A 70,550-nucleotide genomic window follows, 5' to 3' on the forward strand; every position below is an offset into this window, starting at 1 on the left:
CATGCATGAAGGTCGAGGGCGAGAAGCCATATGTTTTGAACCAACAGGTTCCACAATATTTTCATGTTCTTCTAACATATCATCATAATCATCATCATGGTAGCATGCATATTGGTCCTCATTAACAGTGGTGGTGTCATTAGTCGATTCATGTTCCTCTAAATTAGGTTCATATTCAACATCATTTACATGAATGGGACTAGACACTTCATTAGGGACAACATACATTTCCTCATGAATTTCCTCCTTTTGTAGGTGAAGCAAAATCTGATCTAAATATGCATGAATTCGTGATGTAGATCTATCAAGTTTGCTTCACTGAGTCTTAAAGCTTCTGTGGTGGAGTCTAAATTCATGGGAGTAAAATTCTTCATGTTCAAATTGTGGTGAATGGTACATGTGTGCATGGTCATTAGGGTTTAAAATATTGATCGCAACCCTCAAAGGATTGATTATGGTCCCAATGACTACCATTCTCACAATTTATGGGCATTTCATACCTTGGATTTTCTCTAGATTGCCTAAAATTATGCAAAATATGACAATTCTCAACAGGGTGGTCTAAACTACCACATGCGGGACATGCATAGATTTCAGGTTGCCTAAGAAAATTAGATGTGACAGATTCCTCATGTGATTGCATTTCTAAAGCTGCGATTCGAGCTTCTAATTGATCCATAAGTGATGATTGTGTGAGTGAGGCTCTAGCAAATGTTCATTTTCACGTGTGCGAATGATGCATGTATGAATAGTCATTAGGGTTCATGTATTGCGGCTCGGGACTTTGAAAATGTCCATAATAATTCCTATGACTATTGACATCATGGTCCGTGGAAGGTTCATAACGTGTAGTTTGTCCATATGCAAGTTCTCTAAGGGATTTGTTGTACTCCCCAACTGTAGAAAAAGATCTATTCATGATTGGGCTCAAAAGCTAAGTAAAGAATGTACAAAGCTCAGAATTTGGTTTTTAAAGGGTTTGGATTTTTGGGAAAAATTTGGTTTTGGTGGGATAAGAGAAAAAAATTTGGTTGTTAATGTGGGAGCAAAATAAAATTTGGTTTTAAAATCTGGGAGCAAGTAAATTTTTTTTTTTTTTTTTTTTTAAAAGAAAAAAAATTTGGTTTTTGAATGGGAGCAAGCCCACTGTTGGTTTTGTGTTTGCTTTGGCTCAGCTGGTTTGAAAACGTTTGGTGAAACTGAGTCCAAAATCTCGGCCTAGAATTTGGGTACTCGGCTCACTAACGAGTTAACCTAGCGTGATCGGTTACAAGCTCAGCTGGGTTTAAAAACCCAGAATACAAAATACCAGTCCAAATTAAACAAGCTCACAAAAATTAAATACAAGCCCACAAATTAAACAAACAAGCCCACAAAAATTAATTACAAACCCAACAGAAAATAAAAAGCCCAAAAATTGGCTTTAATATTACAAGCCCACAATTAAAAATTGGAAGCCCACAATTCGGGTTCTCTTAAATGGGTTACCTTTTAAGCACAGCCCAGCTGCTCTGATATTGTTGCAAAAACCCAGTTGGGCTTTGGTTCTTTTCCTTGGTGGCGTCCCAGCAGAGGAAAAACAGGTTCAGAACAGCAGGTCCAACAGCAAATGAAGTGAAGCAGATGCAGATGCAAATGCTATGCAGTGAAATGCAAAAATAGCTAATAAAACTACAAGAAAAACACAACACCAATCCCCGGCAACGGCGCCAAAAACTTGGTGGGCCCGAAGGAGTGTGAAAATATGAGCGTAATGAAAACGGGCCTACAGTAATACCGCAAGTGCACGGTCGTCGGTTGTAGCTCGTGCAAGTACGGGTCGATCCACAGAGATTGGGAGTGTTTGGAGTTTCTAGCTATTTGGGCTATAAATTTCTATTGGGCTTCTAATTGTGCTTTGGGCTTAGTGGGTTTGTTTGTAACAATGAAATGGTTTTGGGCTCAGTGGGCTTTTGGATTGACTGTGAACTTATGGGCTTTTGGTCTTTAGAGTTGCACTGGGCTTTGGGCTAACAGTGAACTGGGCTTAGTTACAGTGAATTGGGCCTTAGACCTTAACCTGAACTGTGGCTGGGCCTTGAACCTGGGATTTTATTAAGTCCACAGTGGGCTTTTGTTATGAATCTGGGCTTCAGCAGTAGCAGAAGCAGTGCACAGCAGCCGCAGAAGGGTAATGCAGCAGATGCTCAGCAGGGAAAGGGAGAGCAGCAGCAGTGCAAAGGGAAAGTGCACAGCAGCAGGGGGAGACAAGGCAGCAGAGCACTAGGGGAGAACAAGGCAGTAGCAAGTAGTAAAAGCAGTGAATGCGAGTAACAAGAACAGGAGAAACAAAAGAGAAGCAAGAGCAAATAGTGGCAGTGAAGCAAAGGTAACAGTGGCAGTTAACAGGAAACAAAGCCAAATAAACCAAGGCTGTTAGCCAAGGGCAGGGAGGAGAAGAAGTAACAAAGCAAAGCCAAGGCATTCATCTAGAGTGGGAAGAGAACCAGCTTGCTCACAGTCACTAGTGAGCACTAGTTTCTCCCCACTGCTCAATCAACTCAATGCTCTAAGGCTCTAACCTAGCATTGACACACAACAGTAAACTAATCCTAACATTTGAGAAGCTAACAGTTGACAAAACAAGAGATTCAAAACAGTGACAAAACAGGAGAGCCTAGGCATACAACTAGAGTGGGAAGAGAACCAGTTTGCTCACAGTCACTAGTGAGCACTAGTTTCTCCCCACTGCTCAATCAATCCAATGCTTCAAAGGCTTTAGCCTAACATTCACACATCTAAGAATGACATGAACAACATGAGAACATTACAAGACAGAACAGAACATACACATTAAACAGGACAGGAACAGTAAGAACAGAACAGAATATGTTTTGAACAATAACAGAACTAAAACATAACACACATGATAACAATGCTAACAGAATGGATGGAGAAACAGTGAACATACATAAATTCAGAACAAAAATTAACAGAACACAGTTCTGGACGCTGGCTATTCCAGCATATTCTCTCACACACACCCTCCAGTTCTATTTATACCCAAAACATCAAATTAGGGTTATCACCCATTTTCCCAAAATCCCAAAATAAAACAGTACAATTAGGTTTACTGTTTTCTAATGTCATGGGTCTAATTGAGCCCATTTCCCTACTCTAATCCTCTCCTGGTACGGTCCCAACATGAATTAGGGTTTCTAGAGAAACCCCCAAATTACAGAGAAATTAGGGTTAGTGATACTCACCCAAATCGAGGAAATTTCTTCCATGTAGTCTCGACCCATGCTTCCTCTGACCTTCCTGCTCTTCTCGGCTGCTTCAATTTCTGTCTCTAACCTCACCTATTTCATCAACTTCTAAACTAGGGTTTTCGGGTTGAGAAGTTGATGTAATAGATGGATAGAGAAGAAGGGGACGTGATGGTGGTATCTGCTACGGTCGGGGAAGAAGTGATGGTGGTGGAGAAGGCGAGGTAGTGACAGTTTGCAGAGACAGGGCATGGAGGTGGTGGTGGTTCTGCAACTGATTTTGGGAGAAGGGGAAGGAGCTCGACTGTTTTGGGAGAAAGGAAGTGTTTGTTTGGGTATAGGGTATCGGGTTCTACGGTGTGAAGCGGGGACATCAAGTGGTGATGTTTTGTGAGATGGGCCGTGGGATGTGAAAATGATGGATTGATCGGATGGCTCCAAGTGAAGAGACTGGTAGCGACCGTCGGATGCCTTGATATAACGAAGTTAACGGCGAAGATCGAGGTTAGGTGCTGTAGTGTTTAGCGGAAGTATCGATATTTGATGAACATGCATAGGAGCGACCGTAGGATTCAAATGCAATCTAATCTGAAGGCTTGGAATTTAAGCACTATGGTGTTTGACAAGAACCTCGGATTTTGATCCACTCTACTGAAGAGACCATTGGATTTCGATGTAATCCCATCTAACGGCTGAGAATGGAGGCGGGTATGGATATAGAAAATGGGTTTGGGTAAGGGTTTTAGGCCTTGGGTATGCCAAGCCCATATCTTCTTTAAGGACAATTCTTCTTCTTCAAGCCCACTTCTAGCCTTTTGGTCTTGTGCGCACCATTCTTCGCGGCTTCCTTGCGTAATTTCTTCCGGCTTTTCACCACTCTTCAGCTCTTTTCTGCTCCGCAAGTCATCCATACTTTATTTATTACCTAAAAATGCAAAATTAAGTAAGAAAAATATTTATTCTTGAAAACAATGAAAATACAGAATATGGGATAAAATATAGAATTACTGCACAAAAGATGAGTTAAATGCCAACAAAAAGGGATAAATATATACAATATTAGGCACTCATCAGCTAGGCCTTGGCCAAGTCCGTGGAGTACCTCCCATGACCCTTTGGGACCTTGGCCAACTACGGCCAAGTCCGTATCATAGCCGATACTGTCCCACATGCCACAAACGCGTGGTGTCCAAGTTTACAAAACCCTAATACGCTATTAGGTGTTACATCTTAGAAGACTTAATCTCAACTTAGCTCCAACTATCCTAGTTGAAATAAAGTCATGGTCAATACCCCGTGACCTAATAATTGTCCATGACCAGCCAAGTCTATTAAATCCTAAAACTTAGGACCAATCCTAACCTAGGTAGTTATGAAAATTAGATTATAATTCCTAAATCAACCACCTAGGTTGAGATAAAACTTCACTTCCACTCCAATTTCCATAACTGAATCGATGCCAAACCCTAATTCTCGTTTATTGGCTATAGCCAAGTCGCGCTACTCTTATGCCCTACCCGGATAACATCAAACCACGACCAAATACACGTGGGCCTAATCACCATGATTATCCACTAACATGCCACAATAACGTACACACGCTCTACACGTTTATGGAAAAGGTGAGATCCAATTATTTCGATCTCAATCACCGTGAGTGGCCCTGAGCATTTTATGCCACTTTTAGGCCACAACTTGCTATGCTAATTTTAGCGCCACCTTAGGTATATAGTATTCCACACGCCATCTTAGGCCTAGAATTTGCCACAACTTCTCAAATAGCTAACACATGACATATCTCTATTTCTAGCATAACTGCCATGTAAAAGGGTGAACATGTTATACTACTTTTACACCATTAGCACGTCAAGCTAATATTTGGAACTATAATCAACTATTAACGTGCCAAGCTATTTCCTAGCAAACTTAATAGGTTATAAACATGCCACAGCATGCGCTTGGTGTCCTAGTTGGCCGTGGACAAGTTGTTTTCACAACAACTCCATAAAACTCAAACAAACATGTTTATAAGACATGTGGCATGCAAACGACTATGATTTATCCAAAACCAGAGGTAGTCCATGACTCCACTAATCCTACTAAACATAAAATACGTCACATGTGGGATTCTTTATTGGGTATTGGTCTAATGGTTTACAACAACATGTGGTGTGGCAATACCATATGAAGAGAAGTTACAAGTAGTGGTGACGGTTATAGCAGTTGGAGATATAATGGATGCGGTAAAAGGGGTTTTTCCAGAAACTTCCCTAAGTATCTCACCTTACCTCTATATTCTCCATCTATCCATAATCTCACAACCTCCACTGCTTACGAGAAAAGTAATATGTATCCTAAATACTATAAATAGGCCACTCAGCCTATTTAGAAAACAGAACAAGCCTACCATACCCAAAAAGTTCTGTTATTCTTCATAGTTTAATACCCAAATACATAACTTAATACCACTGCAATTTCTTTAACTTTTCTGCTTCCCTCCCCTAAGATCAACCCATCTTCTCCCCTCGTGAGTGCAGCAGGACGGAACATCTTCGTGGTTTAGGCTTGTCCCGTTCGATTTTGGTTTTCGAACCTAAAGAGAAAGTACCACAACGGCGCATTAGTCTTGCCTAAAAGTAAGTTTTAGGTACTAACAGGTATGTCTGCAACTCTCAACATTTCTGCATAGTCTTCTGAATTCTCATTATCTCTGTAGTATTCATTTGTGTTTTGTATGGTTTGACTGCTATCTGGAGTCTTACTTTGTTATTTCTCGTATTTGTGTTGCTTGCATTTCCATATATTGAGTTAATCTGTCTGACTGTTTTAGCACGACGTCTATCAGCCTGGTGCTTCCTGCAAGAGTATTTGTTTTAGTATGCGGTAATTCGGTCATGCATATCTTTTTTGTGGTTACCCTTTTTTTTTGGGCGCTGGTGGCTTGTTTTTTTTTTTTTTTTTTTTTTTTTTTTTTGCGTACGTTGTCGTATCCTTTATTTTCCTCCCTGCGCGAGCGACAATGTGTTTTTTGTCAGTCTATCCAATATATATGTTACTTGTTGTATGGCTAGACTTCTGGTTTGCATGTTTAAAGTGTTTATCCAACTTGCACTCGTTTTCCAGGTGATTCTTGCCGACTGATCTAATATGGAGGTTCTGATGGGTGTATGTCGCTAGTTGTCGATGTCTGCATCATCTTATATACAATGGGTTTTTTAGAGCATCTCCAATGTAAGGGGCCAAGGTCATCCTAGGTAGCGGTCTTATTAACTCTCTTTCTTGTATGGATTATAAATGACAAAAAATAATAAACTAAGATAAACATTTTCCCCTAAACTTCATCTCCAATCCCCAAGGTCTTATTTAACAAATTTTATTTAAATTTAGAGACAAAACGATGATATGTATTTAAGACCCAAGGTCATGAAGAAAGTCTAAACCATACTTTCTCCTTTAACCCACTTAACCATGCCATCTTTCTTTATGACCTTGACCATTGAATTGGAGATGAAAATTCAGTGAACAAGCTTAAATCCTAGGTATCATGTTATTTTAAGACCCTTTACCCCTTGCATTGGAGATGCTCATACGGAATTTCTCAAAATTTGAAGATTTTTGCATTCCTTCTTTTTGGTGGTGTTACGACACCCATACTGGTGGTGTTTTTTCTTGATGGTTGTTGTCCTTCTTGGCGTGTCTGCTATTTAGTTCTTCCCAAAAAGATAATAAAGCATATTAGTGTTGTGTACGTGAGGTACATGAAACTTTGTGATTAGATTACACCTTCCTCGTTTTCACAATACTGAAAGTTTGATATAACAATTCTCCCGTGGTTATTTCTTCGGATTAGATCTTCCAAATTGGTTGCTTTCTCTCAGACAAAGATTGTCCAAAGTATCTATCATTGAACAGAGAACTGGATTTAACTCAAACAAAAATTAACAACTCAAATTCCATCTCAGACGATGATTATCACAAATAGAGATTTGTGTCACAAATGAAAATCTCATGAATAAACTCCTACCTAATGACTTGGATCTCTGAAATGATCTCCATATGATCTTTGTTTTAGTGAAATTTGTCATCCCCTTGTGTAAGAGACAAAATATAATTGCTAGCAATACGGGACATCACATCCAAGTATGACACTACTAAGTGCTAAGATAAACACAAGTAAAGGAAGACGTAATAGCAATGAAACTTGGATTTGATTAAGAGAAAATCAACATGAGACCCTTTGCTTGAAGGCTAAGGACCTCTATTCATGTGGATCAATAGACACCTCCTTTTAACCCATGTTCCTCATTGAGTATTGTATGTACATATGTTTTAGAATATTAATATTCGTGAATTTGGACTTACTGCGCCTTACATATTATTTTCGAGCTTTAAAAAATATATGGAATATAGTATCCACATATCCGAAATATAGAAATCTACAGATAATAATATGAATGGAAATAAATGTTACGTGTTGTAGATACAAAATCTCACTATTGCATGCATGTTAGAAATATAAAAAGCATACATAAGATAATGATATATGCCCATTCATTCTAATGTGACAATTTATTTTAATTACAATGTCTCTTATCGTCAATACATTTATTAACCCAAATTATACACCAAAATATATTTAAACATCTAATATATGAAGTTCGATCAGTACCGATATGTACAAGGGTGCCGATACGAATGGCTGCAAGTTTTATAACCAACATTTCAAAATGAAAAATCTACAAAACAACCCTACTATTTAGACCCAATTTACAAAACAATTATACTGTTACAAACTATTAACAAAACAGTCACATTTCCGTTAAGTATAGAGTTAACTGATGACTCACGGTTAAATATGTTAATGTAATTATCTATGTATCCTTCCTATTTATCTCTCCATACATAATTTTAAAATTTTCCTTCATTATAGTTGTTTTGACGGTGGTGCTATTTGTAGGTGGTGGTGTCGCCGCTTACATATTGTAACATCACATTCAGGATCGTTAAATCGCATTCAGGATCGTTACACCACATTTATCCAAGGGTTCACCGCTTCTCCTATGGGGTTTAGCAAAAACTCTTAAGCTTCCACCACCACCACCATCACGGCAACATCTTAACCACCTCAACCAATTAGTTAACGGGCCATGAGTTATAACCCAAAAGTGTCACTATCCATCTACAAAAAACCCATCAAAACAAAAGTAACACAAAAATCTCAAATAACACAAAAACCCCAAAGGTGTCACTATCCACTACCAATCACCACCAACCAGTAACACCATTACTAATCAACGGTAACATGACAAAACAACATCACTGCCACCATCCTACCACCACCAACCAACAACACCATCATCGCCGCCACAACTACCATTACCAACCGCCACCACCATATCCACCATCAATATATACCAGCACCACCATCTCCACCAATTAGCACCATCAATCACCATCAGCTTCATAACCATCATTGCCACCACTAACTACCACTACTAGTAACCAACACCACATCCACCAACAAATACTAGCACTACCATCACCATATATAGCACCACCACCAACCAACACCAACACTAACCAGAAACAGTACCAACAAAAATTTGGTTTCATCATAAACTTATTGTTCCATCATTAAAATCTTTGGTTTCATGATAAAAAATAGGCAAAAATAAGTTGAAACCAAATAGAATTTGTTGAAAACAATTTTGTTTGGGATTTTTGTTTTAATTTTTAAAATATTGGAGTTTTTGTATCAATCTTATTTAATACGGGGTTTTAGTGGATATCAACATTTAAACGGAATTTTTGTACTCCAAATTTGGTCACATTGGTGTTTTTCTACTAGTTCTGATTAGTTAAACGAGGAGTGTATTTTGGAAAAAGTTAACACCGTTTTACTCAAAAATGTTAAATCGGAGGGTTAAGTGGCAAAGTGCCTCAAAATGGACCCCAAGGTTGTGAAAATGCCCCAGACGTTAGGGAAAAGATTAAAAGGCCCCATTCCGTTAGATTTTCCATTAGAGAGACTTAAGTAGTTTAAATTGCCCTTCAGGGTACATTGTTCATATTCAGGGTTCAGTGTTTAAAATTCAGGGTTCATGGCTTATGGTTCAGGGTTTGGGGTTCAGGATTTAGGATTCAGGTGGTGGTGGTGGCGCGGTGATATTGGTGGTGGCAGGGATGGTGATAGTGGCGGTGGTGGTGGCAGTGATGGTGGTGGTGGCGGTGGTAATGGTGGTGGCATTGGTGGTGATAGTGGCAGTGGTGGTGGCGGTGGTAGTGGTGGTGGAGGAGGCGATGGCGGTAGCGGTGGCGGTGGTGGTTGTTCTAGTGGTAGTGGTGGTGGCGGTGGTGGGGATGGTGGTGGTAGTGGTGGCAGTGGTGGTGGTTGGTGGTTGTTCGTTTGGTGGTGGCGGATTGGGGGGTTTTGATTAAGAAGGATAAAAATGGAATTTCAAAACTCCGTTGACCGGTCAAGATGCCCAATTTTGATCAAAATGCCACAAAACTAATAGAATGAGGCATTTTAATCTTTTCCTTAACGTTCGGGACATTTTCACAAACTTAGGGTCCATTTTAGGCATTTTGTCACTTAACCCTAAATCGGATGGGAGTACGGTATGGCCATTTTGTGAACGAATTACAAAACTGTGGTGTATTTGGCCCTTTCAAAATTTACAAGTTTAAACAACCCGACCAACCACTTGACACTTTTACAGGGATCATAATTTAAATTTTTAGGAGAGCTTAGGGACTTGTGCACAGAACTGAAACACATAAGAGGACTTGATTTGTATAGTAGTGAATCTATCTTTTCTGGTTCAATCAACGCTGATTAAACGTTGCTTAACCCAAAAAGATTGGACCCACTTACAGAAACACACAAAACCCAGCTGTTCTTGTTCATCTCTCATCGCTCATATTACACTTAGCTGCCCCAAGATCTGGTCTTATATAGAAAGAGAGAAAACAAACAAACAAACAGAGACAGAGACAGAGAAGAGGTTTCCTCTTTCTCTGCAAAGGTTATCAATCTTTTTCACAGAACAAGTAGAAGAAGAAGATAGATTTCTTAGGGATCCGTTTTGTTTATCATTCACAGGTATTATTTCTGTTTTGTCATAATCTTTTCATTCCAATGTTGTTGCTAGATCTATGCAAATTTCAACGTATTTCTGAAAAATGATTATGTTGTTTTCGAGATCTTGCAATTTTACATCCAGGGGTTGCTTCATTTGTTGTTTAGAGAGGGAATTTTTGTTAAAGATAGAATTTTTCAATGTGGGTTCATTATTGTTTGCATTGTTTTATCTTGGATCTGTTCATGTAAAAAGAATGTAGCTTTGAGCTGAATTTACTCATACATGCTTAATATAATTCCTAGTTTGTTCTTGGGTTTGCATTAAAAAATAAATGTGGTTGATTTTCTGATTTGAATTGTTGTAATGAATGTTAAAGGAATCAAATTGAGGAATGTAAAAGAGATGGGGAGGAAAAATTGGTTAGTTGCAGTAAAGAAAGCATTCAGTCCTGATTCTAACGAGAAGAGAGATCTGGTTAGAATTATTTTTCTCATTTCAATTTTTAATAAAGGACAGTGTGTTTTGAACTTCTAACCGAGTTGTTAATTTGCTGTTGTTAATCAGAAAAGGAGTAAATCAAAGAAGAAATGGGGATTTGGAAAAGAGAAACACCGGGAAACAACCTCTACTTCAGAGGTAGAAACTGTCCAAGAGCCACCACCTTTGCCAGTAGAGGTGGTGAAACTGGAGGAAGTCGAGAATGAGCAAAACAATTATGGTCCTTCTGGTGCTGCAGCTGAGGTGGCTGTTACTGCTCCTGTTCAGACAGCTGTAGAGGTTGTTCGGCCTACAATGATATCGCGTTATGCGGGTAAATCAGTGGAAGAGGTGGCTGCAATCAAGATTCAAACCGCCTTCCGAGGATATCTGGTATCACACTTGTCTCCTTTTAGGATTGCTTTGTCATTCTGATCTTGTAAAGAATCTGCATCGTCCCAAGTGGAAGTCTTTCTGTTAATTATTATTATTTTTTATTTTTTGGCGATGAATTTCTGAATAGTAAGTGGATTTTTTCATATGGCTCTTGTTTTATTTTTGGCAGGCTAGGAGAGCATTGCGTGCTTTAAGAGGATTGGTTAGGTTGAAAACGTTGATAGATGGGCAATCCGTAAAACGCCAAGCCACAAACACTTTACGAAGCATGCAGACTCTTGCTCGAGTACAGTCTCAAATCCGTTCAAGAAGGATCAGAATGGCTGAGGAGAACCAGGCTCTTCAGCGGCAGCTACAGTTAAAGCGCGACAAAGAGCTGGAGAACCTGAAAGCCAGTGTATGTGCCGCCCTCCATCCCTTTTCCGCCTTCCTCTTAAATGAATTAGTACATAGGGGTTTGATAGTTTGAGTTATGCCCACATCTACTACCTGGTTTATGCTTCCACCGTGTTTCTTATATGGGAACTTGAAATTTTATATCACTATGATAATCTCCATACAAATTTTCTTCCAGCAGTATTTTCGGTGAATTGAGATCGTTCTGAATCTTTTTTGTATTTCTTAGAAAGTATGTGGTTTTTTTTTTTTGGATCAATAAGTTCTTGTGTTCGTTCTACATGCTTTTCATCTCTTTTAAACAAGCGTCTCTGTAACAGATGGGAGAGAATTGGGATGACAGTATTCAATCCAAGGAGCAAGTCGAAGCCAGCTTACAACACAAACAAGAAGCTGCCATGAGAAGAGAAAGAGCACTGGCTTATGCGTTCTCTCACCAGGTATCTTAGATTGCTTTTATTGACTGCTAATTCTTCTCTAGCTTAATGACCAAATACTTTTAACTTCCATTCCATTTTTTATGACTCTATCATCTCTTTTGTATGATTCTTAGCTGCAGTGGCAATAAGTTTAGTCATGACTTAAAAGTTTGTAGTTTTTCATTAACTTGGTAATTTTCTTTTTCTACTAATCTTATCTGATGACTGCTCTGCAGCAAATGACAAAGAATTCTTCACGATCTATGAACCCAATGTTTATGGACCCAACCAATCCTCACTGGGGATGGAGTTGGTTAGAACGTTGGATGGCAGCCCGACCATGGGAGTCCAGAAGCACCACCACCGATAAAGAACTGAATGATCAATCATCTATGAAAAGTGTAAGTCGCAGTTCAATGGGTGTAGCAGATATAAGCAAATCGTATGCCCGTCGCGAACTCAAGGTGGACAAATTTTCACCAACAGCACAGAAGCCACTTCGCCTTTCACCTTCTACTCCCCAGTCCAGATTAACAACGTCAGGTGGGAAGTTAAATTCAGCAAGTTCAGGAGGAAACTTGAATGCCCAAGATGAAGATTGTAGAAGTACATTCAGCATGCAGTCAGAAAGGCCAAGGCGTCACAGCATTGCTGGGTCATCAGTAAGGGACGACGAGAGCTTAGCAAGTTCTCCTGCACTCCCTAGCTATATGATACCTACTCAATCAGCTCGCGCCAAATCCCGACTTCAAATCCCACTCTCATCTGAGAAAAATGAAATAACTCCAGAGAAGGGATCTTCTGTAACTGTGAAAAAACGGCTATCTTTTCCAGCATCTCCAGGGCCACGGCGACATTCAGGTCCTCCCAAGGTGGACAGCACATCCATTAAGAATATTAGTGTAAACACAGAACCTATTGCTGTGAGCAATGGAGGGAGCAATTAGGCTAGCCAAACTGAAAGAGGATGGAAAGACACGGAAAAACAGAGGGACAGAAGAAATGGGTTACAAAAAAAAAATTGTATCATTAGGGATTTGTATGGAGTAACTAGTCTCTGAGGGGAAGAAGACCAAATTATGATTTATTATTGGGGTGTTTGTAGTTATGAAATTTCTTTCTTATTTTCTTCTCTTTCATTTATAAAATGTTATAACCTAAGAATCTTTTGTCAAAAAAATTTGTATGAATGGTTAGAAATGAAATCATTCCCTTCATTTGTGATAGCAGACTTTTGTATCTCCTCTTGCCTTGTCCAAAACAGATGGTTGAAAACAATCCCTAGACCTAATACAAGCACGCTAACAGGACCTGATTTAGCACCAAATTCCTCTGCTAGAAGAGGAAATGGCAGCAAGATAAAGGGTTGTTAAAAACTGATTGTTTTGTTTCTGCATATATTTATGGTACCTTATCTCTGTAACATCATTTTGAATCAGCATTGACCCTCAGAATTCATCAATATCTCCTGGCAGCCAGAGAGACATTTTCCCCAAAATAAATAAATATTCAAAGTAAAAAGAATAGAAAATAGTTACTCGAAACCTTCACTCGAGGCGTATCAGAGAAGGGCCACAAGTTATACCGGTATATATCGTCAACGGCTAGTTTTGCAGAAATTGAAAACCCTAAAAAAAAAATGACAGAACCAATTCCACCAAATTCTTCTCCTCCTCCATTGATCCCAATTGAGATCATAAGTGAAGAAGAAATGACTCTCATTGAGGCTGCCTTTGCAGCTACCACAAAGTATCTCTCCTCTCGATCTTCTTCTTCTTCGACTTGTCAAATTCAAAGAAATGGAAAATCAGTTGAAACAATCACTCTTCATACCAAGAGGAGATTATCCGGTTGTTCTGAATCTGATAAAAATATCACAAGTACAGATATTGAAGATTTGGTGGATAACTCAAAAAATGCCCAGAAGAAACCGAAAGTATTTGAAACGTTTTTACATAGATTTCGAAGGAAAAGAGGTCTTGCAATTACAGATATCACTGCTACGGTTGGGGCTCTCTCTTAATTTTCGTATCTTCTATTTCAGATTAAATTGATTTTAATTCCTGAATTTTGAATTTTAGGAATGGTGTGAAAAACAAATGGAATTTGTTCTTCTTCGTGGCAAGCCAAAAGCCACCAGAGCTATGAAAGCAGGTACGGCTCGTCATACAAAACTTGAAGAAGAGGTATATAAGACAATCTTTATGTGATTTGATTTGTTTCGATTTATGTATGGATCTTTGTAATTTGACATGATGGCTAAACGGGATCTGTTTCTTTCATGATTCAAACAATAAATTTCTTTTTATGTTCGATCACTAGTTGTCATCGCGTTTATTTTTAATGTGATATGTGGGAAACAGGTAATAAAGAGGGTGGAAGTTCGTGTAGAAGCAGCAGAAGATGCTTGGGCAGTTAGGTTAATGAATTTCATTGCCGGCACGAATCAACTAATGTTTCAAGGGTTAACGCGCGAACTGCCAGTGTAAGTAAGTTCAGTGGTTTCTCACCCATATGTTTGTTTGTAGTCGGAGTTTGTTGGATGGGATCCAGTGGATGGTAATATTTATAATTATCAGTCGTCCTTCAATTTCAGAATAGGTTGTGTACAAGGTGTTTGGATGGTGGGAGTGATTGATGAAATCCGAATGCCAGTAACAGATACTTCTCGAAATCCTATTTTTGTTGACACAAAAACTCGTGTTCGACCTACACTTCCTTCGGGACCGCAAACAAGAAATGGAAGGTAAGAGTTTTCTCCCACCATGTTATTTACACTGTTTTTTAAGAATATGAACCCATCAATATCTATATTACTTCCTTCGAAAGTCCAATAGGCTTTATCATACACAGTATAATGATATCAACTAGAACTTTTGCAATTTTCTTTTGCAGGCTTCAGTTAATGTGTTACAAGTATATATGGGACAGCTTGGTGAAAGATAACTTCAATGCAAGAAGTTTCTTAAGCTTTTTTGGTTTGAACCCTCGCTACACTTTATCTGAAGAAATTCAACAGCACACTTCTAGCTCTGGTTTTCCTGCAAAGGTGAATTTAATTTTCTTCACTCTTAATTGTGTTGTACCACTGATCGACACTTTGCCTTGTTTCCATGAGCAGACCCTCGAGGACTTGCTTGCATATTTCAGAAATACATGTTCTGTGCTGCCTCTGGCAAACGAGCTGCTTCTTTTAAGGTGATAGAGTATTACAGTATATTATACAGGAAACAATATACTGCATCTCACACATTTGTCAGTGCACTAACAATAGGACTAATATTCTTTTTATGCAGATATGAATTCCAAGGAGATCAATCGTTGTTGGGTGAAGACAATTTCACATATGATCATGCTTGGCTCACGGGTCAGATCAAATACTGTCTCGAGTTCTGGTTGGGAGAACGAGCAGCTGGTTTTGTTCCTCAGGAGGAACGTTGGAAATGCAGATCTTGTGAGTTTGCTTCCGTGTGCTCTAGTTATGCTGCTGCTGATAGCAGAAGTATCTATAGAGGAGATCAAGTTGGCACCATTTCCCCATCCATTTAATTTCAACTGATTGCATAACATTCCTTTAGTTATGCTGCCTCCAATGTGAGCGGTATAAAGAGATTTCTGCTGTAGTGTATTTGTCCATGTGACTGCAAATCGCCATGGGCGCATTTGCCAGGGTCATGATTAAATGCAAGTATTTACAAGTTTTCTCCTTCCATTGTATTAAATATTTGGAAGTTTTCTTGACAATAGTTTTCAGGGCTTGTAGCTTTCCTATGTTCAGAATAACTAGTAAAATTGTTAAAATATACAGTTTTGTTCCATGAAAACTTTATTTAAAGGGGTAGGATCCAATGACATGGTTATATTGACATAATCATGACATGGTATGATCATTTTTTCTACAAAATCCAAAATAAAACGAGTTTGAAGCTAATATTCATTCCTGCCAAAAATGAGAGTATTTCGATATACGAAAATTTCACCATCCAGAAAATTTAATTTCAACCGTTAATTTTTAACAGTTGATATTCAAAATGGTAGATAGTAGTCTTATACATCTCTGAATGTTCTCATTTTTGGTAGGACTGTAAAGCTATATAAGTGGAACATGTCATCAAAAAATTAGATTCAAATACATTATCACTTGGGTGTTTTAGAAAAAATGGTCAAACCATGTCATGATTATGTCAATATAACCATGTCATTGGATCCTACCTCTTATTTAAAATTGTCAAAAAAGATACATCTCCCCTGATCTGACGTAACTCTATACCATCCACAATTTCTCTTTCCCTTTGAGTTGATACAGTTCACCCCAGTAAGCAAAACTTCTAAACTAAGTTACCATGACAAATCAGTAGAAGTCTAATGTGCCAGAAATGTTGAAAGGTGGATTTATACTAATGCGAATTGCCTTGCCCTCTGAAACCAGTTGAGGTAGTGTATTTGCTTCTTTGGGAGATACTCCTGGTGCAGTCCATATGGTAACGTGGGGCCATTCATTTTTCGAACTTATCTTCTCACCATCAACTGACCCTAAACAGGCCTCTAATGCAGCAGATTTCTCCGAAAAGAGTAGGGATGTAAGATCTACCGGTAAATCTCGTTTGAGGTACATACTATAATTAGTGACAGCTGCAATGCCGTGGCTTCCCCTGTGCGCAAGAGTTACATGAGCTTTCGTGACGCAGCTCAGCAAATCCTTGTCCTGGAGGAAACCTTTAATTCTCGGATCCTTCTCACACAACTATTTCAATCAGAGGCAAAAAAGGATCAGTAGAGCTGTAACCATTATGAGTCATAACTGGCTCTATCAAAAAACAAATCTTAGCTCTGTCAAGACAGAGACATTTCCCACTGACTCCAAAAACAGGTAAAAAAGGAAATGAGTTAAAAGAAATTACCCCATTTAGGAAGGTCCTGATTTCTGCGACTGGAAGAGTGACCGCAGCAAAGATAATTGTTGTTCTCAACCGCGGCTTCCCTATAGTAGGTGTTCTAGATTCGCCTTTAGCAACAGCTTTTAGTTGCTCCAACACTTGTTTGACCACACAATCAAACGGAACCTGGAGTATAGGCACATCCAAAGATACGGAATGAGTGAAAAGAATTCACCAACCAAAGAGCAATACTGGCAGAGGATTTTCTTTCTTTTAGTTGGAAGATATGTAACTAACAGCCATTTCTCTAATCTCTACTGCCGAGCTTTACAGTATGAAGGACATTGGGATTCCAAACTGCCAATTTCTGGCAGAACTAAAGCGTATTTATAGTGAAAAGAACTGAAGTTCACAAGATGGAGTACTTACCTGAATAGCATTGAGAGAGTCCGCATTAGCAAGTACAACCTGACGTAGCCGTATTTCCCAATTCGCCCAGTCCTTCTTATATGACCCTTTGCCGGACTCCAATCTAACATACAAAGTTTGACGATAAAGCAGTAAGAAACTAAGAAATTTCATGAAGAAACAACTGAACACTTAGGATAGGATTTCTGAGACGGATCTTTCAAGACAATCATTACATCAAGTAGTTCAATTAACAGTTCGTTCAAACCCTGTCCTTCTCACTCTCAGCTGAGAAATAAATATCTGGAAAACCATAATCTACATATTACACAATTGTAAACTATTATTTGATTTTAACGCGCACTTTATTATGATTAACTAGATTCTTCACTTCTAAGGGACAAATTTTGAAAATATCCAAAGAAGATGTCAAGTAATCATGTTAGTTTTCTGGTATCCAGATGTTGGGGATGTGAAAATAGATCATATGTTTGTTTACAATACCTAGATTGCACTGTATATATATATAACATAAGCCTAAGCGAGTCCTGGCCTTGAGAGGAAATTCCAAATGCAAGAAGTTGGTCCACTATATAAACATAGAGTAGTTCCGATTCTAATATGTATGCATGTACATAGACTACCTTCCATGTTTGTTTCTGTGAAGCTCGAAAAGACATATTCCCTCCTCTAATATAGACTTCACAGGATCAGGTAGAGGACTCCTGCACATGTAAACCGAAAGCCACCGATCAGGACAGAAATAACAAGATATGCAAGTCAATAACCTAAAGGATTGAACATGAAATACCTGTCAGGCTTGAGTAATGGTATTTTGACAAGAGTGCCGAAACGCTCAATCAGCTCACTCTCAAACTCACCGCGGTTCTGGAAATGGTTGAAAATGAATGACAAAGTTAACAATGTTGTTAAGAGTTTGTCACAACAATAACCAATGTTTTAACAAAGGTTACCTTTCCGTCATAAAGATGGTAAAACATCAGCAGGACATAACCAACACATGGAGACGTCTTGTCCAGAAGTCCCTTCATAATGCAGAGCAGATAAAAACTATGCATTAGAAATCAACTCACATTTATCGCATCGTAAAAGTGGGCAAAAGACAAGGAGAAAGATGAATACAGGGTGATTTTCCCGTTGAAGCACACGAAAGATGAAAACAGCTAATGCATCAAGAGTGAATGGATTTGAATCAGTTCCTGAAAATCGAAAATATACATTTCATACATCATTTAACTCATCTGGGAAGGGGACTACTATGATCTGCCAATTAGTTAAGATGGAAGTAGAACTGTAAAGGAGAGTTAAAAACCTTCAGAATCAGGAACAACTGGAACTGCAGAAGCTCTTGTGCTTCTGCACATATCCTCAATCTGCGACATTAGAACATGTTAATTATTAGTTACTCAAATGAAAATAGAAGATATGTTCTAGCTACAGCCTTTTAGTGCCCATTAACAAAGAATAACAGGAAACCAAAGCTTTACCTGTCTCCAAACTTCTTCATTTGGTGCGTTTTTATCAGCCAGAGTTATAGTGTACGGTTTCTTCCTGCGTTCATTAGCAACCATCTGCCAGTATTTTCCTGCATTTATATCATAATAGGTTATCACCTTAGCAAGCATAGCATACTTCAACTTGACCTGATCAAGATGCTTGCATCCTTCAGCATTCCTTCACCACTTCTGGAGAACTATTGCATTGTAGAAGAGAAATCAATACCACGCACCTTTGATAAGATCACCCATGAGGCTATGTACTGGACGGTCATCACCAAGTCCACCAGAAGTATTTAATATTTCCTTGCACAGTGCAGACTTGGCACAGCCTGGTATTCCTGAAATGAGAATGAAGATTGATTTCAGAACCTATCAGTTCAACATCTACATACAGGCCAATGAATAAGAAATCAGTAGTATGTAGTCCACCAATCTAGAATTTGATGGTTACCAGGAAAAAATACAATCAGACCCTCGTCTTTTCGAACTGAATCCATTACAGTACGAGTAGGACTAGAAGTTGTTGCATTCCGTTCTGTTTCAAGGTCACCCTCTTCATCCCTGCCTGATTCAACAACTGCCAGGAAATCGTCGGACCTTACTAAATTCCCAGCAGATCCTATAAGAATCTGATTCTGTGGACTGCGTCTTGCATATTGCTCAAGGAAAGGCTCAGCCTCAGTGAGATATATGGAGGATGACAACTGCTTGTTTCCACACTTCCTTCGTATATACGAAGCCCTGAATATTTTTAGAGAATTCAGTTCACATGTTATCAGCCAAATGTAACAAGAAACAGAAAGGAACAAAAAAGAAAAGGCAGGTTTAAAATAGAAGCGACGTGCAAATGAAACACTATGTACCATTCATCTAGCATCTTGCTGAGTTCCTTTTGCTTCTGAGAAGATGTACCCCATATTTTCATTTGCCTGATGATGCAAAACCAGTATTAGGTACTTAAACGCATAATAGGTGGACAAGACTTTACAATATATTTAGTAAGAGTTGATTATCTGATATGGCAACTTGGTAGTATAATCATGGTTTAGCTAAACTGAAGACTATCAAATTTAATCTCAAGGAGTCAACATGTGATGGTGCAACACAATGGAACTCCTACACTTGATTCAAGAGATATGAAGTCGGCAGTTACTTTACAATGTCAGCAACTGATTCAAATACAAATGGGCTTTTGGAAACTAATATTACAAACTAACCTCATATAATAAGTTCTGTAAGCTGCCGGGCCATCTTTGAAAAGAATTGACAACCCATTTCGAATCAAAAAAGTCCGTATCTGTCCAAAATCCCAACAAACACCGACATCCGAAACTGTTAGCGGCATTTCGAAGTATATACCAATATATGGAGATTCCAGAAAAGCACATGCAAGCAGTCACAGCCAATATCTAATTGCATTAGATTTACATTCCCGTTCACTTCAAACAGGGATGCGAGTTTCTAATGCTTATGAACCAAGACAACGTTAGAGCTAAGATGCCATGAAAACACTCAGTCAGAAAAACACAAGCAATTGTAATTTCACGTGTGCAACATTAGGACTGAGTAACCCTTCATATACCTTATTTGATCTGAACATTGTTACAAACTTATGCTTCAAGCATATGACAATTTCAATATACTAAAGGAACAAGTCAAAAGACCAAAATCCAAGTGATATTTTTTCTTCAGAGATGAACTTTCTAAAAATGCATTGCAAAATTGCATACCTTATATGTGAGGAATTTCAATTTGACCATCAGATTAGCATCTTCATCAGCTAAACCATCTGCTCCGGATGTACTTGTCTCGGAGCTACCATTTGCGTTCTTTGATTGCACATTGTTGCCTTCTACAGCTTTGTCCTTGCTCACTTTGAACAAGTTTATGTCAACAAAAAATCCTAGATAGAGAAAGGAACATCAGTGATAAACAAATCATAACTAGAGGAACTAGAAATGTACTGACTGACATACCCTGACACAGAAATATAATCTTCACCAGACTTGTGAAACAACAAGCAACAACCACGTATTTACAAAACTAAACTAACTAATAAAAACATTGAAGTTCAAATCATACATCTCTCATATGATGGCCAACATGAATCCAATTATGATTATCAACAAATTCCTTTCCTTCAATCTAGAAAACACGTCCTTTAAAACAATATCTAGCAATAAAATAGCAAACCCGGGATGACCGATATTTACCTCTATACAATGGCCACAGGCCTGGATTACGCCTGAAATGAAATACACCTTTGTCATCCAAGAGAACAAACATATAGATAGGTTATATACACAACTATGGAAAGAAGTCCATAGATCAGCAACATAAATGTGAGCTTAGGGAAGACCTCATCTCCTTCTGGTACTGCCTGAAAGCTGAATCTCTATATACATGGATAACCATCTTAAAATGTACGTTATTTGCTGCAAGAGAGGTTATCTTATGGAAGTTACAGTAACATTTAAGAGCAGCTGGGAACCGTTTTTCACTTATCAAACGAACAACTTCCTGTAGCAATTACCAAAAAAAAAAAAAATATATTACTACAGGATACACCAAGAAGCTAGCTACTAAAAATGGTACAATTCTTGGTATTTGCATGGCAGTAAGAAACAACAACCGGAGGTATTGATTGTTTTTGTGCTGGTCACTCGAAAAATAGTGCAGTTGAAACTTGGAACAAGCATATGACCTCGGAGGTCAGATTATACCAAGGTGACAACTTGCAGATGTATACCTCTTTGAGGAAGACATACAGAGGTTCTCCTAGAAAGAAAAAGCAGACTCAATTTTATCGACTTAGAAATGATAGTCGGTGTTAGCCTCACCTGCAACTTAGTTGTGGCATAATCAGTTGGAGCTGCTTGTAGGAATTTCGAAACAACAGAGCGGTCAGCATTTCTCAAGTGAGCATCACTGCTTCCATCTCCAAACCAGTCCACCAAGTCGGGGCAGAAAGAGCTTCCAACACTGTGAAGGAGCGCTTTTATTTGCTGCAGGAAAAACAAGCAGATCCAGTTGATTAACCAAACATAAATAGGATGATACTCGAGAAGGTACTCCAATTGTACCTGTTTTTCGTCTGATCTATTGTCGGCACATATCTTCCGTAGGCTAGGTCCTAAATCATGGGTGACTGCAAATCAAGGTATAATTAGGCGGAAATGCAGGGAAGCCAAGGAACAGACTCTGGAACAGGAACATAATGCAAACAGTTTCGTACTTTCAGCTTGCTCAAATTTTCCCAAATATAACATGTAAATCAGACCTTGAGGTTTACCACAAACTTCTACCTCTGGATTAAAACCTAACAATTACAGATTGAAGAGGCCAAGCTAAAAACAGGTTAGGCATATACATTTAACAAAGACAGATCTCATGAAATGGATAGAAAAATCAAAGAGACGAGTGAAATCAATATGACTTGTAAATGAGTTAGTATTACTATGGAAATACATCAAACTTAAGCTACGTACAGACCTCCTTCAGAGGGCAGGGGAAATTCCTTCAGAACTTTCTCCATGTGTTTCGAGCTCTCATGGCTCACCATTCGGGCAACCAGACCTTCTAAGATTTCACCTTGTACTTGTACATGGTCTTTTGACGCTGCATAAAGATTTAAAGCTTATAGCTATTAGGAAACAACTGGAAAAGACAAATTCCCAACTCAAAATGATAACATCACATACAAAGTAATATGTCAAGGAATAAAGGTAGTAATTATAGAACAGCTCCCATTGCTCAAGAAAAGCTGAGAGCTAATAGTAGATGATGTTATAGAAGCAGAACAATGCTACAGAAACTTAACCTGGTACAGATATATCGGCGACTTCATCAAGGGCCTTGCATACAGGCGTAGCAGTTCCTTCTTCACATAAGGCATCATAGGCAGCAAAAAATGAAGAAACTGACTTCCTTCAATAACAACAACATACACAAAATCTATCATGTTATTCTTCTGATAACACTACTATTGGAAAATGAAGAGACTGACTTCAATGACATGAACATACACAAAATCTATCATGTTATATCTGCATATAACACTACTACTAGAAAATAAAGTATGAGCCACTTAATGGCAAAATACTCATTGACCTTACTGTCCATCATTGTTTAGTTACTTCATTTTTCTAGCGAGACTACGCAAATAAAGGACCTTCACCTTGTTGAGAACAACCAAACATGATTTGTAGTCAAGCGCCATTTCCTACAAAATGCAATTATTTCTGGAGTGGAGTAGAACTTCGGCTTTCCGTTGCCAAACTCTGTGACTGCGGTCACTACAACTGCATAGAAGCAAAGGTTTTCCATGAGCATCAAGATGGTAACAAGAAATACAATATCATGTAACCAACAACCAGTAAGACCATTACATGGAGATCTAGCAAACATAGGGAAGAAATGGGGATTAAAAAACTGAAGTTTAAACTGAGGTCTATGCATCAGTCGCCCAAAAGTAGGAAGACTACATGTAATTCAGATTTTATTTCAGAAAAGATAGATGAAACTGATTGATACCATAATCTTCTAAAGGACGCTGGCCATGATCTCCTAGAACAGCAGTAACCAGTTCCATTGATATACACATATGATTTCTCTGGAAACATCAGCCAGCAAGTCACACGTCAAAATGGTCGTTTTGACAAAGTTAAACATAGACCGAAATCTTTAAAGGTCATTATTCATGCCATTTTTTAAATAATTCTATGCATCTTACCTCAAGAAAGATGTTAAACTCTGCTTGCTTCTTGAAGGCTTCGGTACCCCAAGCCTCACGAAACATCCTCCCAAGAACAAAAACACCAACAGCAGTATATCTGCATTAAGAACATTATATGTAAGTTCTACCTTCATATTGGTATATCTAGCGAAAATTTAGTGGAGAAAGAGAGATAATAATAGAAATACACATGAGGAATGATGAGCAAAATTCAAACATAAAGAACGAAGTAATGAGGTAGAAAAATATATCTAGAATTCTAATCGTACATGTTGCCGAAACTGTTCTTTGCACATGCTCCGCCCTCATGCCCAGCATACATGAAAAGAGATCCGGAGTGTTTAAGGGAGACCTGCAGAGAGTGGTTAAATGATGTCATTTCATGAAAATAATTCGATTGGCAAAGCAATGAACCCATCGGACAGAATAATAAAAGTATACCTCCAAAGATGCCAAGCCTTTAGAGACCATTTCTATCATTCTTGTTCTGACCTGCGGACAAAGAAAATGTAGCAATGAATAATGTCCCGCAGAAGAATACCACACCTAGAAAACAATGCCATGGTTAAATGTAAAATTTACTTATTTCAACGAAGAACTATATCATGGAAGTAGGCAGTACACTACATTCCAATACATGTGTGGCCACTAAAAATTATAAACCAAAGACAAATAATTTACCTCTTGATCTGATTTCTCATTCTCAAATTTAGGATAAAAAGTCGCCCTGATCTTAGCATTAGAATAAGAGTATTTATCCGTAACAAAATCTTCTGCTAGTGAACCTCTAACTACTTTACTCGAACCAGCACTTTTCTTTTCAGCTGAAGCAGCTCCATCATTCTGGTCGTTGATGTTGTTAATTGAAGTCACGGTTATATCAGGATTCCCAGCTCCAACTATAAAATTTGTCGGTCCACTAACAGTTCCATACTGTTTAGGCTTCCATACGGTTTTCTCGCCTTGGACGGGACTCGGTTCTTTCGAAGGGACACTACCAAATTGTAGCGGTGAAGCTATATTCTGCACATGTGCTTGCTGTATCGAAGGGACACTACCAAACTGTACCGTTGAAGCTACATTTTGCACTCGTTTTTTCAGTTCACCAATACTTAATCCAGTTAACTTATTGTTTTTACCTTGATCCGCAGCTGAATTAGCTGAACCCACTGAATCTGCAACTAAAGAAGAATCTCCATATTTTGAACTTTCTTTCCATACTTGATGACCTCGTTTATCTCCAGTTTTTCCCTAATACAAAAACAATATTCATTATCACAATCACCATTAAAGAACTAAGCAAAATTATATACATAGCAGGCATGGGAACGAAACAATTACTTGCAAAGACATCTGAGAGAATCTTCAGAACTCACTTGACTCCATTTTACAGTCTACTAGAGAGACAGTTTATAAGTCAAGTGCTACGTTCTTAAGTGAGCCATGACTTGTTAGGAGTAAAATGACAAGCTAAAGATAATTATAAAAAGAAATATGCATCTCAATTCACAAGTTCACTGAGTTTTAAACCGCCAAAATAAGTCAACTAAATGTGCTGAAGTAAGCTTGAGTCGGACTCATGGAGTCACTGCAATTAGCTGAAGTTATGAAACCTGCAGTCAACTCTTGTTTTGTACTTTTAAGGTAAAACTATAATCCGTAATTGATTAAAACAATCTACAGATTGATTAAGCTATACACAATTTGAATACTGATGATTCAAAACAAAATTTAAAGACTGATGATACTAGGTTTACCTTGCGATTAGGCATTGTTAACTCAGATATTGAATCAGTTAACCCAAATGTACGAGGACGAAGACTAATATAAGATGATGATTGAAATTTGTGACTAGGATGAAGTAGGAAGAAATTCTTTGGTTTTGGAGAAGAAAATGAAGATGAGAAATTGAGTATGTTATATATAGACAAGAAGTTTCTATGTGATGTTAACGACATACATCACCAGGAAAGTTTCTCCATGGCGGTGAGAATCAGAGATACATACAAAAAAAAAATGGCAGTCAGAAATAAGAATCAGCTCTTTATCGGTGCCACGACTGACCCGTTAAAACTTTGAAATTATACCCCTCAGATTCTCTCTCCTACTCTTTGTTTGATCGCTCTCTAAGACTCATAGGGTCCGTTCGGCACGGCGAAGTTTTGTTTAGATTGGGCGCCCAAAATGGGATGCTGTGAGCTATCAAAGTGTGCGTGTGCGTGTCATAATAGAAGAAGAAAGAAGAAGAAAGGGGTGCAGGAGTAGGAAAAAATAATTACGAAGAAGCAGTAAAATCAACTCACGTTAGAAGAGCTATTTACAAATTTCTTGGTCTTTGTGCTTTCCTTCTTATCAAATTGTTCTTCAATTGTATCTCTTTCTTTCCTCTTACGACGGGAATAATTCTGCTCATCTCTATTATGTCGACGTTTCTGATCTCGATCACTGTGCCAATGATCTTTCTTACTTGATGATTCTTTCTTTCTTTTTTCTGTCATAACTATTTTCTCAGGCCGTTCTTGATCACTTGTATCACCTCTTTTTCACGAGGTCTTGAGATATCAGGGTTAGGTTTTCTGTTTTTTTTTTTCCTGTTCTTATATGCTAGAGACTAGAGTTAATTAAACCTTGAAACCCTCCCCTCTGCAAATTCTCTCCTGCGATCCAAGTACTGTTTTTTTTAAGTGGGTCACGGCACAAAACGGATCGTGTCGTTGTGCGTGATGTGTGGGTGCCTAATACAATAAACCGGGTGTCCTAATAAAATAAATCGTCGTTTGTAGATCAACGGATGTAAATACGATCTCGTTTTAGGGTTTTATGTCACGAAGAAAAGGGTTTTTCGAAGGCACAAAATCACAGATGAATTACTCCGTTTTCCCACAGTGTTTTTACGTTTGAGGGATAATTAGTGATCTTTATTAGTATTTCTTGTGTATGTGGTAAATAGTTTCAATTTCTGTCATGGACCAGAAGAAACGTACATTAGATGCACTAGAGAGAAGATTTGCTCTTGCTAAAGCTGAGGTTCTTCAACAACAACAGCCATCACCACCGCCTAAGAATAGAAAGCTTTCTCATGTACAACAAGGAAATGAAGAGGGTATTCAAAACAAGAATTCGTCTTCAAAATCTCTTGGTACAAAGAGTAATAAGCCTGATGCATCATCTTCTACACCAGTCTCTAATAAAGGTACATTGTTTAAGCTTTTATTTATACACACTGAGTTAGCTTTGATTTCTATTCATTTACCTTAAATTCATCTTGTGCACCAGTATTTCAACATGATATATTGCTGCAAAATAATGTTAGAGAGAATCATACTTTTTGGAAATTATCTCCCAAAACTATGAGTTTTCAATCTTGTTATTGAACCCTGAAGAAACTTTAAGGAAGTACAAAGTTTATTCCGGAAACAGTTTTCAATCTTGTTACTGACATCCTTTTTTTTTGCATTTTGTAATTGATAAATTTCAGGACATTTTGCATTCACTGGGTATACCCCAGTGCGAGGAACTCCTGGAACCACAGGTGATATATTGTAAATTGTTTATTTTTCTAATAGAGTTCGAGAAGCTTGTCAGTTGTGACAAAAATTTTACTTTGGTTGTTGCTGCTATTAACTGTCTAATTATGAGTTGCTGTCGTTTCTCATTGTTCGTAGTATTTAAAGATCATATGTTACGTATTATCACGAGCTACTCTTTCAGAATGAGGTGTCATTTTTAGCTAATTTACATCATACTAATTGATTACAGATTATGAAGGAGATGGTCCTACATACTCACTAATCTGTCAGCCTGTGCACGACAATTTGCTAAAAACTGATGTGGAGGTATTTATGTGATACTATGAATTAGTTGCTTATTGTAGTTAGTGTGCATTGGAGAAGCATGTATTTCAGTCTCTTAGCTCGAAATTGAACAATGCAGCCTACAAGTCGAGGGAGCACAGTTGACAAGATTCTTCACACACTTCTCCAAAGTGGTGACTCAGCACAGAAATACATGCAGGGGTCCAGAAGCATGAAAATTGACAACTGGATGCTTCTTGATAATTTGGTACAAGGCCAGGGTGCAACAGTTGGTGCTCGTATTAAGAATTATCAAAGTCACTCAAAGCGCTCAAAAAAACACTTGTCAATGAGACAACATAAGAAGTGTGGTTCGTTTGATTTGCCTACAGAGTTTCACAAGTAAGGTTCTTATGAAGCACCGTTGACTTCTAGATTTCATTCCCAATTTGCATGCTGATCTTACTTGGTTATGTCGTAGTTTTGATTATTTCAAGCCAATGCACGAAATGTGGAAAGAGTATATTGCTCAACTCCTTAAGAATGTTGGGTAAGATACATGTCTCTCATCTTCCTTCTCTGCTCCAAATGCTGATTATATACACAGATCAAGGTACTCAGTTCTTTCTTCTTTTCTAATATTGCAGGGCAAACCAATTATCTCAGTATCTTATGGCTGCGGACTTACATGGTGCTATTCTTCTAGGTAACATGAGAAACAAATACTTCTCCAGTTTCATTCTTTCACTTCCGGTATGCACTTTTTGGTGGTTTCTTCAAGGAAATAAAACGTCTTCATGCTGCACACTATGACCATACTCCATTTCCTCTCAATTTTAAACCCATTTGTGTTTGATCCTTTTCTTGCAATATCTCATTCGCTCATGGGGAGTAAAAGGTACAAGTATGAAGTAGCACTTTTCTTTCCTAATACTCTTACGATATGGAAATAGTTTTGCTGATTTTATATTTTGAGCAAAAGGCGATTAGTAGAATCATTTTCTTTTGGATTCCCGCAGTTGCCGATTGCAAAGTAAATTCTTACACCGGAGTAAGTGGTATAATGATTCGAGAAACTGCAGAAACATTTGGGATAATTACTCGGGATAATAAATTTCGAGGTACCTTACCCAGCCCATTAGCTTTTGTTTTTGTATTATGGTGAGGTGATGTTTTCTTTCTTATGCGCTCCTGCCGTCCTGCATGACATCGAGTTCTTCATTGTGTCTTTTACAGTTGTACCAAAGAAGCCGTCTGTATTTATCTTGCAAACTGATTGCTGGAGGGTCACATTGCAGGGGGACAAATTCACTTCGAGAAATTCTGTCACATAGCCTTGTATATCTATGGTTTAGCAATCATCTAATTTTGGAACGGTGAAAATTTCGACTCCAATTGAGCAAACAGCGTGGCTGCCATGGGAACATAACACTGTATGTCAAGCCTGTAGAGGCATCTGTGAGTATAGCAGTTGGGAGAATAGTAACTTCAATTTTTATCTGTGGAGTTTGTTGACCCTGCTCTGTCTGAATTAGAACTTCTCTTTTTCGGGGAAGGAAATGTTGAATGAACCATAAATTGGCTGTTTCCAGTAATACCAACTGTTGAAATCCCGCCATATTTTGTGTTGTATTTCATTGAGGGATTATTCTGCGAGGGTGTTTTTCTATTCTTCATTTCATCTTAAAAAAAGAATGATGAAACAAGCTTTTAACTTAGATAACAAACAAATTGCAAGTTGAAGACAATGCATCAGAACCACATGAAGAAGCAACAGAACACCCTATCCACCAACTTCAGTCATTTCGCCGGTAATATGTTAACCATGAGACAAACCCCAAGTTGTTTACTGAGGAAAATTGACGCCTTGAGGTGTTTCAGTTACTTTAGCCTTCAAACTCTTATAATTGTTTTCTCATATCACCTTCCATGACTTCCACAGTTATTGACCTGTTTTGTTCGTCTTCTCTTTTTACTGTAACATCAGAAGACCCTCCAAAATGTACCATCAATTTGTTCTTGTTAAACATGTCGAACATAATTTGTGGACTATGATCACTTAGATATTTATACAGACTTCACTTCCTTTTTTGCCAGGATTTGTACTGATATTACTTGTCAGACACAAATGACTTTGGAAGGTAGGAATGTAGGATTCATACACACCGCTCAAGCATCCATGTCAAGAAGGCAGATCACGTCACAGTTGATGGGCAGCATCTTTGGGAAAAAAAAGGCAGATGATGTACATTGTACACAGGTGATGGACAACAACAGACTTGTGGCATCGCTTCAGACAATAGGAAAGCTCGCAAGTCGCAAGAATTAACGAGAAAATTAACCTGATTATTGTGGACAGTTTTACTAAATCGCAAGATATAAAATTCTAGGCGAAACATTAAATAGACATGTTAAGAAGAAAAAAATGAAAATCTTATAAATTCGGTTTTCAATCCGACTCTTCCATAAAAAACCCTTTCCTTGAATAAAAGGGGTCTCACTCTAGCCAACACTTCTTTGAGAGACCATACCGCAAACAACAGAAAAACATCATGACATGCTTGCGCTTCAAATTCTTCGCAGCATACATTTCAAAAACAAAAGGAAAAAATAGAAAAGTTATTGTATTCCTTTTATAATATTTGATGCCAATACAAAAAGGTTCACTCAGGAATCATGCAGCTTGAATTAATATCCCCAATAGTCATTCCTGATTTCGTCATCAAACTTCTTTTTCACCTCAGGATGCTTCTCGAAGTACTCATTTGCAGTCATGGTGCTGATCTTTTTCTGCCAACAGCAATGAACAAAGAGCATGTAAGCAATCAAATGAAGACAAAAAAAAAAGAACTTCCAGTACTGGAAGAACGATGTGGATTCATTGCAGTTACCTTTAGTTCCTGAACTTCAGCAATTTCTTTTTCCAGTCTCTCAGTCTCCTGCAACGATTTCTGCTCCGCTTCTTTCAATTCTATCAACTGTATTTTGCCAGCAATTCACATCAGTGTTTATAAAAGAAAGTTAGCTATAGTCAATACAGAAATCTCTAGCCTTTTCATGATGACAGTATTTCTAATCCTTTAATGCATGGATGACTAACATGAACTTTGAATGAGGTTACAAAAGCAAAAGGGAAATAAATCCTGTTACTTCTCACCAATGACTCAAATTTGGGTTTGAATTGAGGAGTCACATTGTCAACATAAGCATGACAAATGGAGTCAATATAAAGAAATTCACCTTGTAATTTCAAACACAGTAAGCGAAATTGAGACAATTATTTAATCATTTTATTTTTAATGAAATTTCGACTAGATAGTACACTAACAGACTTAGTCTGGAAAATCAAAGTCCTAATCATCTCTACTCTGCTGTCAGGTTCTCATCGATCGATATTTACAAGGAAGAACTCACCACTTGGTCTTGAGATGTTAGTATGACATTAAATGAATGTAGAAACCAATACGAAACCAAGTATGTGGATACAGAAACCAATAAGATACACATTAACAAAGCTTGATACTTGGTGAAAAAACTAGACCGTGCAAAACACTAGGGGTAATCCCAATCATTATATACTCAATTATAAGGGTGTAGAGCATCTTGATTTTGTGGTCCAAATCGTGTCATCCTTACAAGTTATTTTTCTTATGAGCAGAAACTCGATTAGCCTAGAAAATCGTGTCATCCTTACAAGCTTTTAGAAACTCATAAAACTTGAAAACAAACGCGTAAAACTAGCAAATTTTATGAATGGCACTAAGTTTATGTAGCCTCATCACAAACAGAAGTAAACAAAATGTTCCACTTTCAAACAGTAGATGCAAGAAAGAGTAGAAAAAGCAAATTATAAGTTTCTATAAACAATGAACAATATGTACAACTTGTACAAGAAAACAAGATAGAAAGCATACTGTCATAAGCCTCTTTGTACATATCCACTACACGAGGTCCAATTCCTTTCCTATAGTACTCCCAGTTTACGGGTTCAGGTTCCTGCAAAAAAATAGTTAAATGCATTTGGTTAATAGAAAAAGGGTAAAGAAGAAACACACAGCAACTTACGCAGCAGTGCTTCCGAGGAAGCAATAAGCTTACTGGAGGAGGTATTAGAAAATATCAAGTTATAATGCCTAAAACTACTGGACTGCTTCAAACTAGCTAGGCGTCTTGAACAACATATTGCACCTTGCTCCAAGAATGTGGGAAAACCAATATCAAACCAACATATGTACTGTTCTAACTTTTGCCTAATCAAAAGATGGTTACAATTGCAAATACTACTAACATTTTCTTGAATCAAAATTTTGGAATCTATTTCCATATCCAAATCACCCAAATCATATCGAAAGAAGGAAAACAATAAATCAAATAAACCCGACAATTGAAGAATCAAGATATCAAGCTTTTAAATCCAAAAGAGGGTAAAAAAGACAAGAAATCAAGGGTAAAGGTCAAAACCTGGCTGAATCTGGTTTGAAGGGTTGAGTTAACCTCATCAAAAGCTCTACGAAGAGAAGAAAATTCTTTACGGGCTTCCTCTGAAACAAGAAGTTTTGCCATTCCACCCCAATCTATACCCTTAGATGCAGCTGCTTTAGCTGCTAAATCAGCAACTTTCTTCCCTGCTCCACTCATCCTTTCTCTAGGGTAAATCTGCTTCAATAATCACTCAGACAGAGAAATGACCTTCTCTTCCTCTCCACAAAACAAAACCCTTATTTGGTTGTTGCTAATGCTCATGATTTATATCAGGACATTTCATTTCATTTGATGATCGCGAAGAAACGGATCGTACTTTTTTGAATCGGACGGTCTGGATTGGAATAAAATTTACCTTTTTACACGAGTTAAAGTGTAACCAAATGAGGCATCAAGTCGCATAAGCATAACAGCACCAGGAAGAAATCTAGTTTTCTTCACCCTACATTTCTTTCGGGTCCCTGCAACTGTGTTTCCTATCATTAGTCTCAGGGAAGGTTAGATTATGGACGATGACCCAATGAGAATTGTCAAGAATCCATATTTACCAAGTTACACGAAAACCAAAATAAAAACTTTAAAAGAGCAAACAGTAGACAAAGTTTACACGGTCGGATCAAAGTGGAGCGAACCTAGCTAAGAACTTAATATCTTGATTTTAGTTCCAATGTTCAGCTTCGACACACCCAAAAAAAGTTCTTATACCATGTTAGGTCCAGCAACATGTACCGCAGTTACTTTTCAACGAAAAAAAAATGTACCATAGCTACGCTATATCCTAATTTCTGCTCCGCCATCAACATGAATGAAGCTGCAGGTGGTGTTAGTTATGTTGGTTTTGCTGCAAGTTCTGTTGGTTTTGTCCTGATGGTGCAAGAGCTCGAGGTTCCTTTTACCTTTTTATTTATCCACACAGCTCCACAGGTATAGCAAAAACTCATGACCTCACCTACAGAAAAAGAGACAATCCAGCAAAGCCGGAAAGACATGACAAAGGGAAACAAGATGAGCCATGCAAGGGTATATACGTAACATAAGTTCGAACTTGCTTCAATAAAATAAAGAACTTTGCTTCGATAAAACAAAATAAAAAGTTCGAACTTTACCCAATAGAAAATATGAAGAACGTGTAGACACGTGAATTTGACCAAGAGCCGAGGATAGGAATGGGGGCTTCGGGTATTAACTGAAGTCACCGCTAGCGGAGCCGAGATCACCATAGACGAGAAAACAACACAAGAAGGGTGCCCGAAGAAAGACCGCCCCGAAAGAAGATAACTGATGGGGTGCCTAAATAACCCCAGCTGTAATAGTACATGTGTACAGCTAATAATAGAAGTCTTATTAGAAAAGATATTAGGGTACACGTGTACGGCACTGGCATGTCAGGTTTTGCCTATAAATAGCAGGGAACTCTTCCAGAGAAGGGCAGAGTTCTCCAGATAATTGTATCGTGTATTGGGATTAGTCTCCTCATTACCCTGTGATAATTTAAGGGTGTTTACATTTGGCGACTTCACTGGGCACTAGTCCTCAGCACCACTACAATTCTGATGGAGTCCTCGGCCACAGATAATTTAAATGCCACAAGATCGGAACCTCTCGCTAAAGAGGCAGGAGGACCAATAGCAATATTGGGCGTCAATGAAGCATCGAATCAACAAACAAATCCTGAATTTTGAACGCCTCTGACAGAAGAATCAGGAGGACAAAACCGAAGCCTATTAATAAGGGTAAACCAATCAGATGTGCCCAGGGCCACACCTAGACATGTTGAGGAAACCCAACAAGTACAAGTCGAGGCAGATAGGGAAAACATACAAACACGCGAACAACCCTTACTTGACCCGCAACAGCTCGAGATACAACAAATGCGCCAAGAATTGGCTAGCTCGGATAAAAGAAGATTGGTCCTCATGGAAAGGTTATCTGAGCTACAACCCGAGGGTGGTGATGAAGATTCTGACCCTTTTGGAATTCCCCAACACCCCCTCCTACTACAAAGCAGAGACCAACGACATCCTTTCGGAAGACGACTCTCATCTATCAGACCAAACCCCCAACGTAGCGAGACACCGGGCTCCATCCAGATGCCGAAGGAGGGTTCTCGGAACTCAAAAGGACAACCTAATAAGGAAATGGATCATGTCACCATAAGGGAGGAGAACATTTCTAAATATCTTGAGGAGCACTATGGCCTGACCCCGCCCATGACAAATTTCACCATGCAATCACCTTTTACTCAAGGCTTACTGGATAAATCAATGTCGGTGACGTATAAACAACCTAAGTTCCAACTGTTCGATAGCTCTGGCAATGCGACAGAACATGTATTTCGTTTTCTCATGAGCTTGAACGAATACGCCACGAATGATTCCATCTGCCTTAGGGAATTCAGGAAGTCACTTACTGGAGCGGCCTTCACATGGTTTGTAGGACTCGAAGAAAATAACATCTTGTCTTGGAATGAGATGCGAACCCAATTCATGAAAAAGTTCTACTCTCGGCAGAAACAACTTACTATTTGGGATATTTGTAACCATAAATTCAAGCCAGGAGGAAAGTATCTAGATTTCGCGAAGAGTTTCCAGGGAGAGTGTCTACGCAGCAGCGTAAAAATTCCTAAAAGAGAACTTCTCAAGATAGGCATCAGCCGATTACCAGCGGAGCTCAGCTTCATTCTAGCGGCTTTCAGGTTGGAAACTTTTGCAGACTTCGAAGACGCATGTTCTCGGGCAGACGATGCGGCGGAATTCAAAACATCCGAATCCAAGCAATGGGGACATTGGTGGCGTACGCTAAAGATGAAGGAGTTTGCGGACAAGGGAAAAGATCAGACAGTTTTATGGATGGGAAATGATACAAGTGGAGCAGCGACTCAAGTGAAATAGTGGAACCCCCAGACTTCCCATGTCCATTGGAAGTTGCTATTGAACTTTTTTAAGAGTGGCGTAAGGACGGGGACAAGACTCTCCCATATCCTGCAAAAGAACCGACTGAACAAGATAAGCGTCACCCAAGGTAATGCCATTTCCACCAAAAGGTAGAACATGCGACCAAAACTGCAGGACATTCAAATGGAAGATCCACAACAGACAGAGAGGCGGAGAAATTGACTTCGGCCTACAGACACACATCCAGAAGGATCCGTTTCCACGGCAGGCTTTTCTGATTACACATGAAGAACCCGAGGTAATACCATAAGAAGTATGCGTTGTATCTGAAGCGGATAATTACAAATACATTGCAGCAACAGTCGCAAAGAAACCACTATTTTCAGCATTCTTCGATACATTGAACTTCACAGCTGAACAACGCCAGATTGCCTCAATAATATTAACCAAAATAGTCGCGAATGAAGAAGTAAGTCAATACTTAGACCGCAAATACCCGCTCCCTACCGAAATCATCACCTTCTCAAAAAAGGACCGAGCAGCGGATTGTGACCATACAAGACCCTTATACGTCACGGTGGGAATCCGAAAGCATAAATTAAGAGAGCCTTTGTTGACACAGGAGCGTCGCTTAACTTGATTCCCCTACATATCGCCGAAAGCATCAGAGTAAAAGAAGAAGATATCAACAAATTTGCCACTGGGATTCAAGGTTTCGGAGGAATCACACAGCAGACAATAGGGACTATGAAGTTGAAAATCCAAGTAGGACCTTTCCAAGCCAGTGAACCTTTCTATGTTATGGATGTGCACCCGGCTTACCACTTGCTTCTAGGAAGGTCGTAGTTGCACAAACACGGGATTGTACCCTCCAATTACCACCAATGCATCAAGTTTATTTTGAAAGGGAAGCAGAAGCGAGTCCCTGCCTTGGTTGATCCTTTCACAACCGAAGAAGCACACTTAGCAGAAGCAGCCTTCTATAACGGACTGAATGAACCAAACAAGGTAATTACACATATATACTCAACTCCAATCCCGGACTGGGTAACTACTTATGCTAATCCAACCGAAGGAAACTCCACTAAGCGAATACAAGTTCATAAACACGAACGAAGGAAGTTTAGAAAAACTACCCGCCCAGGTGGAGGACATGTCTATAGACGTTAAGAAAAGCGGACACACACCAACGAAACCTTCAATAAGACCCCCGATGGAAGATGTGATGGGAAAAGGGGGAACGCATGGATCTTATTAAAGAATAAAAAAAAATACCAACTCATTATGTAAGCAACAATGCCACTTAATAAATGGCTTCGTCCACTTACTCGAAATCTTTCTCTATCCTTTACCTCTTTCAGAAGGGTGACTAGAATCACCGAAAGAGTATAACGCAACCACTACATGGATAATTTTGTCCTGCATAATCTAATCCGAGAAAGGATTCAAAATCTAACTATCCTTACCTAGACTAAGCTCATACAAAAGATATATACATATATATCGGTTGTGACTTAGAGGGTACCTGGCCCAGAGGCTACCTATAGATATAAGGGGAGCTCATACCCGATGCCGAAAATGATGACCAAAATACGCAAAAGGAGGTTAACCTCAAAATCCACATTATTCTAAGTCCAGAACATTCATCGAAAACTTAAAACAAACCCGAAGTCTTACAGACTCGATGCCAACCCACCACGACTACACATAAAAAAAAGAGAGCAACAACAATATACAAAAATAGGAAAACTTCGATAGGCGATAATGACAAAACATAATTATATGCGAAACCCGGGTTAGACATGGTCAACCAACTCATTATGAACTTGGGATAAAGCAACCCTTGCATGACGCAAAGCAACCTCGGTATCTTGAATAAGAAAGGAGAACTTGACACGCCTTGTCTTGCGAACGAGACGAAGATTGTCAATTTCCGAGTCTTCCAAGGACTTCTCCTACAACACTTTTGTCACGATACTTTCCGCATTCATAATCAACTCCTGATCTTCAGCTGAAACAAGCTTAAAGTGCTTAACGGCCGACTCTAATACCTTAATCAATCGAGTCAACACCAATATCTCTGAAACTAAATTCACACGAGCTGACATCCTTAATCACCGTCAACAATACAACTGACATATACCCATGTGCTATATGACAAATATCTACTTATATTATGAACTACACGTAATAATCGAGACAATAGTGGCATAAAAGTCAGCAAAAGCATCTCATAGAACTCCAACAAACCAACATGTTTTTCTTAAACAAAACAAAAAAAATGATAATATCCGAAACACAACGGCGACAAGCCCAAACCCTAACAAGATACAACAAAATCATTCAAAGCTAGCTAACTCGGCTTCCTTGTCAGCCAACTCTTTCTGCTTCAACTTCAACTTTGTCGAGGTCGCTGCAACCTTAGCAGCAATTTTAGACGCCTCGATAGTTATCCGAACCTGCTTCTGCTCCTTCAACTTTTGCGTCTCCGCTTTTACCTCCTCCTTCAGCACTGTAATCTTAACAGGCAGCACCAGTTGTCGGCCTGCTCTTCTCTCTTCCAACCCCTTAAAAAATTCTTCAATCCAACCCATGTTAAACTTTAGCAGCCTCGGAAGAACAAAACTGTCTCTCCATGTCTCCAAGAAAGAAGCAGAAGGACAATCATCGCCAAATTTAGCCATCTCCTTCGCCAATGCAACCAAAGTGGATACACTGGAAATCAAATTGTTCCGATCCGACAGAACTTCAGTACTCGCCACATGCCCGAGTTCTTCCAAAATCTCCTTGTAGTAGTCCCTTAGTTCCGGAGATACGGGGAAGTTGTAAACTGGCACGAAATTAACATAGGTACTCTCTACAGCGGTGGCATTTCCTTTAAAATCGAACCAAGTTGCCTGACCAACCAAAGAATTAGGACTATCGATGACAGATAATGGTACCGGGTTAGGGTACCTTGACCAAGACATGACTTGACCACTCTGATGCCTCCGCTTCTTCGAGTTACCCTGCTCCATTGGTTGTTCCGAACGACCCATGATTATTCCCTAACAGACACACCCGAGACAACAATGAATTATGTCCCGAAGGGGGTAGAAGAGAAAAGGAAGCCTTCTCAAATAGTATAAAACACCTTACTTGAGAACCTGGACTTGAGAAGGAATTCTGAGGACTCAACGCTTCACCGTCCAGTAAACCTATTACAAAAAAGAGAAAGGGTTCAATGACAGACAAATGATTTCTCCTGAACATACAAGACAACATATTTATAAGGCGCAAGATACAGATGACGTGGATAACATCCCAACCAAATATCTGAATACTTTATGACAATCACGTGCGACCCAATAACGCATGCTTACATAATCCTCTACCTACCTCTCTGACCTTCAGACGACGCTGTTGACTCTCCCTTATTTCGTATCACCAGCCGAGGTCGCCTAGTCGGCTTCACACATACAAAAAAAAAACAAAAAACCCTCACACATCAACATAACCAAATGAACCAATACTTGAATGCATCATTCTTGTAATACTAGGAACCTACCTTCACAAGGACAGGAGAAGCTACATCCTTTCCCTTTTGGGCAGCACCCACAATATTCTCCCCTTTAGATCTAGCCTTTATGCCATGAGCAGCAGCAACTTGGGGTGCAAGTTTAAACGACCATGGGCATTTAACTTACGAGGATTCAGGACCCCTGTGGAATCAGCAACATCACATACAAACTCAATCATCCGTGTCAGCTCATCATACCAATTTGTACACCAAACCTGTGTAAATTTTGGGAGGACTTTCGGTAAGGGCACTGACAAGCTGAAAGGACGCTCCCGACACAACATGGGACCATCGGGTTTAAAGAAAAACCGACGATAACATTCCTTCATTAACTCCTCATCATCGGTTGGGAACATCGGAGTCTGAATAGATGCCAAACCTTGATCATAACCTAACTGCCTAGCAACCCTATCCACATTATACCCGACAGAACAAAATTTCCCCTCAAAGTACCCAGGAATGAAACCCGGGGTATCCATCACTATGAAATCCCAATCACCATCATCAAGGGATGAACTTGTCCAGTCCAGCACATCATCAAGAAAATCAAAGTTAGAACCCATAAATAATCCCCCTCGAGGAACATCGTCATATGGGCGTGCCCAAAATGACTTCAAATCGTCCACCAACCACATAAACTCATTAGTTGCTTTCTTCACATGCTTATGCTCATACAGAGCAGTACGAGGATAACGAATCGGGGGAGGAGGAAGCCTCCTTCATGCCTCACAGCTAAGTTATTGACTTCAGACCTACTCGCGGGAAAGCGTTCCCAAAACCACATCTGTAAGAAGCTTGTGGGCACGAAACTCTCAATCACATGTTGGGAACTGTTGGTAACCTCCATATCCGAGATCAAGGTATATAAATGACGATATACACCACCCAAGAACATAGGGGCCAGCGGATAAGTAACCCCTTGTGTCATCTTAACAGCTATCCGAAAAATATCCTCTCGAATAATACCCTTAGGAGAACATTCAAAGAAATCATGAATTAACCAGTACACTAGAAATGCAGCTAATTCGGCATCATCACTGCGACCATGTGTAGTAGGCTCATAAGACTTTACGACCGAATGAAGGTCCTTCTTGCTAGATGCCTCGGTCACATGAGGAGCCCAATAACCCATCAAACCCGAAAGAGAGGAAATCTTATCTTCCTTGGTAGTTTCACTCACCTTGCGTGATATAATCTTTCGGACTTCTACCAATTCCTTGTACAATTCCGAGTCCGCATTAGTCATGGCTTCGGGATCAGCCTCTTTGAAATCATGAGAACTGTGAATGGGTAACCCCGTGAGGGCAACAACGTCCTCTAGAGTGGGAGAGGCTTCCCCCCATGCAAAAACTAAAGTATGCACACCAGCAACCCATTGAAGACAGGCATAAGGAATAGCTTTATTGGACCGAAAGATACTACGATGAGCAGATACCTCTAAGGCCTGCTCGATGTTGAGTGCCCGAATACGCCGATCATGTTGCGGTTTCGACATGATGTAATGTTTCCATGAAGCCCACTTGTAACTAACGAGAGTAGTAGAGGAAAATTCTATAGAAGGGTCCCGATAATCCCCACGCTCAACACATAGTCAAGGGATGTTCTCAAGAGGAAGCACCTCAGGGGGAGTAACTTTGGGAAACATCAGATTCACACTATTATCGATGGAACGAAATCCTATATCGTTCAATCTGGGAATGAACTCATCTTGAAAAATAAACACGGAGTTACGGATGCTTGACGAGTCTGGACCAAACAGATGAAGCTTCCTTATTTCCGCAGAATCCTCTGCTGATATCGACTTACCTGCACCATAGGTCGGTGGTTCCATCCCAAAACCGAGACTAATAAGATAACCGAAGACGATAAGGAGCAGAGAGGGGAGAAAGAGAGAGAGAGAGAGAATGAAAATGCTAAAAGCAGAAATAGAAAAGAAGAAGAAGGAACGGATTTTATACGAAGAAATGACAGAGAGACGAAGAGTCAGCATGATAGGGAAGCACACGTGTCAATTTTCCAATGGAAGGTGAAACGGCAAAAGGAAGCTGATACATCACGTCTAAATTAAAGTCTCTCCTGTTGGGTCTCACCCAGTCGATGCCCTAATAATGTAACACGGGTTCGGAATTGCGACAAAGTAATTCCAATCAGCCGACATAAGTCCAAACCCGAAGTTGTGATTGACCGGGGGCTTCACGGGAAGGGGGATCACATGAAGATGCGTCTTGGATACAGACTATGACTGATTTCCAAGTATGAAAGCCTCGACAACACAGTCAGGGAGCTAATATAAACACATGAATTTGACCAAGAGCCGAGGATAGGAATGGGGGCTTCAGGTATTACCCGAAGTCACCGCTAGCAGAGCCCAGATCACCATAGACGAGGAAACAACGCAAGAAGGGTGCCCCGGAGAAGGACCGCCCCGAAAGAAGATAACTTATGGGTGCCTAAATAACCTCAGCTGCAATAGTACATGCGTACGGCTAATAATAGAAGTCTTACTAGAAAAGATATTAGGGTACACGTGTACAGCACTGGCATGTCAGGTTTTGCCTATAAATAGCAGGGAACTCTTCCAGAGAAGGGCAGACTTCTCCAGAGAATTGTATTGTGTATTGGGATTAGTCTCCTCATTACCCTGTGATGATTTAAGGGTGTTTACAGAACGTTATGGAGCATATGGGTTCTCTACACATAACAAAACGTAACCGTTCATGGATACGTAACCATTCATGGATCCAACAAAACGGTCATCCCTCGGCATAATCATTTGGTTAATCTAGGAATATTACATTTACGATGGGATTTTAATAAATTAGAAGAAGCTTAACAAGAAAAAAAAATCGATGGAAGGATCCAAAAATTGAAAGAAGCTTAGCGTTTCAATAAATATAAGAGTTTGTCAACTAGACTAATACTATTATGCTCAATAAAATACTCCCAGTGAGAAATGAAACACATTGAGAACCCAAAAAAAGTTAGTTTATTTGGTCAATGACTAAAGAAAAATATAAAAATATTATTGAATATCAATAATTATCTCTACATAAATGTAGTAATTATAATTAAAGATGCTTCACCTTTCAAAAGCTTAAAAACAAATCTCGTAACTGAAATTCACGTGCAAGTAGTAAATTTTGGGTAATTATCTGAAGAGTGGAAATATGATGTTATTTTATCTTTTGTGGAAATCTCTAGAAAGTTGAAATTTAATTTCTTTTTATTTTAACTCTTTTGGTGCATTAAGTTTTTTTCTCGTTTGCCTAAAATACGCGACATAGATCGAGCATAATCAAGCTTTATGATCTATGTTCTTCCAAATATGTATCGATTGATTTGTTGATTAGTAGTGGAACAGTTGGATTTTTTTTTCAATCTCCTTAATATTTTTTCACAGGTTTGAATAGAAATCGGTGTTGGTCGCACCTTTGCACCGTTGTATTTTCCATTTATCAAGATAAACTAGATTAGATTCTTCAAATGAGAAAAAATATATACTTAATTATTTTATAGCCCTCTAATTGTATTCTTTAGGAAATCCTGATCCGATATATCACTCATCACCATTGTTACATTGTTTATCGTTTCAGTTGAAGGTGATATGAACTTCGTTACTAGAATAGTAATGAGAAGGGGGGGGGGGGGGGGGGGGGGGGAGTGTGTTGCATGCTTGAATGAACTAGACACAAAAATAATCTGATGGTTCACTCATTGCACTGATAAGAAATGAATCAGAGAAATCTTGAAATTAAACATTATGACTAATTGACTAAAATTCTTGGCTCAAATGAATCATATTCATTCTACATTATTATTATTTTCTTGAGCATATTGATTCTAGGTTATTGATGCTAATTAACGAAGAAAATCTTTTTAATGGTCATCAATATATTGAGATGGTGACAATATGAATAAAGCTGGTTCGGACCTCTATTTCATCTTCATGCCTAATTCTCTACTGGTTCATCACCGTGGGGAGAGAAAAACGAAAATTTAGAATTCAAGGACTTGTCTGCAAATTAACGAAGAGCGAACCGATTAGCAAACAAGCTCAAACTTGTTCAAAAGACCGCTGGTGGTCTTAGGTTGGGAGAGCTCTGCGAATCGATCCTTGACTCGGCGACAGGATTGGTCTTTTTTCTCTCAAGTTTCGATTTCAGCGTCGATCATCTTCATTAATTCAGGTATGTTTCCTCATTAAATCTGATGATTGGTGATATCTAATCATGAGATAGTTACTATTTCTTATGTCGGAATTAAATAAAAACAGATCCAGTAATGAATCTCGATCTAAACTAGAAAACATAAATTTTAATTTTCATTCTGTATCTTCTTCTGCTACTTCTACTATGGAGGTTCCATCAATATTCATCCCTGATGATATTGTAGATGAAAGTTTAAATAAATGGAGATTTAGTCTTATTGGAAGACTTGATTTCGTTAAATTGAAAATGGATATTTCTTCAGCAGCTTTAAGAAAACAATGGGTATTGAAAGGTTCAGTTCAATTCATTCCTTTGGGGAAAGGATTTTTTATAATCAAACTGGATAATGAGGAAGACAGAAGCAGTATTTGGAAGGGTCTTTGGATGGTAGAATCACAAGCACTGAAGTTAAGAGAATGGGAGCCAAATTTCAATCCAGATAATAAAAAAAACTTCTTCAGCTTTTGTTTGGGTCACTTTCCCTGGTTTGAGTATAGAGTACTGGAAGGAGAATATTATTCTTTAAATGGGTAATAAAATGGGCAGAGCTATTAGAGAGGATGAAACTACCTTAAAAAGAGAAATTGGATATTATGCTATTGTGTTGGTGGAAGTTGATTTTGCTAAAGAAATTCCCAGTAAAGTTGTTCTTGAATCAAAATATGGTAAAATAGAGCAAGCCGTCACGATAAGAAACGAGTTGATGATGGTTCACTCATTGCACTGATAAGAAATGAATCAGAGAAATCTTGAAATTAAACATTATGACTAATTGATTAAAATTCTTGGCTCAAATGAATCATATACATTCTACATTATTATTATTTTTTTGAGAACATTGATTCTAGGTTATTGATGCTCATCAACGAATAAAATATTTTTTAATGGTCATCGATATATTGAGATGGTGACCATGTGAATAAAGCTGGTTAGGACCTCTATTTCATCTTCATGCCTGATTGACTGGTTCATCACCGTGGGGAGAGAAAAACGAAAATAATTAGCATTCAAGGACTTGTCTGCAAATTAACGAAGAGCGAACCGATTAGGAAACAAGCTCAAACTTGTTCAAAAGACCACTGGTGGTCTTAGTTTGGGAGAGCTATGCGAATCGGTCCTTGACTCGGCGACGAGATCGGTCTTTTTTCTCTCAAACTTTTCGGTTTCAGCGTCGATCATCTTCATTAATTCAGGTATGTTTCCTCATTAAATCTGATGATTGGTGATATCTAATCATGAGATAGTTTCTATTTCTTATGTCGGAATTAAATAAAAAACTGGTCGAGTAATGAATCTCGATCTAACCTAGAAAACACAAATTTTAATTTTCTTCTGTATCTTCTTCTGCTACTTCTACTATGGAGGTTCCATCAATATTCATCCCTGATGATATTATAGATAAAAGTTTAAATGAATGGAGATTTAGTCTGATTGGAAGACTTGATTTCATTAAAATGGAAATGGATATTGCTTCAGCAGCTTTAAGAAAACAATGGGTATTGAAAGGTTCAGTTCAATTCATTCCTTTGGGGAAAGGATTTTTTATAATCAAACTGGATAATGAGGAAGACAGAAGCAGTATTTGGAAGGGTCTTTGGATGGTAGAATCACAAGCACTGAAGTTATGAGCATGGGAGCCAAATTTCAATCCAGTTAATAAAAAAACTTCTTCAGCTTTTGCTTGGGTCACTTTCCCTGGTTTGAGTATAGAGTACTAGAAGGAGAATATTATTTTTCAAATGGGTAATAAAATGGGCAGAGATATTAGAGAGGATGAAACTACCTTAAAAAGAAAAATTAGATATTATGCTAGTGTGTTGGTGGAAGTTGATTTTGCTAAAGAAATTCCCAGTAAAGTTGTTCTTGAATCAAAATATGGTAAAATATAGAAAGATGTCATGAAAAGAAATGAGTTGATGATGGTTCACTCATTGCACTAATAAGAAATGAATTAGAGAAATCTTGAAATTAAACATTATGACTAATTGATTAAAATTCTTGGCTCAAATGAATCATATTAATTCTACATTATTATTATTTTTTTGAGCATATTGATTCTAGGTTAGTGATGCTCATCAACGAAGAAAATATTTTTAATGGTCATCGATATATTGAGATGGTGACCATGTGAATAAAGTTGGTTCGGACCTCTATTTCATCTTCATGCCTGATTCTCTACTGGTTCATCACGGTGGGGAGAGAAAAACGAAAATAATTAACATTAAATGACTTGTCTGCAAATTAAGGAAGAGCGAACCGATTAGCAGACAAGCTCAAACTTGTTCAAAAGACCGCTGGTGGTCTTAGGTTGGGAGAGCCCTGCGAATCGGTCCTTGACTCGGCGACGAGATCGGTCTTTTTTTCTCTCAAACTTTTCGATTTCAGTGTCGATCATCTTCATTAATTCAGGTATTTTTTCTCATTAAATCTGATGATTGGTGATATCTAATCATGAGATAGTTACTATTTCTTATGTCGGAATTAAATAAAACAGATCGAGTAATGAATCTCGATCTAACCTAGAAAACACAAATTTTAATTTTCATTCTGTATCTTCTTCTGCTACTTCTACTATGGAGGTTCCATCAATATTCATCCCTGATGATATTATAGATGAAATTTTAAATGAATGGAGATTTAGTCTGATTGGAATACTTGATTTCGTTAAATTGAAAATGGATATTGCTTCAGCAGCTTTAAGAAAACAATGGGCATTGAAAGGTTCAGTTCAATTCGTTCCTTTGGGGAAAGGATCTTTTATAATCAAACTGGATAATGAGGAAGACAGAAGCAGTATTTGGAAGTGGTCTTTGGATGGTGGAATCACAAGCACTGAAGTTAAGAGCATGGGAGCCAAATTTCAATCCAGATAATCAAAAAACTTCTTCAGCTTTTGTTTGGGTCACTTTTCCTGGTTTGAGTATAGAGTACTGGAAGGAGAGTATTATTCTTCAAATGGGTAATAAAATGGGCAGAGCTATTAGAGAGGATGAAACTACCTTAAAAGGAGAAATTGGATATTATGCTAGTCTGTTGGTGGAAGTTGATTTTGCTAAAGAAATTCCCAGTAAAGTTGTTCTTGAATCAAAATATGGTAAAATAGAGCAAGCTGTCATGATAAACAACCAACCCAAATTTTGTTACCACTGCAAGATTGTGGGTCACTTAACAATTGAATGTAGATCAAAGAAAAATGGAAATTCTCTCAATGAAACTTCTCAAGAGCTACAAGTAGAGAAAAAAAATCAATGGAAGCCAAAGACTGTGGTACCAACTGAAAAAAGAGGATTTCACATTTGCTTTACTTCTAAGGATAAGGGGATAGAACATATCATTGATCACATAGATGAAAATTTACTAAGTGATAATAAAATAATTGATACACAAAAGGAAATTACAACTTCAGGAAGATTCCATGTTTTGCAAGAGAAAAATGAAGAATTCAATGGTGAATTAAACTCTTATAAAGACTTCCCAATTCTTTCAGTTGATAAAGTTATTAATATGGTTTCCAGTGATTCTCCAGCATATAATGTGGTGCATCTACAGCCTACAAACTGGTACTACTTCAGCAACTAGTAATATGGAGACAGTCATTCAAGAAGCCAAATCTGGGAGAACAAAAACTTCTACAAAGAATACTGAAGCTGAATGTTCAAGTGGGAGTAATCTTTAAAAGCAAAATCAGGTAAAATTATACCAAATGTTACCACTAGAAGACATGCAGCTAATTCATTTCCCAATGTGAGTAAAAATGGTCAAGGGAGGAGAAATCCTTCTTCTCAACCACCTCCAACATGAAAGTAGTATACTGGAATGTCTGAGGCCTTAGGAGATATAAGGCCAAAGAAAAACTTAGAAGTATAGTTAAAAATTTCTGACCTTATTTAGTGATTTTAGCAGAACCAAAAATAAAAGCTTCTTCAGATTTTATCAAAAAGTTAAACTTACCAGGTATGCATTATAAACTGGTTCATAATTCTTGTGAAGAAAATAAAGGAAACATATGGATTTTATGGAGTGCTTTAATAAATACTCCTACATTAATTTCAATCTCAAGACAATCAATAACAGTGGAAGTAGGGGGTATTCATTGCTGGTGTTCATGATGCTACCTTAACAATAAACAGAAGCGAACTATGGCAAGAATTGGAGACTGTAAATAGTTTTAATAAACCTTGGCTTGTCATTGGAGATTTTAATACAGTTACAAGTATAGAATAAAAAATTGGAGGTCTCACTCCTCTGAGAATATCAATAAGAGAGTTTACTGATTGTTTGAATAGCTGTGGTCTCATCCAAGATCCCAAAACTGGATTAGAATTCTCTTGGTGTAACAACATAGTTGGAAAAAAAAATAATTGTATGCAACCTTGACATAGATGTTTTCAATGATAAATGGTTGGAGATTTATCCAAGTTGGGGATACAAAGTTGGTGTAAGAGGAATTTCTGATCATGGAGTCTTATATGGTGCAAATGTTGATATCCCAAAACCTAAGAATGTTCCATTCAGAGCCTTAAAAGTTTGGAAAACTCACCCTGAGTTTCTTCAACAAATTCATGCTTCTTGGAATTCTGAAAAAATTGGTAATCCTATATTCATTTTTGTGAGTAAACTAAAGGCATTGAAACAAGATATTCAATTACGGAATTGGAATACATTTGGGGATGTTACAAAAAAAGTAGGTAGAAGAAAATGTTTTACAAGCTTCTCTTTTGTCAGATAAAAATCCAGATGATATCAATCTCTTGAACAAGATAACAACTGCAAGAGGAATTCATGAGATGTTAAATGAGCAACAAAAGGAAATAATTCAGCAAAAATCAAGAGTCAAGTGGTTAAAAGAAGGAGATTCAAATTCAAAAAAATATCATGTAAATATAAATATAAGACAAGCACAGAATCAATAGTGAAACTAGAAGATTCAGATGGGAATACAGTTGTTGATCAAAAACTGATTGCAGATGTCTTAACAAATCACTTTGAAGAAAAATTTAAATTTCAAGAAGTATGCTTTGCACCAGATATATCTCAAGACATTCCAAAATTAGTGAGTGATGAGGAGAACAAAATCTTAGAACTGGTTCCTTCACCTGAAGAAATTAAACAAGCTGTTTTTGATCTTGATCCAGATAGTGCACCTGGTCCTGATGGGTTTACTGGTTGGTTTTATAGATATTCTTGAGATATAATGGGAAAAGACTTCATAAGAGCCATACAATATTTTTGGAGAAAGGGATTTATACCTCAAGGTCTTAATGCTAATTTTTTACTCCTGCTGCCAAAAGTAAAGAATGCCAAAAGAACAAGTCAGTTCAGACCCATTGGACTGATGAAATTTAGCTTCAAGTTGATAACAAAGATTATAACTACAATATTTGGCATTATTATCCAAAAAATTGTATCTCCTCAGCAAGGTGCTTTCATCAAAGGAAGAAATATTCAAGAACAAATTGTCCTTGCCTCAGAATTAGTGAATGAACTTGAAGTCAAAAGGAGAGGTGTAAATATGGGTCTAAAGCTAGATATAACTCAAGCTTATGACTCTCTCAGTTGGGAGTTTTTGTTCCAGGTCATGAGAACTTTTGGATTCTCTAAACAAGTGATCAAATGGCTTCACATACTATTGAAATCAGCTAGAATATCAATTTTATTAAATGGTGGACCTGTTGGTTACTTTCAAGTAGGGAGAGGATTGAGACAAGGAGATCCCCTATCTCCCCTACTATTTGTAATAACAGAAGATCTATTGAGCATAATTTTAACAAGAATGGTGAAAACTGGTCAACTGCAGCCAATGGTTTCAAGAAATAGAGTGCGGCCTTCTCACATTTTCTTTGCTGATGATAGATTTCTATTTTGCAATGTAGATAAGAGAAATGTTAGAAAACTCTTAAGCATATTAAAAGATTATCAAGCTTCTTCTAGTCAAGTTGTTAGTCTTGCAAAAATCAAATGTCTCATTGGAGGGACAAGTGAATTAAGAAAAACTCAATTGGCAGAAGAATGTAACATGCCTTTATCTGAATTTCCAGATAAGTATTTAGGTGTAATGCTAAATACAGGTTGCATAAAAACATCACATATTTGGAGTTGTGTGGAACAAATGCAAGAAAGTATAGCAGGGTGGAAAAGGAAGTTGTTATCCTTCCGAGAAAGATTAATTCTGGTAAAACATGTGCTCTGCAGTTTCCCTATATATAGTATGACAGTTTATAAATGGCCTAAAAGAGCTTTAAAGGAGTGTGAAAGAATAATGATAAATTTTATCTGGACTGGAGATCCTTTAACAAGAAAAAGCATCACATTGAAATGGGATCTAGTATGTACACCAATAGCAGAGGGAGGTCTTGGTCTGAGAAGATTAAAAATATTAAATAAAGCTCTATTGATGAAATTACTCTGGAAAATACAGAATAATACTGAAGAATGGGCAAGATATTTTCAAGAAAAATTCATTACAAAACAGGGAGAATGGATTGGCTATTATAAAAAATCATCTATCCTTCCAGGCTTAAAATGGATTGCAGAAGAAATAAAAAACCATACAAGATGGATTGTGGGGGATGGAGAAGATATCTCAGTTTGGAAAGACAATTGGGTAAAAGATAAAGCTCTAGCTGAACTATTTCCTGAAAATGCTTATATGGCATAATTCCCTAATTTGAAGGTTGCAAATCTACTGTTGGATGGTGAATGGGTAATTCCTGAAGAAATACTGCAAATGATAGATGTAAATGAGCTTCCAGTGACTAATAATGAAAAAGACAGAAAAATATGGTGTGGAACTATCACTGGAGATTTCTCTGTATCATCAGTTGTGGAATGTATTAGAAAAAAAGCAACCTAAGCTACATCGGACTACGCAGGTATGGCACCACTCTGTACATCCTAGTATCTCAAGTAATATCTGGAAATTGGTTATAGGAATTTGCTCAACGGATGAAAAAATGAAGTCCAAAAAATTTCTGCTTGCTTCAAGATGCTACTTCTGCAAAAATTCTGTAGAAACTCTTGACCACATACTCTGGAAACGTAATTATAGTGAAATCATATGGAGCTGGCTAGGTGGTATATTCTGTTTCATAAATCCAAGATCTTTTGATGATGTTTTCAAAGCTGCAAAAACAAAAGCCATGCTGTGAAAGAAGTATGGAGGACTGCAACTTTTATTACACTCAAAGAAATTTGGTTTCAAAGAAACAGATGCTCATATGAAGGAGAAACATTCAATGAATTGAAGACAAGAATTATGAAGCTTACTACTGAGTGTGAAGTGAGAATGAAGGCTATAATGTGGAACACGTCTTATGATCTTCAGATACTAAAAACCTTTGGCATGAAATTCAAAAAGATAAAAGCATGTGCTGTCCAAGAGGTATCTTTCATATTACCCCAGAAAGATCAACTTCTCATTTGTTGTGATGGTGCCTCAAGAGGAAATCCAGGTGAATCTAGTTATGGTTTTATTTCAAGAAATAATGAAGGAGAGTGTGTGATAGCAATTACAAGAGGGATTGGGGTTGCAAGAAATTTTTATGCAGAGATAATGGCAGTTCTTTGTGCTGGTGAATGGGCTATGAACAATGGATTCAGAAGATTACTGTTTAGATCAGATTCAAAGACAGTCATTGAGGCTTTCAAGAACTGTAAACTCCCATGGTTTTCTTAATCCAGATGGAAAAAAATATGCTACTGTTGATGGTGGATTTTCAACAAAGGTCAAAACCGTAAAATTATGATACTGCATATTTCTGACACGGCTTCAAGAATCCATGTGAAGATTCGTGTTTTACGAAGTATGATGCATATGTCGCTCGAAAGGCCCCTCCGGAGTGTTCGACACCGGGCATTTCATCATAGCCTCTATGTAGAATAACGTAATTGGGCGGTTCTCCGTAAGGTTGAGAGCTTAACGCCTTCAGGATGTCGGTGACACTCACTGTTCCCTGACTACATAGAGGAATTCGCCTCTACATAGAAGAACGATTGGGCGGTTCTCCGTAAGATTGAGAGCAATAACGCCTTCAGGAGGCCGGTGACACTCACTGTTCCCTGACTATGTAGAGTGTCCGTGTATAGACTCAGGCGGTCCTCCATACATGAAATCTTGAGAGGGAAAAACGTCTTCGGGACATTAGCAACACTCGCTGATTCACTTACTATACGAAAGAGATTAAATTCTACGTCATATTCACCACTGAATTCCTAGAAGATAATCTATCTTATCTTATTGCTCCTATTCCATGGTCAAACTCACGACTGGTTCTATGGAATGGTAATAGATAAATGTATTACTCCGATTTGATGATCAAATCCACGGCTGATCTCATGAAATGGTAATAGATATTACTACGATTTCATAGTCGAATCCACGGCTGATCCCATGATATGGTAATATCGCCACCTATCTTATTACTCTGATTTCATGGTCAAATCTACTATTCCATGAGATGGTAATAAAATTATCATTTTATTATTCCGAATCCATGGTAAAATCCACAGCTGATTCTATGGACTGATAATAAATGACTACTCACTTTATTTATCAGTTTTATGAATCATTCTCCACTGAATTTCATAAATCAGTAATAAATACTCAACAACCGGGCATCGGGACCATCACTGAGTAAGCCCCATAAAATGGTGCAAGTGTACTCGACAATGATGCACAACCGAGCACCCGAATGCACAAACGAGCATTCGAAAATATGGATAAATGAGGAATCCTACACAAAACAGGAGAAAAACAATAATGATAAAATAATAAGAGGCGCTCATGGGCCGGGCCCACCGGCTAGCCGGCCGTGGCCTAGCCATGGTTGGTCCCATGCCTCTCCCATTATTTTTTCTTATTTTTTTATTTTCATGAACTCATGAAAACTCCTTTATTCTAGCAACTTTCCTTGTTTGAGCAAAACTCACGGTTTCTCCATATTTTCATGGTTTCATGAGAAATAATAATATAAAATAGGGAAAGGTGTTGCGGGACCCGGCAACCTAGCCGGACGGCCATGCCCAAGGTGTGGCCGGTCCCACACCTTATAATCCCTAGCTTTTTATAATTATTATTTTCATCATCTCATGAAACTCCTCAATTTGAGCAAAATTCATGATTCCTTCATATTTTCTCAAATATTGCTCAAATCATGGAAAACTAAAAGCCAACATGGTCACACGACCGGATAGCCTCTTACGACAATATTAAATGTTAAAATGTCCTTATTTCAATAGTTACAAAATATTGATCAATTGAGCATACATGCTCATTCCAGCAAAAATCAATAATTTCAGTCAAGATGGTACTCTTCTGAAAATTCACAATGTTGCTCGAACGCACATCAGAAAATACTGAAATTCTCAGTATGGAAACACAGACACCATGGTAACACGTGCATGCCTTCTTGACCGACCATGGTCATCCCTAAGGCTTGTACAAAGCCGGTACCACACATTTTCATAATTCTGACCTAATTTGCTCAATTGCTCATATTGGGCCCAAATTCTCTACAACTAACCTGGGGATTGCTCAAACGGCCAACACCTGGTCCCATGACCACCAAGATCCGGTCTCATGCTCTCTTGGTCGGTCCCTCATTTTTCATAGTTAGGTTTTATCACCTAATGCTGAATCCAGCAATATTTCAATAAATGATGAAACCGACATTTAATCATCATTCTTTCACCAACCCTCCAACTGAGGACCCTGATGCATGATCACTCGAGCACTGAGAACCACATGGACGCCCATCATCCCATATGTTCGGTCCCTCTATCACTCATGACCTATTTTCAGCGATTCATCAATTAACAGATAATTGATCTGAAATTAGGGTTTCGAGTAAATGTTCAACGAATCGTCATTCTGAGCAAGATTCAAACACTAATGAATTATGTTGATTCAGCAACCAACATCTGAATTAATCATTTGGTAATCTACCAATATCTTAATATTTTATTGGGTCACATCACCAATAAAAATTCGTCGAATTGAGCAATACTTGCTCAGTTGCTCAAATGTTGATCCAACTATCAATATTTAGTAATTTATCAGTAATGTGTCGAATTGAGAAATACTTGCTCAGTTGCACGTCAAATTATCAATAATCATTAATTTGTCGAATTGAGCAATACTTGCTCAGTTGCTCGTCAAATTCTCAATATTCAGTAATTCGTCGAATTGAGCAATACTTGCTCTCGCTCAAATACTGGTCAGTAATTCATCACTGACTCTACAATATTGACATCATTTCAGAGAACTACATGTTCGATCTATGAATCGCTGAGCATTCATCACTCATGATCGATTCAACAAAACCTAGACTCAATGTCTAATCAGTCAACAATGACTAATTAATACACCCTGTCACGCAGACTTCACGATTCTTGAGACATCAATCACGCCAAATTGGGGGATATCAATTAGGGTTTTGGTCTGGCGGCCTACAGCACGTGGATTCATCCACAATGAGAAATGTGAGTAAGTCGTGCCAAAGGTTGAAGGAGTTAGCAAAGTAGTGGGTGAATGATCAACCAAGTCTCCGCACAATCTGGAACTGGTTTCACTACGATCTCCCACTTACATGGATCAAGGTGTTCACGACTCTGACAATATGAATAAGTCTCTGAATCCATGATTGAGCACAACGAATGATCACCAGCAATCAACAATTGTCTACACAGAATTTCTCGAGTAACTACTCTCAAGAATTCATCAATCTATTAGAACTTATTCGAACTCACTAGTTCACCAAAATTTGCAGAAACCTTCAACACATCCACAATCCTTGACCATCACTGATCCCACACAATTCTCATCTTCCCTCCTACAGATCAACCCATCTCCCTCTTTGCGACTGAATTGACTCTGGAATGGCCATTGACTTGGCTAACACTCAAAAGGAGTTGTGCAATTATCTCAAAACTCTCGGTTGCAAGTGAACACACCCGTCTCTTCATGAAAGCGTAAGAAACTCTTGCCAAGAATCAGATTGACATGGCTAACACTCAAAAGGAGATGTTCAATTATCTCAAAACTCTCATTGAAAAGATGTCAGAGAAAGCTCTGAAGAAAGGAAAACCCAGAGAAACATCTTCGGCTGCTGATCCTGAAGTCACTCTGATCATGTAGTAGACGATGATGAAGTCCACAAGGCTGCAGATAACCCACCAAAAAAGAAACGTGCAGGCTTCATCACTCGTGAGGATATGAAACGCTTCATGGAGGATCGAGGAAAAGACAAAGCATTAATCTGTTCACCATCATCAACCTCCATATCCTGCTGCTACGCAAAGAATTCCTCTCCCGAAGGGCTACACTTCCTCAACGTCCACACTGTACAATGGAACAGGGAACGCTCGAGAACACGTCCGTCGATTCATGGAGTCACTAGGAGAGCATGAACACAACGGAATGATCCCAATCTCCAGAGCCTTGCTGGAGAATCTGCGATTCCAGAATTTCTCAGAACTTCATGAAGCAACCAAGCGATCAACAACTACCGCACATGCTTTACTGGAAAGAGAAAGACCTAGACTAAGAACCTTGTGATACTCAACGTATCTTCAACAGACAATACAACCTCTAACCTTGCATGAACGTTGTTGCTGAAGGAAGCAAAAGGAAAGCCGAAGCACCACAGCAGAAGCATACTTCTCCAATCTCTCAGGATCCTCCGGAAGCGCAAAGAAAGGATAACCAATCCTGAAATGCACAAACATCAACCCTGTATCAACAAACGAGGAAATGATCAGATAGATTCAAACTTCCCTCTTCTCATTGAAGAAGTGATCGAGTTACTGGAAGTCTGGATTCAAGATGATGCAACCAAATTGACATTCATCAGGAGACAGCCAGCTGAAGAAGAAATGAATAATCCCAGGTACTGCTGCCTTCATAAGTTCACCAATCATCCAACAGGTGACTGCAATATTTTCAAAGAGAAGGTTGATCCATAATAGCTTCAACTGGGGACTGAAGGAGTACACGAGAATCCACTCCCAATCAGAACCTTTACACTCTCTGAACAACCAGTCAAAGAAGCAGTTCAATCGTTGATCGAGCATATCTGTGAGATTCCTCTATCTGTCTAAGGCACAAAGGAAAGACGTGTTCACTATACCGAATTACATTGTGTCAGACGTTTTTCCATCCCGGAAATACTCCTTGAACCTTCATCCACAAGCAAGGAGATGCAGACTGGGGATTGCTTACCACATTCCATCTCAGAGTAAATGAACTCAAAAGAATGTTGATCGATGCTGACACCTCCATTAACATCATTCCACTGAAAACCCTCAGAGCCGCAGGGACAAGAAGTTACTCGTGACTACATCTCAATCAAAGACCTTGAAGGAACGCTCGGAAATACTTATGGCTACATGACTCTCAAAGTGAACATAAGTTTAACCAGGATAGAAACCAAGTTTCACATAATCAGGAATATCCAGGATATGACATGTTCTTCAGACGAGCATAGATCCACGCTGAGAAGATGACTACTGACAAAGCGTCTTTGGTTGCGCATCTCTCCAACGAAGAAAGTTCTGATCCAGAAGATTTGGCGGACGTTCTATCATCAGGGCACTTGGAGGAATTTTGAACTTTGACGAGGTTCCGCACTCAGGCAAGTCTCATTCCTCTCATGTATATGACATTTATTTCCCCACATGCTATTCTAGCATGGGGACTCAATTCTTCTAGCAACTCTGCAAGATGTTATGAATGGTAGCTTCACCGCATTATTATTTTACCAAGTGGTTGAATCTGAGATTTCTTTGAATCGAAGACTGAGACATTGATGATGTCCAAGCATGGAAAAGAACACTTCGGGCGTTTCTCCATAGCCTTGCAGGAGTGTCCATATGCGCCACAAAATCAGAAATCTCTGATATCTGCACAAATGTTGAATCTCATTACCGCAACGAAAGGAATGCTGAATCAACAGAAGATACTCAGGGCCAAGACGATCAAGCCTAAGACATTCGACGCTTCAACGCTCAAGCATATAAGAATTCTTCAAATTGTACTCCTGTTGATACATGAAAATGATTAATCATATGAATAGCCTCCCCTTAACCTATCAAGGTCCCCCTTTTAGGGAATAAAGAGACTTGGGGACTAGGCCTAACCCATTAAGATGGGAAGCCCTAGTCCACAAGCACACACTAAGAAAGTTGGGCTTTGGATTAAAGAGAAACTCCCTTTAGGGTTTGATATTAACTTAAGGAGAGGGAAATAGTAGTTTAGTAATATAGTAATCTCATGGGTGTTTATCCATAAGAGGGTCATTATAAAAGGAAAAAAGGGTACACTTCTTAAGATCATGATCAATTCCCCATTATTACTTCCATAACCACATCTTCTCCTTGGGAGTACTTTCTGTGATTAGGGCTAGTTCCTCCTTACCACTTTTCACCCATGAACATTGCGACAACAGTGGGAAGTTCTTAGCATCTAGTCCAGCATGATACTCCCAAGTGCGAGCCATGAGATGCCAGCAGGCGAAACACTTCCCAATCCGGATCACGTCACTATGGAAGACATTCAAGGAGAAAGTGATGAAGAGACCCGTATCGGAGTAGTAGTCACTACACCTATTGTGCAAGGAGCAGGAGAATCTCATAGGAGAGAAGAAGCGCTTAAAGAGAGAGCCGCGGCAGAGATCGACGAGCGAGAGATGTCCGAGTTACAAGAGGAATTAGACGCATCCATTAAAAAGTAGCAAGATCTATGCGGATGACTGAAGCGAGCGAGAGAACAAGGCACGACGACAACTAAGGATGCCAAGAATACAGCCCCGAGCATGACAGAGGACGCGATCGCCAAATATCTTGAGGCAAACTACCGGGTGACAAAACACAATGCCTATGATTCACTGGAGTCGCCATACTCCGCCAAGGTTGCCGAGTACTCATATCTTGAAGATTACATATCACCAAAATTCAAGACATATGGAGGAAAGGGAAACACACGCGAGTATGTAAGCCGCTTCATATCAGCAATGAACCCATATGCTCAGGACGAAATACTTTGCATGAGGGAATTTCCGAAGTCACTTACAGATAATTCTTTTTCTTGGTATGATAACTTGAAACCCGGAAGTATCAATTCATGGCCCGCCATGATACAACTCTTTCTGAAGAAATTCTATTCCGCCCAAAGGAGAGTTACAACAATAGATTTGGGAAGATGCACCCAGCGGGTTGGAGAAGAAATCGGGAAGTTCATCACCCGTTTCCTGGATTTCGCACTTGAATGTCATGAGGATATCCCAGAAGAACGTTTGGTGGAAATTTGTATTCGAGGAATGGATGTGGTCTTCCGACTGAACTTGACGAATTTTAAATTCCAAACTTTTGTCGAAGTTGAGGAGGTTGCAGCTCGGATATCATACTGCGCGAATATTGAAAGCTCCGGAGCAAGTGAACACAATTGGCAATTACATTCTGTTAATGTGGCGTCGAATGATCAAGGAGATGATAGGGGAAAAGGAGGAGCGACTGCTTTTGGCCCTTATCGAGGAGGACAATCAAATAGGAGAGGAGGAAGAACATACGGAGGAAGACCAAATCCGTCACCACTACCATGCAACAGGGAGCAGATAGTAGGACTTCTGGAGCAATGGTTAGCTAACAAAGAAGAAACTCTTCCACCTGTGGTTACGGAACCCATTGCAGCGGATAAGATGCACGAACGGTATTGCCATTATCATAGAAGAGTTCATCATCCGACTGTGGAATGTTTTTATTTACATTATATAGTGCAAAGAAAGCGAGACAGAGGCGAGCTAGAAATAAGAGAACAAAGCATTCAGAATGATCCGCTCTCTCAGTACCAGATCATGATGATCTACCATGAACCTACAGAAGAAGAAACCTGGCGACCATGGGAAGATGAGAAGGAAGAAGAGGCATATGAGGCAACTGAGACAGTCTTAGCCCAACAATTCTTTGATTCACTTGGTTTTAGCGAGGATCAAATCCGCGAAGCATTTAAAGCTATTCCAGCCATCACATCTGGCAAGGTGTACAATCCGTTGCCGCGGGAAGCTATAACCTTTACCGACGAAGATATATGCTATCCGGGAGAGCACCTCCGACCATTGTACCTCACAGCCCATATCAACAAGCAACCTCTCAAGCGAGCTTTTACAGATGGCGGAGCACCCCTCAACATGATTTCTTTGCAAACATTGGAGTCCTTAGGAGTACCAAGAGCATCGATCAAAATGCGCGCAAAAACTGTAAGAGGGTTTGGCAGACAAACTCAGACAACAATGGGAATAATACACCTGATGATGAAGATTGGGCCCATCAGAGCGCTTACGCCATTCTACGTGCTCGAGGATGACACTAAGTTTCACGTCTTACTAGGGCGAAGATGGCTTCTGAACCACAAGGTGGTAGCTTCCACGTATCATCAATGTGTCAAGACCAATATCGGAGGAAGACAATTCCGAATACCAGCTACGAACAACCCATTCGGGCCGGAAGAGGCTTACATGGAAGATGCGGTTTTCTATACACAGCCAGTTGTAGACCAAGGCGAACAAGCAGAGTGTTTTATCAACCTCCCTAACTGGGAGGAATTTCATCCAGAGGAGGAAGTAAAAGGAAAGGCCAAATCCGTCTTCAGTCCATCAAGAATGGGACACGTAGCGGGAAACAAGCGAGTTATAGTCGAAACAAATAACACTCAATTCAAACGTTTCTCGTGACCCGAAGGAGGACACGTTTACCGCTTATAGCAATTAGCTGGGGAAGCTTTCAGTAAACAACATGAATGCGGCATATCATCGGCGGACGAAGAAAACATGACGGAAGCAACCCCACTGGATGCAGATTGGCGAAAAGAAGTAGAACCCTTAATTTCGGTAGATAAAATGATAAAAGATTTACCCGAGGAAAAGACGAAGCCTGATCCAACTATGGAAGGACTAGAAGAAGTAAATCTCGGCTCAGAAGGAGAGCCCCGATGCGTGCGGATCAACAAACATCTAGAAGAAGAAGAAAAATCACGATTGATTAAGCTGCTCCGCGAGTACAGAGGTGTGTTGGCATTTACACATGACGAAATGCCGGGCCTCGACAGTAGCCTGATCGCACACAACCTCAATGTCTCGCCCGAGTATCAACCCGTCAAACAGCGGAGGCGTAACTTTTCTGAAGAGGTAGAGTTGTATATCAAGGAAGAAGTGTAGAATATGTTGAAAGCTAACTTCATTAGACCAATCCAACACCCTACATGGTTAGCTAACATCGTCCCAGTAGAGAAAAAGAATGGGAAAATCCGATGCTGCGTCGACTATTGAGATCTAAACCGAGCATGTCATAAGGATGATTTTCCAGTACCAAACATTGACATAATGGTGAATAACACGAGCGGATATGGTATGTTTTCTTTCATGGATGGATTTAGCGGATACAACCAAATCAAGATGTCAGTAGAGGACGCGCACAAGATGGTTTTCCAGACTCCATACAGAAATTTCTTTTACACAGTCATGCCCTTTGGATTGAAGAATGCGGGCGCCAACAAGCCATGGTAGCGATCTTCCATGACATGATGCATCAGATCATGGAAGTATACATTGATGATGTGGTGGTAAAATCTCGAGCACAAGCGAATCATCTTAACCATCTAAGGCATGTCTTCAACAGATGCATAAAATACCATTTGATAATGAATCCTCTAAAATGCGCGTTTGGTGTCACCTCCGGAAAATTTCTAGGGTTTGTTGTCATGGACAAAGGAATACAGATCGATCCGGACAAGTTCAAAGCGATAACCACTATGAGATTGCTGACAAATACAAAAGAATTGCAAACTTTTATTGGTAGGGTGTCTTACATTCGAAGTTTCATACCGGGCCTGGCGCAACTATTGTGCGCGTTTACGCCATTATTGAAGAAAAACAAACCGTTCGAGTGGGGTGATGAGAAAGATCAAGCTTTCCAGAAGCTTAAGGAATGCTTGATGAGTGCAAGAATCCTACGAACCCTTGTCAAAGGAGAGCCTCTCTATTTGTATACAACGTTTACCAACATGGAAATTGGAGCATCATTAGCTCAAGATCTTGGTAGTACCAATTACGCCCAATCCATTATATCAGCAGAGGATTCAGAGACGCGGAATTCAGATACTCAAGAGCAGAGCAAGCGTGCTTAGCACTCGTCTATGCCACACAAAAATTACGATCGTGCCTGCTCGCTCATGAAATAATAGTGGTGGCTACGGCAAATCCAATTGCCTACTTAGCAACAAAACCCGTATTATCCGGTAGGACAGCTCGCTGGCTGCTGCAGTTGTCTTAATTTGAACTAAAATACCAGCGGGCGAAAGGAGTACGAGGGAAAGCATTCACGGACTTGTTAGCATCGTTCCCAGGAATGGACATGACAGAGATAAGTGAGGAGATACCTGGTGAGATAGCGGAACTCGAAGAAGAGGAGCGCTGGACGATGTTCTTTTATGGGTCTTCATAAGGCTCTTATGGAGGAGCAGGAATAGTCTTCGAAACACCTAAGAAAGAATTGTTATCATTCGCTTTCAAGCTATACTTTGAATGTAGCAACAATGTGGAGGAATATGAAGCGCTAATCCTCGGATTACGATTGGAAGAGGAGCTCAATCTGGGAGCCATTGATGTCAAAGGAGACTCAAAGCTGGTCACAAACCAAATATCGGGCGACTTTCAGGTAAAAGAGGCACATTTGGCGGCATATCGAGCATAGGCCCAAGAGTTTATTTCAAGAAGAGGAAGCACCCTCGTGGAACACACAGGAAGATCCACTAACAAACACGCGAACGCGTTGGCTATGCTGGTAGCTAAGATACAATTAAACGAATCTGGTGAAGGCACTATAGTAGTAAAAAGAAGAGCACTGCCCAGCACATGTAAAGAGGACGCTGCATTTGAGCTAAAGGATGATTGGAGAACAGCGTATATTGAAGATCTGAGTAGAGGGGCGGACCATCAAGTGTTTCCCGTCAAAGTACTGAAGCAATTTGTTTTAATACGAGGAGCATTGTACTTTCGAACATCTGGAGGCGCTTTATCACGGTGCGTAGGAAATTCAAAGGCACAGGAAATACTGAATCGCGTCCATGAGGAGTCATGCGCACAGACAGGGGGAATCCCGTTATACCGAAGGTTACAAAGGATGGGCGTATACTGGCCAACCATGGCAGTTCAAGCATCGGTGATCCAAGACAAATGCGATTATTGCCAAGCACCCCCACGACAAACAGAAATATGCAGCGCGGAGATAGTAGACTGGGGAGAACCCTACATAGATTGCATCCATCATGAGCGCCTGCCGACAAACAGACAAGAGGCTCTAAAAATTCAAAGGAAGTTAGGTCGATTTTTCCTAAGTGAAGGCATCCTGTATAGGAAGAGTTTCGGGGGCAAGGTATTACGTTTTCTATCACAGGAAAAGGCGGAAACAGTCATGGCTACAACCCACAATGGAGAGCACCAAGGTATGCGGAAGCTATTCCTACATCTACACGAAGCGGGATATTACTGGCTCACAATGGAATTTGATACCACAAACACGTAAAAAGATGTCAGCAATGTCAAAGTCACGGACCACTAATTCATGCCCTGCACACCTTGCTGCACAGTGTCGTCATCCCATGTCCTTTCACAGTTGGGGAGTTGATATCATTGGATCGATAAACCCAACCTCATCCGGGCAGTCATAAGTATATCATCAGCGCAACCGAATATTCTAACAAATGGGTTGAAGCTATACCACTTCGAGACTACTCAGGTGCAACAATTTCCACGTTCATCAAAGAGCACATCATTTGTCGATTCGGGGCACCTATGATCATACGTTCAGATAATGGTACTTTTTTAGTTAATCAAACTGTCATAGACATGTTGGACCAATATGGAATCAAGTTCCACACCTCGACTATCTACTACCCGAAGGGGAATGGATAGGCTGAGGCCACAAACAAATACCTATTAAGAATATTAAGTCGAATGGTATATGATCATCATAGAAGCTGGCATGAACAACTGCCGCTTGCACTTTGGGCATACCACATCTCTAGAAGATGTTCCACAGGCGCGTCCCCTTATTCCCTTGTGTATGGAGAAGATGCAATACTACCAGCGGAAATCGCTATACCATCTGCGCGTGTGGCCATGGCTAGTCCCACTTCTCCGGATGATGTCAGTGTATTCGCACACCTGGACACTTTAGAAGAACGACGGGCCAAGGCTGAACGATTCGCGAATAAGTACGGACAGCGGACAACAAGGTACTATAACCAGAAAGTGAAAGAACGAGTCTTCAGCGTGAATGATGTAGTAATGAAAATCGCGCCGCACGTCCAACGTAATGATAAAGCAGGCAAGTTTGCTGCTAATTGGCAAGGTCCCTACATGATAAGTGAGGCAGCAGAAAGTGGATATTATTAGCTGAAGCGGATGAATGGCTCCTGCATAAAACCCCTATCAATGGTAAATGGCTTAAAAATTACTATGCATAAACAACTTGATATACGCCGGATGGCTAAAATAATAAATTATTATATATCTTATATTCTAATTGAGTCATGTTGAATTTTAGCATATACCACGATTAATTACATCAATAGTCCAAGAAAGGGCTAGGCTCCGTGCATGGCTTTATATTAAGTGCACCAACAGTCCAAGAAAGGGCTAGGCTCCGTGCATGGCTTTAGATGAAGTGCACCAATAGTCCAAGAAAGGGACAGGCTCCATGCATGGATTTAGATGAAGTGTACCAATAGTCCAAGAAAGGGCTAGGCTCCGTGCATGGCTTTAAATGAAGTGCACCAATAGTCCAAGAAAGGGCTAGGCTCCGTGCATGGCTTTAGATGAAGTGTACCAATAGTCCAAGAAAGGGCTAGGCTCCGTGCATGGCTTTAGATGAAGTGCACCAATATAGTCCAAGAAAGGGCTAGGATCCGTACATGGCTTTAGATGAAGTGCACCAATAGTCCAAGAAAGGGCTAGGCTCCGTGCATGGCTTTAGATGAAGTGCACCAATATAGTCCAAGAAAAGGCTAGGCTCCGTGCATGGCTTTAGATGAAGTGCACCAATATAGTCCAAGAAAGGGATAGGCTCCGTGCACGGCTTTAAATGAAGTGCACTGATCGAAAGCCCGCATATAATTTGATGAGATGCGCGGAAAAACAAATTAAAAAAGGACATGACAAAATAGACAAGACAATCAAACATAATTCGTTGATTAATGTGACAAAACAACACGAAACTCTACAATAGCGACGTTCTCAAAAGAATTTCTACACGCTCCAGACAAAGCGTAAAAGGAGAATAACGCAGTAACATAGATTAAAGAAATGACGAAAGAACTAAGTTCGCGCGCCTCAGCCGGACACGAGCAATAGCCAGGCTGTCTTTCATACGTTCCATCCGATCACGAGCATCCACAAATGCATCGAAGGCCTCATTAGCAGCCATCACATTTTCTATCGAAGGGTGCACCCGGCTAGTACTTAGTCGGTCAGCATAAAGATCCATAGCTTGAAAATATTTCACTTGACTAACCCCAAACATCCCCTCGTATTCTTGAACAAGTCGAGTATTACCAGTGACAATAGCCTGTAATAGCTCCACTTTTTGTTGCCTAAGAGATAAACGTAGTTCATTAACTGACTCTTCCATTAGAACTTGAAAAAGAACAAGAACAAGAACAAGACCATCACCATGTGTTTACAAAACCAAGTTATATATCCCAAAAAAAGGGGGGATAACTTTCAAGTCGACTCAACGGCGATCAACATCCGATAATGAGCAATCTCTTGATCCACATCTTGCATCATCAGAAGCGCCTCTTCACTCTGAGTGGTAGCTTCAGCTAAAGCTACTTGTATATCTCCAAGCAATTGATCTACCTCAAACAAAATTTGCTCAGATGCGTCACCTTAACGAGCTATTTTTGAAGTCTCCTCTTGCTCCTCCAATGCTTTACGAGCATGCCCTTGTACAACTAACCTATGAGTCCGTAAAGCTCTAAATTCACTCCCTAACACCAACAATCGTGCTAGTTCAGCTGACTTAAGTGCAGGATGCATCAAGGCGCGTATCATACATAAAGACAAAGCATAACCATGCATCCGGCGACTGGGAAAATGAGCAGCAGGAGTGTTATAATCCGCAATAACTTGCTCAATGTCTAACATAGTAAGATTTATCTCTTGTACTAATTGATCAGCTGCATTCCGGGCGGCAACAACATTATCCAAAGCACTCTCAATTTCTAAAGAGACCGGTCCGGATGATTGTACTGCCCAAGCTTTTAGATATGCCTCATACCGCTTGTCGAACTGAGCGTGTACCTCCGCACGGCCCTCCATCCTCTTCTCTCTGATTAGTGATACTTCAACTCTCACAAGCCATAGACGGTCTAGTTCAGAACCTCTCCTAAAAGGAGATCTCAATGTCGGCACAAAAACTAGAGCCAACACATAACCATGTAAGCGCTCAACCATGAGGAAATTAATGAAAATACAATGAGTAGAATTAGAGAATACAACATCATACCAACAACAAAAGCCTATTTATAGAAATTTGTACAATTATACATTTATTGCTAAATTCATAACTACCCCCTAAAAAAATCATCATGGTAATACACGTAATGCTGATTGGACTTCAGATAAAGCGGCCTCAATAGACCTCACGCTACGACCCGCCTCAACCCAACGAAAATTAGTAGGCATGCGTTGCTCACGGCAATAACCTCGATACTCGAGAAGGGATAAGTCAGGAAGACCTTCCTCACCCTGAATCCTCTTCACAAGATGATCCGCAGCAGATAATCGCTCATGCCAATTTGCGTTGTCAACTTCAAAATTATCTTGAGCAAGGTACATCACGCCGAGAAGATGACTCAGATACATCATCTCAAGAACCAATACGACCAGTGATGTGATTTCAAGTTGTTGTAGTAATAGGTTCGTTGAGACTTGTGAAAGTAAAAGATTTTAGACTTATGAAACTTGAAAATAGAAAACTTATTGCAAAATTGATTTCAAGATATTAAAAATAACCAAGACACTGATTCCACTATCACACATGAATAAGTTATGGTAAATAACCCAAAATTCTAATTATCTTCTAAGTCCATTATTTCTTAATTCACAAATAATCAGGCATGTTCTCAAACATTAATTGTATTCCCTAAGCATAGATTATCTAAACAAAGTATAACCTATCAAATTGAATCATAAGTAATTAAGAAAATCATGAAAACAATTTAAAACTCTGCAAAGCAGTGATTGAGTGAATTATAAATTATAAATTAGAGAGAATAAAATAGTTACCAATTATTCATGCGTGAATAGATTCCTCATTGCCTTGGTTGTGGGAGAATTAGATCATCATCATGTTGGAAACACACTCAAAATTCATTTTAATTGCTCAAAGGGTGTTCACAAAGATGAAATGGAAAAAAACTATTAAAAATCGGGTTTGTAACATTTATAAGTGTTACAAACCGTACTGTTACAGAAAACGATATATATGAACTGTCATTGATGTTGTAGCATACGACCCTCACACCTCTGTCGTTGTCACTGTTGATAAACGACTGTCTATGTGCGTCTAAAGTTCTTCGTGTTCTTCACAGCAGAAGAAATGGTGATTTCTGCAACTTGATTTTCTCGACTCTGTGATGCTCTGTAATCTCTCCAAACTCTCCGTCTGCTCTCTATGATACTCCAAGAGGCTATTTATACTCAACAGGTGAAGAAAATCATGTGTAATAACTCACAGTAATCTCCATTTACTCGGCAGGTGAAGAAAATATTCTCGGGAATATTTTCTTTCCATTTCTTTTCCTGCACGCGTCTGATTGTCGCTGGCACATTCCAAATCATACGTAAAACTCTCCAGGATTGATACAAACTCATGCAAGGGGGATTGCTACACACTCCAGACACATAATCTCCACATACTCATCCAACAGAAACTCGGGTATATCTTGTGCTCTGTTTACTCCAAAAAATAGTGAAACATCCCTTATTTATCGAATCTGGTGAACGTACCTCGCCTGTCTTGGACTAACAGGTCCGACCCAATCCACTTGAGTGATTGAATCACTCCAGAAATCTCCAAAATCGAAAACAAAAACTCTCGGGTTTTCTTAAGCAAAACCCGTAACTCCCTGTTTCACTCAACATGATGATTCAGCCAATTCTGATCAATTCCAGCAACTTTACCACGCTTGTTATGCTCAATCAAGTCCTCCCTATCAATCTCGGCCATTGAGTCTCTTTCTACCCTGCCCAAAATGCGAACCCTAACTTCTGCCATTGATGAACACAGTTTCCCACCAAACTGGAAACTTAAATGAAGGGGACGACCTCCCCCTAACAGAGATGGGGGTGAAAATAGCAGTTGGCGGCCTGGGGTGCCCCTTATCATTTGGTGTGCCCCTTATCCAAAATGGGAGTCCGTATAGCAAATGTCCCCCGAGAGTGCCCCGAGCAACTTTTCGAGCCGAATTTTCCAAAAATGTTTAGTTCCCCAAAATACCTACAAACACATAAAACACCATAATAAGTACGAAATCGAGTACCAACAATACAGAAAATTAAGGACAACTTAGACACAAAAATGTGTCTATCAAATACCCCCAAACTTATTATTTGCTAGTCCTCGAGAAAAACTAATCTAGAAAACTAGGTGGCCCTAGTGACCGAGTTATAAACTCGGGAGGGTTTACCAGAGGTGTACCCACAAAACCTTATACTCCGGACCCTAGCTATCTACGCAAAACCTTGGAAGGCACTAAAGAATATCCTTGGTTGACATACTCTCATTGACTACAAGAGGAAGTACCCTGATGCGAAATTTCAATTGTTGTACATAAGGGTGCACAGGAACCGAGCCGGACCGCCGGACCGTCCCGGAACCGGTGGAACCGTACCTGGTTATGTACCGAACCGAGGAACGGGGTACAGGTACCGGTCCTAAAAATAGGAACCGAGGCTAGGGAGGTACAGGTACACGGCCCTGGCCTAGTCCCATGCCGAACCGTACCGTCTGTACCGATTAGTTGTAGCCGTCAGATTTAGGAGATGATAGATCAATAATAACCGTTGGATTAAGTGGTGGTATATAAGCAAAAATTATAGGGCTAGGGTTTCTATTCTCAATTTCGTTTCTTTTTTTCTTTCCGTCTCTCGACTCTCTCCTCTGTCTCTGAGAAGGAGAATAAGTGAAGAACTCTGTTGGATTACTCCTCTGTCTCGTTGATTGATATGAGTTTATGTCTCAGATCTTACTAAGAGGTAATCAGATGTTGCGGATTTTGATTTTCTGTGGTGATTCATTACGAAGTTAGGTTTGTAATTTTTTGTGGTGATTCATTACGAAGATCATGTTGTATGTGATTTCTAATTGTTTTAGTTGATTCGCCAAATCATGTTTAGTTGTTATCAGAATTTTATGATTTTGGTTTTGATTGGTCTAGATCCAGTGAACTTTGAGGATTGATTAGGTTGTTCATGAATTATTTATTTTTGGGCATTTTTGATGAATCTGAGCATTGGTTTGTATTTTTATGTATTCATTTTGATTTGAGTTGTTGGTTTGTTTTAGTTTTGAATTTTAATTGGGGTTCAACTTTTTCTTTTCTTCCTGATCTGTTCAACATGCAATAATTGAGCTTCATAATTTGAATGACAGCATTATCTGATCTTCAAGAAGGTAACATAACCTCATTTAGCACTTGTTTTTCACCCCTCTGTGTACCTCTCTTTCATTATAATCATGTTTTCGTTCATGATTCGTGAAAAATCAAGACAAAGCTTCGATGTGTAATCATTACTTTTGTGAAGTTTTGAATCTTTTGATCTTGAAAGCTATGTCTGATTATATTAGGCTTTCACTTTCACAGGGTAAGACAAAGGGAAAAGAAAGGAACTGAACTGGATTAAGTATCAATCAGATTATCTAAGGGAGTGGAGAAAGAGAAGGAAAAGGTTAGAGATTTGTTGTTGTTTTGTATTATGTTGTTCCTAATTCACTGTCTAGTGTCTAGTGCTAATCTTTGAATGGTAATGGTGCTGTTTTAGTAATTTGAGTACTTCTTTTTCTTTTTGTTAATGAAATTAGGGTGTTACCGTGTTAGTAATTGTTCTGATTTCTGGTGTTGTCAAAGTGCATGTCCTTGCAGTGATGCTCCAATTCTGTGGTTTTGTAACTTTTGTTTATAAAGTTAATATGGGTTAGGTGTTCCTACTAGTTACAATTAGCAATCTGGGATTACGATTTGGTTCATTATACTGCTGTTAGACTTTGTTGATGATGCTATATAAGTACCAAGTAGTTAACTGCAATTACATGTTAGAGCAGGACAAGAATGACAAGTAGTTAGTTCTTATGTTTCATGAATCTTCTTATGTTTCATCACCTCCATGTTTGTCTAAATAAAATGGATTTTATTGAAATGAAGAATCAATAGGTACTGAGAAGTTATCTGACTTGATCAAGTGTATGATTATGTGCTGAAGTGCAGATTTAAGTTCTTGGAGTGGAGTGGGTTTTCTGAATTGGGTTTATTAAATGTTGTTGAAATCTAATTTATTTTCTTGTGCTTTTGATTAGGTGCTGAAGTGCAGATTTAAGTTCTTGGAGTTAACTAATTCAGTAATTCTAGAGGGTTGCTGATACTGCACATTCAAGGTTTGTCATTTGGTATTTGTGCATTCCTCGTCTACCTGTGGTGGGCATATTACATTATTAGAAGATCAAGATTCAAGATTACAGAAGCACTAGCTGCAGCTGCACTGCTAGTTGAGTAGTTGTTCTTTTTTCAGATTTTCTCATTTTCAAGACTTAGTGTGTGTGTGTGTGTCTGTGGCTACTGCTACTTTTTTTCCATATTTTCAAGACATTGTTTGTTTGGTTTGTTAGTAATATTTCTACTTATTAGTTGTTGCTTTGAATGAGAATTTGTTCTATAGAAAAAACAGGTAAAAGAAAAGGCAGTCATTTTTGTGTTGAAAAGGTACTGACTGGTACCGGAACCGTGCCGGAACCGCACCGGAACCGAATGGTACCGGAACCAAGGTACACGGTACCGGTATCGGTCCAAAATCTTCGTCCCGATCCTAGGGAGGTACAGGTACTCGGCCTCGGCAAGAACCGAGCCGAACCGTACCGTGTGCACCCTTAGTTGTACACGAGTTTGCACTCAGTATACTAAAATTCATATATAAGTGACATAGCTCTACTCAGATAGTTTCTGGACATTATAACTGGAGTCAACCAATCACATGAAAAGATCAAGAAGATGGATAAAGAGAAAAAAATAGATGGTTTAAAGTGAGCGGTGTTTCCCATATCTTTCTGAAGGCCTCTGCCAAGATTAACCTATCCTAATGGACTGAGATACCGGTCTGACTAATATCAACACAACTGGCATATACAAGGGGACCAGTGGTCGATAAACCTAACTCTAGGTCAACACAACTGGCATATACAAGGGCACCAGTGGTCGACTTTATTGAATTTATTCCGGTTGGTCTGATGGTCTGGTCTCAATTTTTTTTTTTTTTATTTTTTTTTTGTATCTCAATCACTCTATTTCACCTAGCAATGGTAACAACTTGAATCGTGTTCCCCACCAAATCACTTAAGAAATAAAAACAGAAGGGATTAGGATTCAACGAGATATGGCCGTACTACCATGTTTTTTTTTAATTCTAACACCTGAGCTCTGTGCTTTTATGAATAGACTCTTTAGATGTTTCTATCTAATCAGATTGGTTCCTCAACTCCTACAACCAAGATGTTCCCATCCACTTAGATTGGTTAGTGACAACCTTAATAAGCATAAATTTCTAGGCTCTGGAGTTTATTTATTGCAACTAAAAGCTAACACAAAGTTTATTCCCCACCCCCAAACTTAAATCTAACATTGTCCTCAATGTTTCTAATGAAATAGCAATACCAAAAAGTAAGGTAACATGAGGAATCAGTAAAGAGAGAAGCGGAAAGATAGTACTTGGGTGAAGAAAGAAATCAAAAACTAATATACAACATACAATCGCCTCGATGGTCAATCAAGGGTAAACAGGGTCCTCCAGAGGGACCTCCTCAACATCACTTGTATGAAAGGGCTCTAAAAAGGGTTTCAATCTCTGACCGTTAACCTTCGAATAACTACTACCATCCGGTGTCTCGATCTCAACAGCTCCATGAGGAAAGACAGTGCGAACAATAAAAGGACCCGTCCACCGAGAACGTAACTTCCCAGGGAAAAGATGCAAGCGGGTATCATACAAAAGAACTTTTTAACCTGGAGAAAATGACTTTCTTAAAATATTCTTATCATGCACAAGTTTCATTTTGTTCTTATACTCCTTATCACTATCGTATGCATCTCTACGAATCTCTTCCAACTCATTGAGCTGGAGTTTCCTATGGGCTCCTCCCTTGTCTAGTGAAAAATTTAGCTGCTTAATAGCCCAATATGCTATATGTTCTAACTCAACAGGTAAGTGACATGCCTTTCCATACACAAGTCGATAAGGTGACATTCCAATGGGGGTCTTAAACGCAGTACGGTAAGCCCATAAGGCATCAGTAATCCTAGACGACCAGTCTTTCTGATTAAGATTAACTGTTTTCTCTAATATACGCTTTATCTCCTTATTGGAAACCTCTACTTGACCACTAGTCTGTGGATGATACGGGGTATCTACCTTATGTGTAATACCATATTTCTTCATCAAAAGCCTAAAAGGTTCATTACAAAAGTGCGACCCTCCATCACTAATTATAGATCGCGGTGTACCAAAACGTGTAAGTATATTATTTTTCAAGAACTCAATCACAACCCTATGGTCATTGGTTTTACACGCAACCGCCTCAATCCACTTAGAGACATAGTCTACATCGACAAGGATGTATAGGTTACCAAAAGAATTAGGAAACAGACCCATAAAAGTCAATACCTCACACATCAAAGACCTCAACAATTAGAATCGGGTTCAAGGGCATCATGTTCCTGCGAGAAATGGTTCCTA

At 39.1% G+C, this 70,550-nt stretch overlaps 6 protein-coding genes across 10 annotated transcripts; 4 read left to right on the forward strand and 2 right to left on the reverse strand.

Annotated features, from left to right (window-relative positions):
* Positions 1-10,137: 10,137 nt before the first annotated feature.
* LOC113298545 (protein IQ-DOMAIN 1-like) lies at positions 10,138-13,248 on the forward strand. The gene is made up of 6 exons (XM_026547309.1): positions 10,138-10,353; positions 10,710-10,807; positions 10,898-11,203; positions 11,376-11,603; positions 11,923-12,042; positions 12,258-13,248. Exons 2-6 carry the CDS (start codon positions 10,736-10,738, stop codon positions 12,966-12,968), a joined length of 1,437 nt encoding a protein of 478 aa, XP_026403094.1. The 5' UTR covers positions 10,138-10,353; positions 10,710-10,735; the 3' UTR covers positions 12,969-13,248.
* Positions 13,249-13,509: 261 nt separating this feature from the next.
* Positions 13,510-15,729, forward strand: LOC113298547 (exonuclease V, chloroplastic-like). 2 transcript variants are annotated; one of them, XM_026547314.1, is made up of 7 exons: positions 13,512-14,026; positions 14,103-14,207; positions 14,385-14,506; positions 14,618-14,767; positions 14,917-15,070; positions 15,143-15,219; positions 15,318-15,729. In XM_026547314.1, exons 1-7 carry the CDS (start codon positions 13,661-13,663, stop codon positions 15,568-15,570), a joined length of 1,227 nt encoding a protein of 408 aa, XP_026403099.1. In that variant the 5' UTR covers positions 13,512-13,660; the 3' UTR covers positions 15,571-15,729. The 2 variants fall into 2 exon arrangements, with proteins under 2 accessions (XP_026403098.1, XP_026403099.1); XM_026547313.1 differs by having other exon boundaries at positions 13,510-14,026; positions 14,917-15,219.
* Positions 15,730-15,942: 213 nt separating this feature from the next.
* On the reverse strand, positions 15,943-26,192 carry LOC113298546 (tRNA ligase 1-like). Of its 3 annotated transcripts, none has more exons than XM_026547311.1 (27): positions 25,865-26,192; positions 24,243-24,812; positions 24,003-24,107; positions 23,831-23,913; positions 23,559-23,658; positions 23,360-23,438; positions 23,004-23,127; positions 22,647-22,753; positions 22,319-22,444; positions 21,910-21,974; positions 21,667-21,831; positions 21,186-21,346; positions 21,040-21,071; positions 20,557-20,729; positions 20,044-20,123; positions 19,690-19,755; positions 19,278-19,567; positions 19,057-19,164; positions 18,815-18,912; positions 18,640-18,700; positions 18,450-18,526; positions 18,281-18,352; positions 18,118-18,194; positions 17,951-18,031; positions 17,328-17,430; positions 16,923-17,084; positions 15,943-16,765 (listed from the first exon to the last, which is right to left on the reverse strand). In XM_026547311.1, exons 1-27 carry the CDS (start codon positions 26,057-26,059, stop codon positions 16,373-16,375), a joined length of 3,753 nt encoding a protein of 1,250 aa, XP_026403096.1. In that variant the 5' UTR covers positions 26,060-26,192; the 3' UTR covers positions 15,943-16,372. The 3 variants fall into 3 exon arrangements, with proteins under 3 accessions (XP_026403096.1, XP_026403095.1, XP_026403097.1); XM_026547310.1 differs by lacking the exon at positions 25,865-26,192 and adding an exon at positions 25,319-25,798; XM_026547312.1 differs by lacking the exon at positions 25,865-26,192 and adding an exon at positions 25,319-25,795 and having other exon boundaries at positions 24,003-24,053.
* Positions 26,193-26,366: 174 nt separating this feature from the next.
* LOC113298548 (ribonuclease P protein subunit p29-like) lies at positions 26,367-29,103 on the forward strand. 2 transcript variants are annotated; one of them, XM_026547316.1, is made up of 8 exons: positions 26,367-26,754; positions 27,040-27,093; positions 27,321-27,397; positions 27,495-27,757; positions 27,837-27,905; positions 28,003-28,061; positions 28,375-28,476; positions 28,654-29,103. In XM_026547316.1, the coding sequence occupies exons 1-8, from the start codon at positions 26,526-26,528 to the stop codon at positions 28,719-28,721; spliced, it is 921 nt and encodes a 306-aa protein (XP_026403101.1). In that variant the 5' UTR covers positions 26,367-26,525; the 3' UTR covers positions 28,722-29,103. The 2 variants fall into 2 exon arrangements, with proteins under 2 accessions (XP_026403101.1, XP_026403100.1); XM_026547315.1 differs by having other exon boundaries at positions 26,375-26,754; positions 28,592-29,103.
* Positions 29,104-29,764: 661 nt separating this feature from the next.
* LOC113298549 (ATP synthase subunit d, mitochondrial-like) lies at positions 29,765-32,091 on the reverse strand. The gene is made up of 5 exons (XM_026547317.1): positions 31,817-32,091; positions 31,268-31,351; positions 30,513-30,575; positions 30,247-30,333; positions 29,765-30,145 (listed from the first exon to the last, which is right to left on the reverse strand). The coding sequence occupies exons 1-5, from the start codon at positions 31,991-31,993 to the stop codon at positions 30,044-30,046; spliced, it is 513 nt and encodes a 170-aa protein (XP_026403102.1). The 5' UTR covers positions 31,994-32,091; the 3' UTR covers positions 29,765-30,043.
* Positions 32,092-49,753: 17,662 nt separating this feature from the next.
* LOC113295296 lies at positions 49,754-50,173 on the forward strand. Its single transcript, XM_026543648.1, has one exon. The coding sequence runs from the start codon at positions 49,754-49,756 to the stop codon at positions 50,171-50,173; it is 420 nt and encodes a 139-aa protein (XP_026399433.1).
* Positions 50,174-70,550: the final 20,377 nt, after the last annotated feature.

Source organism: Papaver somniferum, chromosome 7, assembly GCF_003573695.1.
Source record: "Papaver somniferum cultivar HN1 chromosome 7, ASM357369v1, whole genome shotgun sequence".
Taxonomy (NCBI): domain Eukaryota; kingdom Viridiplantae; phylum Streptophyta; class Magnoliopsida; order Ranunculales; family Papaveraceae; genus Papaver; species Papaver somniferum.

What these genes read in the sequence shown, in the direction of transcription:
- LOC113298546 (XM_026547310.1), bottom strand. Translation starts at nt 25,519, where the DNA reads ATGTCGTTAACATCACATAGAAACTTCTTGTCTATATATAACATACTC. An exon ending in ACCATCTTTATGACGGAAAG is followed by an intron (nt 18,195 to 18,280) that starts GTAACCTTTGTT and finishes AACCATTTCCAG; the next exon opens with AACCGCGGTGAGTTTGAGAG. An exon ending in CACAGAAACAAACATGGAAG is followed by an intron (nt 17,431 to 17,950) that starts GTAGTCTATGTA and finishes TTTGTATGTTAG; the next exon opens with ATTGGAGTCCGGCAAAGGGT.
- LOC113298547 (XM_026547313.1), top strand. Translation starts at nt 13,661, where the DNA reads ATGACAGAACCAATTCCACCAAATTCTTCTCCTCCTCCATTGATCCCA. An exon ending in ATACAAAACTTGAAGAAGAG is followed by an intron (nt 14,208 to 14,384) that starts GTATATAAGACA and finishes TGTGGGAAACAG; the next exon opens with GTAATAAAGAGGGTGGAAGT. An exon ending in AACGAGCTGCTTCTTTTAAG is followed by an intron (nt 15,220 to 15,317) that starts GTGATAGAGTAT and finishes CTTTTTATGCAG; the next exon opens with ATATGAATTCCAAGGAGATC.
- LOC113298548 (XM_026547315.1), top strand. Translation starts at nt 26,526, where the DNA reads ATGGACCAGAAGAAACGTACATTAGATGCACTAGAGAGAAGATTTGCT. An exon ending in CAACTCCTTAAGAATGTTGG is followed by an intron (nt 27,906 to 28,002) that starts GTAAGATACATG and finishes CTAATATTGCAG; the next exon opens with GGCAAACCAATTATCTCAGT. An exon ending in TCGGGATAATAAATTTCGAG is followed by an intron (nt 28,477 to 28,591) that starts GTACCTTACCCA and finishes TGTCTTTTACAG; the next exon opens with TTGTACCAAAGAAGCCGTCT.
- LOC113295296 (XM_026543648.1), top strand. Translation starts at nt 49,754, where the DNA reads ATGAAGCTTACTACTGAGTGTGAAGTGAGAATGAAGGCTATAATGTGG.
- LOC113298545 (XM_026547309.1), top strand. Translation starts at nt 10,736, where the DNA reads ATGGGGAGGAAAAATTGGTTAGTTGCAGTAAAGAAAGCATTCAGTCCT. An exon ending in CTAACGAGAAGAGAGATCTG is followed by an intron (nt 10,808 to 10,897) that starts GTTAGAATTATT and finishes GTTGTTAATCAG; the next exon opens with AAAAGGAGTAAATCAAAGAA. An exon ending in TGGAGAACCTGAAAGCCAGT is followed by an intron (nt 11,604 to 11,922) that starts GTATGTGCCGCC and finishes TCTCTGTAACAG; the next exon opens with ATGGGAGAGAATTGGGATGA.
- LOC113298549 (XM_026547317.1), bottom strand. Translation starts at nt 31,993, where the DNA reads ATGAGTGGAGCAGGGAAGAAAGTTGCTGATTTAGCAGCTAAAGCAGCT. An exon ending in ACAAAGAGGCTTATGACAGT is followed by an intron (nt 30,576 to 31,267) that starts ATGCTTTCTATC and finishes CTTTATATTGAC; the next exon opens with TCCATTTGTCATGCTTATGT. An exon ending in CTGAAGTTCAGGAACTAAAG is followed by an intron (nt 30,146 to 30,246) that starts GTAACTGCAATG and finishes TGCTGTTGGCAG; the next exon opens with AAAAAGATCAGCACCATGAC.